A 72,089-nucleotide genomic window follows, 5' to 3' on the forward strand; every position below is an offset into this window, starting at 1 on the left:
ATAGAATGTCAGACCATTCCATAATTCATTTCAAAAGCAAATAGCAGCACTCAAACAGGCCTTTAGCTCAACGGAATGAGGCAGGATGGAACTTCAAAGTCAATGTTCTTGGGAAAAACGTTTTGTGCTAGCGTTAGCGGGGAAAGAAAGGGGGGGGGGGCGTGTCGTCTGCTGCTAACTTCGAAAGTTAACCTTTATACGCAGTGATTGCAGTAGAAGTTTGTGCTTTTGCTTCTTCTAAGTATTTATTTTATGTTCTTGCTTTGTTTTCGTGGCGCATTGCAAATGTTCCTTGGCATCTTGGATATCTTTTATATTAAGTATTCTTCTGCAAGAGAGGCCAGATATCTGAAGGCGAAAACTGATTGAAGATTTGCAATAACTGTACCGAACTGACTCCTACACTGGGAATAAATAAGAACATAAATTGATGAAGCAGATTTTTTAAAATAATAATTTTTTACATGAAGAAGTTAGCGCTTCATGTAATATGTTACACAGAGAAGAGACGTGACAGGTAAAGTAAACAGGTTCACTGTATTCTCTTTGGTGTTTCCCTATTTGGTGTTTTTGTATGTATATGTTTGCTAGCAAATAAATGTCTATGTTTTTATTTATTGTATATGTACACGTCAAGTTCCGCAGGACCAAACTAAGGGCCAAATCTCCAAGGTAACAAAATGTGTAAGTATAAGAAATTACAACATAAAAGTAATAGCAGATAAAAATAAAATTTTTATAAACCCTAAAAAATCCAAGCCGTAAGTTTAAGTAAATGCAATCAAGAATACAATAAGAATCAGTTTAATTTTTCAAGGAAATCCTCGACAGAATAGGAGTGACCCCTGAGGAAACTCTTCAGTTTCGATTTGAAAGCACTTAGATTACTGCTGAGATTTTTGAATTCTTGTGGTAGCTTATTGAAACTGGATGTAGCAGTATGCTGCACACCTTACTGCACAAGAATAAGGAAGTCCGATCCAAATGCAGTTTTAATTTGTATTGAGTATGAAGGAAGTGAGAGCTGCTTATTCTTTGGAATAAGCTACTATTGTTAACAAGAAAACAGTAAGGAATATATACATTGAGAATCCAATGTCAAAATACCCAGACTCATGAACAGGGGTCGACAAGTGGTTCATGAACTTACACCACTTATTGCCCAAACCGACCATTTCTGAGCCAAAACTATCCTTTTAGAATGGGAAGAGCTACCCCAGAATATAATACCATACAGCATAAGCGAATCAAAATAAACAAAGTAGGCTATTTTTCGTGTCAAACGATCACTCACTTCAGATACTGCTCGAATAGTATAAATGGCAGCATTAAGTCTTTGAACAAGATCCTGAACATGGGCTTTCTATGACAGTTTACTGTCTATATGAACACCTAGAAATTTAAACTGGTCAGTTTCACTTATCATATGCCCATTCTGTGAAAGTAAAACGTCGGGTTTTGTTGAATTGTGTGTTAGAAACGGTAAAAACTGACTCTTACTGTGATTGAACGCTTGTTTATTTTCTACAAGCCATGAACTTATATCATGAACTGCACTGTTTGAAACCAACCCAATGTTACACACAACATCCTTTACTACCAAGCTAGTGTCATTAGCGAGTAGAAGTATTTTAGGGTTGCCCGTAATGCTAGAGGGCATATCATTTATATAAATAAGGAACAGGAGCAACCCCAACAGTGATCCCTGGGGTACACCCCATTTGACCGTACCACACTCAGACCGCACATCACAGCCATTCTCAACACTGTGAATAATGACAGTTTGCTATCTGTTGTACAGTAAGGGGTGTACCAATGGTGAGCTACTCCCCGTGTTCCATGATGGTCCTACTTCTGGAGCAATATTTTGTGATCAACATAATCAAGTGCCTTAGTTAAATCAAAAAATATGCCTAACTCTCGAAACCTTTAGTTTAACCCATCCAGTACCTCACAGACAACAAAGAATATAGCATTTTCATATGTTAAATGACATCTGAAGCCGAACTGTACATGTGATAGCAAATTGTGTGATATGAAATGATCAATTATCCTTACATGCACAGCCTTTGCAATAACTGTAGCAAACACTGGTGGCACAGAAATAGGTCTAAAACTGTCTACATTATCCCTTTCTCCCTCATTATGGAGTAGCTTTACTACTGAGTACTTTAATCATTCAGGAAACTGACCATTCCTAAAGGAAAAACTACAAACAGGGCTAACATGTGCAGCACAGTATTTTAATATTCTGCTAGGCAACCATAATATCCATGAGAGTCCTTAGTCTTCAGTGATTTAATTATAGACACCATCTCCCCCCTGTCTATGTCAAAGAGGAGTATTTCAGACATCAATCTCATAAAGGCATTTGAAAGATGATGCCTTGTAGAAACTAAATTTTTATTTAATTCACCAGCAATACTCAGAAAATGATTGTTAAATACTGTACATATATCTGATTTATCAGTAACAGAAATATTTTTACTATGAATTGACTTTATATCAACAACCTTCTGCTGCTGACCAGACACTTCCATCTCAACTGACCATATGGTTTTAATTTTATCCTGTGAATTAGCTATTCTATTTGTGTACCACATAGTCTTTGCCTTCCTACTAACGTTTTTAAGCACATTACAGTACTATTTATGATAGGTTACGGTAGCTTGATTGGGACTACTTCTAACATTTTGATATAATTCTCGCTTTGTTCTACATGAGATCCTTATCCCACTAGTCATCCACCCAGCCTGCATGTTACTGCTAGTGCCCCATTTAGAAAGTTGTAATGCAAAGCAACTCTCGAAGAGCATGAGGAATGTGTTAAGGAAAGCATTATATTTGTCATCTGTGTTATTGGCACTATAAACATCCTGTCATTCTTGTTCCCTGACGAGGTTTAAAAAACTCTCTATTGCTGTTGGATTAACGTACCTACATAGTTTGTAATTATATGTGACATTTGCATGAGTGCAAATGCCTTTTAGTGTTAAAATTTATGTATCATGGTCCAAAAGGCCATTCACGCTTTTACTAACATAATGCCCATCTAGTAATGAAGAGTGAATAAAAATATTGTCTATATCTGTGCTACTGTTCCCCTGTTGGAAAAAATACAGCCTGCATCAGATCATATTAATTTAGGAGACCTACCAACATCCTTTTTCTTGCACCATCATATACAAAATTAATATTGAAGTCACCACATATAACTAATTTCTAGTACTTCCTATAAAGTGAACCGAGAACTTTCTCTAGCTTGAGCAGAAATGTTCTGAAGTCAAAGTTAGGAGACCTATAAACAACAACAATTAGAAGTTTAGTTCCACTACATTCAATTGCCCCTGCACAAACATTCAAATAAATGTTCAGTGCAGTTCCGTGATACGTCTATGGACTCAAATGGAATACTGTTCTTCACATAAATGGCCACTCCCCCACCCGCAAGGAACTCGTTGAAAAACAGCCAGGTAATCTGTATCCTGGTAAAGGAAGCCTCTGAATTGTCAAATTATTTAAGTGGTGCTCTGATATACCCATAACTTTAGAGTCAACATCTATAAGCAGTTCACTAACTTTGTCTCTAATATCTCTTATATTTTGATGAAATATGCTAATTCCTTCTCTACTTGGATTCCTGACCTCCTCTGAAGGTAATTCCTTTAAGCAGATATACCTAACAGCTGACTTCAATCTAAAGAAGGTGCAGCTCTAACACCAACTACTAGAGGAATTTTTCCATGAGTGATCCCACCACCACCCACTACAGTCACCTATAAACTTTTCCAGCCTCCCCTTCCCAGACCCATTGAGGTACATGCCATGCCTAGTTAAACCTGTCTACTGATAGACTCAACTGGCAACGATGCAGTGTGACTCATGCCCTTTGCCATGTTCCTTCTCCAGCCCCATGTTAACGCATCTAACAGCCACATTAAGATGAGATCGATCATGACACTGAAACAGTTGGACAAAATGCACATTAGTGCCACCAGTTTGAGTAGCTATCTTTACCAGGTCACCACCTACATCATACTCCCCATCCCTATCAAGACTATTCCCTGCAGCACCCACTATCACTACCTGATCCTCCATTGTAAAATTCCTACATAGCTCCCCTATGCTGTCAGTCACCTCAGCCAACCCTGCACTAGGCTTCACACTGCTGGTGATCTGGTACTCGCTTCCCAACACTTCCTGCAGCTACTGGCCCATGCCTCTACCGTGCGAACTGCCTAGCAGCAGAAACTTCTTCTACCAGCTAGACTTTGCAACTGACCCAGGCCTCCTAACTGCTGAGGGCTGCTGCGTGTTCCCTACACCTACAGATACAAGAGGCTCCTCTCCACTTAACTCTGACAGTTGACAAATCTATTGCACATATGCAAAGTATAACTGTCTGAATACCTCCTCCTCTTAGCAGCCGTCTTGTCAACTGCCAGCACCCTTCACCCTCCTCAACCTATCTAGTTCCTTCTTTGCGTGTTGTTACTTCCCCTGAAAGGCACAGATCTTACGCTCCTGCTCGTCCATCAATTTATTTTTACTACAGACTCTGCATTGCCTGGAGATGATCTCGCTAGAGTGCCCACTGGCTTCCCCCTGCATTCCCCCCAGTGAAAATACTTTCAACAAATCCCACACAAACCTACGATAGAGCCTACTCTTGTCACTCATTGCAAAATTTTACATTTTTTGAAAAAAAAACTAGATCTCGACATTACCTATGTTTAGATACACCAGTAGAACTATTTATAGAGCTAACAATAGCCGTCTCGAAATTCCCTCTCTACTAAGAAAGCAACTACTTTTATTAATACTACTAAACCACAACTAATACCAATAGCAACAAAACTTCACAAAGTTGTTATCTAAAGCCAAAAATTCAAGCGGCCACTGGAACACTGAACGAAGTTAAAACAGTGAATGAAAACTTTACTGAAATATTTTTCTAGAAACAATAAGAAGCATGAGCTGAAAATTAAAGCACAGAATATACTAAACGACTTCAATGCACACAAAACTCTAAAAACACAGCTACTGAACGTTTTCAAAAGTTTATTAAATCGACGTTTAGTCACAAACAGCACGAAACACCGATATTTTTCCGAGTTTCACAGTTTATCATACAAAACTCAACGAGAAATCCATTATGAAGTGTGCTTTGGCCATTAATAAACTTCACCATTTCTCTTTCCTAGATTCTGATAAAACATCCTGTTGAAGTAGTGACAGTTCAATATTGTTCTTTGACTCATTTTTCCTATGTTTTTAATATGTGCTTTTCTCTGTGTTTTCTTACTCATTCTGTATCTTTCCTTCATGGTTGTACTGTGGTTGTAACTGCAAATGTAATTGGAATAGCACCCCAGCATCGAACGTGCAGGTGTAGGTACTTGAACAAATGAAATGACACAATTTCAGAGACTTTACTGGTCTTGTACAGGTACGATTTTATGTATATAGACCGAAGCAGCGAGTGAAATTTTGTACCAAGGCCGGGAATCGAACCAGGTCTCCTACTTACTAGGCAGGTGCGGTAGCTACTAAGCCACCTTGCCACAGCATTTCACACAACTGCATGGATTACCTTGACTCACCTGCCTCCTTGATCCAAATTCTCACTGTCGCCCCAGTCTACTTTCAATTCCCCCTTACACAGGAACAGAATTCAAAAAATGGTTCAAATGGCTCTGAGCACTATGGGACTTAACATCTGAGGTCATCAGTCCCCTACAACTAACAACTACTTAAACCTAACTAACCTAAGGACATCACACACATCCATGCCCGAGGCAGGATTCGAACCTGCGACTGTAGAGGTCGCGCGATTCCAGACTGTAGCGCCTAGAACCGCTTGACCACTCAGCCCGGCGGAGCAGAATTGCTAAGGCTCTCAGTGTTCTGGAATATCACCCCATCACCCCTGCATCGAATGTAAATGAGGGATCCAGCCTGAAACTGAAAACATAGAAAGCCTTGGCAAATCCATTCGCATGTGAAGGGGAATTTAAAGTAGACTGTGGCTGCTGTGAGAATTTGGATCGATAGTCTGCCTTTGGCAGGGCAACAGAGCAGATGCGTCTGTGTTTACCGTGTGCGGAGCGTGAGCTCGCCTTGTTTACTTTTTGCCAGCTTACCGTATACGATACATGGCGAAGAGTTACCGTAAATCTACAATCCGATTTACTTTCTGTAACGATTATGCCCGCCACAAAGCACTCAATGTAGAGCGTTTTCTGAGAGAGGAAGTGAAGATCCCGACGAACAATATTATCGGCATACATTTGTCGATCGTGAGCAGCACGGTCTATGTTAAAATCATTAACGACGTATCGTGCGAATGCATCCTACGTGAGACCAAACAGGGGCTCCGTTTTTGTCATGCTGATAGCAGTGTGGGGGCAGTAACCATCAACCACGTGGGCTTAGGTAAGCGTACGAAACGCATTTTCAAATCGCCATTCAAACTTCCTGCTGAGGAAGTCAACGCGGCACTCCTACCATATGGCATAGTCCACAGCCATTTTGTGGAGAAGTGGACTTAGTTTCAGACATATACTGTCATAAACGGCTTCTGACAGGTCACCATTGATCTCTGAAGCCATGTCCCGTCCTACTTACAGATTGGCGGATGCTGTGCAATAATTATATACGACGGCTAGCCTCGGATCTGATCCGGGTGCGACAAAGAATGGCACCTACGATCCGAATACCTACAACGGTGTATTAAACAACTCCAGCTGCCTAACGACCACCCACGTCGCAACCTAGGGTGCTACCGGTGATCTATGCCTCTGCTCTAGCTTCTCCTACCGCTTCCCAACGCCGCCCTCCACAAACGAACCTAACCAGACACCAACGGAGAGCGCATTGGACGGCCAACCGCCTCGACCGGCCGTCGACGCCGCTCCGACGATGCCGACGCGACAGCCCACTGACCCTTCCCTCGTCAACACGATGGAGATCGACTCGCTCATAGCGGCCTTCCTGCCAGAGCAAAGCAACTCCCTTCTGTCGTCGGACACAGAGGGTCGCATAAGAAAACAACGATTTCCGAAACGTCGCAAGAGAAGGCATCGCACCGTTTCCAGCCAAGAGGAGACAGTGGAAGTCGAGAATGACACAACCGTCGACCAGCACGACGCCCCCAAATCCTCTACTGCCGACGAAGACGTTATGAGCATGGAGACATCCACCGGTGTGCCTACACCCGTCTCCCCAACGCCCGATGCAGACGCTGAAATACTTCATGGACATAGCACAGCCAGCTACACCACGAACCATTAAATCATCTTCTGCAGACATAATGGACGATGCACTGGTGCCCACCACCAAGGCGTGGCTTGAAGAGGAGGTCAAGGAGCAGGACGTGTTATGGGCCCTGTGCTGTCGGAGCCGATCCACTAATCATACTCTCCCCAGGATCATCTGAGGACGAGCGAGATAACATTCCACTGTGACGCCCATGCCCTTGCACCGAAGCCAGACTAGTCCAGCCTCCAGCTGTCCACCACCAGGCCTACCGGGTATCAACCATCAACGCCAACAACATCCGTTCTGGGGTGAAAATCCGCCTTATGCAGGAGATGTTCTGGGCTGCTGATATTGATTTCGTCCTTCTGCAGGAAGTTCACTTGGCCAGTCTCCTGGATATCAATGGCTACACCGCCCACAGGTGATCCTATGGGCTGTGGAGTGGCCATCTATGTCTGCCACGGGATTTCTGTCACTGATGTCACCTTCCTTCCATCAGCTCAGGGCATGGCACTCACTGCCATTGGGACACACATCATTAATATCTACGCTCCTTCAGGCACTGACCAACGACATGAATGGGCCCAGTTTTATTCAGAGGAAATCGCCACCCTGTCTTTAGGGCAATATGACCACCGCCTACTAGGAGGTGATTTTAACTGTGGTCTGCACCTTGAAGATCAGATTCCACACTATACTACATGCCAGGAACTACGTATAGTGGTGCGGGAGCTCCTGCTTCACGATACCTGGGAAGTTAAACACGGCGACCTTTCTGGCCGTACCTTTCTTACCAGTCATTCTGCAAGCCGAGTAGACAGGATATATGCCTCACAAACTCTTAAATTTGCGATACGGGACGCCAAACGCTGGCCATTGGCCTTCTCCAAGCATTGCGCTTACATCTGTACGGTTCTCCTTCCGCCGCAATCTGTATGGCGCAGCCGTGGGCCATGGAAACTAAATACTTCTCATCTGCATTACCTGAGTTGTCGCCAACAAGTCACTGAGACGTGGACAGCCTGCAAACGACGCCTTCCCCGCTACTACCCGACTTTGGCATAGTGGATAGACTACACCAAACCAGCGATCTAGAGGACACTAATGAGAGACGGGAAGGACTTGGCCGACTGGCATCGCAACACTGCTGACTTCTATTATGCGATTCTCCGTGATCTGGACACTCAACCGCCATTCCCAGACAACCAACTGGAACGGCGAGGAACTAAGGCGAGGATAATTGCGCTGGCACGCCGGAAATTGCAATGGCTGGTGATACGTACGCGTCGCCACGATCATGCGGGTTTTGAAGCTCCATCCATGCATCTTATAGTGTCCGATGAACGATGACGTCGTAGGCAGATCATCAACACTCTGACCACGCCTCATAGCATGCAGGTGACCAATCAGAATGACATCGTACACACATTCGTCGAACACTACTGTCGTACTTATAGTGAAGAAGATGCTGATATTGAAGGAGACGACTCCATTTTCCATTACGTCACGCTTACCCTCCGCCACACAGAGGTGGATGCTTTGACAGTGGTGGTCACACGAGACAAAATCGACAATGCAATCGACAAGGGTGCAGTCAACAGATCACCCGGCATTGGCGTCTTACTGATTGTGTTTTACCGTGCCTTCAAGGACCTCATGGCACCGTGGTGGACGATTATGTATTGAGAACTGATGACATCTGACCAAGCAATCCCATCCGCCTTTGTTGAGGGCATCATCACACCAGTCCACAAACCAGCCCATGGTTAATGGTAACGAGTTACAGATCGCTCACCCTAATCAATACCAATTACAAGATTTTTCCCTCGCTTACTGGCAATGCGTCTCTGAACAATACTCCCTCATATCCCCTCCTGAGGGCAAACGATGCCTGGGGGACAGGTTACCGCACAGACTGCCACAGGGGAATGCCAAGACTTAATTGCGATGGTGGCGGCCTGCAGACTCCGTGCAGTGGCCGTCGCTATAGATTTCAATATTGCCTTCGATAAAGTGCGCTATCGTTTCCTGTTTTTGGCGGTGGACCGAATGGACATCCCCTCTCCGTTCCTCGAAGTACTCCAGCGTCTTTACAACAGTGCCAGTTCATGTGTCCAAGTCAATGGATGTTTAGCAGGGCCGGTACCCATTTGCCATTCCATATGGCAAGCGTGCCCCCTCTTACCCTCCTGTATGCCATTGCCCTTGAGCCCCTCATTGAGGGCTTGAAAACCATGCTCTCTGGACTCAAACTTCGCCAGCATGCTTTTCGCTGTCAGCCACATGCTGATGACCTCCTCCTCCTCATTCGCTCCGGCTCTGAGATTCGAATGGTCCTTGAAAGAATCACACGTTACGGTGTTGCCACTGGCAGTGCCATGAATGTCGCCAAATCTTCTGCAGTGCACGTTGGACGAGGCCTCCAGGGAGGTGAAGTGGCACCTCTGCCACTTGTGCGGATTTTCCGGTAATTAGGCGTTGCCTTTACCCCCATGGCTCACACACAGTGGCAACGAATTTCCATCGTATATTACACGTCATCCGCAACGACGTCCTCCAGAACCTCCTGCGCCACCAGGGCACACTTTAACGCATTGAGTTTCTTAATCATTATGTGGCATCAAAATTAGCCCACATTGGGCAAGTTCTCCCTCTGCCGACGGCGGTTGGGCGCAGCCTTCAGGCAGCCTTTGGGTATTATGTCACAGTGGGTTCCATGTTCAAAGTCCGTTATGAGACACTTACCCTGGCCTCACAGGATGGTGGCCTCGGGCTCGTCAGTGTCTGTATGCGACCTGTGGCCTTGTATATGAGTACCATGAGAAGACAGTGGACCAGACGGGACACATCTCTAACACACAGCTTGCTTGAGGTCCTCCTGCCTGCTTCCACCCCACCACCGTCCGCCACATTGTACTTCATTTGTCTCACGTTTCGACCTTTTGTCGTTGACTAGAGTTACACACAAATCAGTCTCCCACATACGCGCCCACCCGGGACAAAGGATTTTTACATCTTACTATTGCGCCGTGTTCCCCAGAATGTTATGTAGACCAAACACCCCTCCATCCAGTAACCCATAGTGTGGACTAGCATCCACCACCCCTTCCTCCCCATGGACGTCCGGGCACTGTAGTATCACATCGTCAGTAGGAAATTTTCCACGAAACAGTGACTGCACAACATAGGCTTGTCAGATTCCCCTCTTTGTCTCCTTTGCCAGAAACTGGAGACTGATGATCATTGTCTGACATGCGCCTCTTCGCAAGATGTCTGGCGTTTCCTGCAGCAAATCATTGCCTACTATCTCTGAGTGCCACCAGACTCAATAGTACCTCGAATGTTTCAATACCCGGAGGACAAACATTTTCCGGCCACCGTTTACGTGGGTGAAGGGGTGGGCGGTCGCTTATCTCTTTCATGAGGGACCTAAATCCTGCCTCTAAGTCTGGACTTATTTATGAACAGCCCATGCAGCTGTCGAAAACACGCCACATTACCAAACACTATTTGCTAACTATGTTCGAAGGGTCTTTGTTAGACCTCCACTAAGTTGGGGGGGGGGGGGGGGGGTGCCTGGAGCAGAGGGCACCTACCGTCTACCCCTCACTTTATGAGCCCATTAAAGTCTCGTAAATGGTGTCATGTCATTTATCTAAATACCTGTTAGTTTTAAGCATTAACAACAGGTTATGGGCCAAGTTGACAGATTTTACCATACAACAAATAAAGTTGGGAAAATTGATTAATTAGTTCAGTACTTAATTCACAGTCACGGCTCAGGAGATGGATAAGTACAGGGTATCATTGTTCGATAGCATGTTTTTTAACAACTGGAAATTTAGGATTGAAACGCTTTTAACTGATCTGGAATTATTGAGTTTTGTGGAAAAGTCCTACATGGGAGTGATAAGAGTCTGCTTAGGATGACACAAACGAACAGTGCAACAGAAGAAAACTCTTCTGAAAAAACTTAGCAAAACGATAAGAAGTGAAAGTCACAAATAATTCAAAGAATTACAGACAGTTTCTTGGAGTATGCTAAGGACAAGGAAACTGCCTATGATTTGCGGAATTTGGTAACTCGAACTTCTGAGATAAAATGTAAGGCTAGTTAACTTTTATTAAGAAAGTCTCTGATGACTATGAAGGTTAATGCAAATGATGATACTCTTGAAAATCATTTTTTTGAAATTTGATAAGTTAACATATGATTTTAAAGTATCAGGTACAAACAATCCCCCAGAATATGAAGTGGTTGTTACTGCTCTGGAGGCCATTCAAGTGAGCAGTTGAGTTTTGTAAAGGGTAGACTATTAGATGAAGAAGCAAAATGTAGTAATTCTAAAGGTAACAAAAGGTCATTAAATGAATTGTCTTCATCAACAGAGTTTGTCTCACAGTAAGGTGAAGGGTAGTTTCGAGTGATAACCACATTTCCAGGTATATATGAAACAACCAAAGCTTAGTCCAAACATATTTGTTATAGATATGGAAAACCATATCATATTAGGACACAATGCAAAGTTACATCGCCACAAAAACATAAAAGTTATAATCTGCATATATATGGCGGAAAATGTGCAAGCAATAGATGATTTTTAAAGTAATTCTTCTTTCTTGCCAAAACAAACACATATTTGTTCCCAGAAAGATTGGGGAAGTTGATATTGAAAGCATTGTCTGTGGAAAGAAATTTCAAATAAAAATGAAATATGTTCTTTTAGTATGAGGTTTACTAAATAATTTAATGTCATTGTGTAGACTAAAAATGGATGGATACTGCATTATTTTTGAAAATTCAGTAGGTTAAATTCGAAAGGGTGATAAAGTTAAAGCTGTAGCCCACAGGAAAGATTCAGGCATGTATAGCCTTTAAATCAAACTCAGTAAGAGTTCTATGTTTATTGTTTATGTTTCAGATAGTGATGTAGACCTTCGGCATAAATGTAGAGGACATTTGAGCCTTAAAATATGAAGAAACATCATTACCATCAGAGGGACTGGACAAAGTATAGTTTTCTGAACCTGTAAATAAATGTTTGGCCTGCAGAGAGGATAAACAAACACGGTTACTAAATATTCAGTCTCATGGTAGAGCCAAATAACCACTTGAACTGATATGTAGCAATGTACTTGGACTAATAATGCCTGTTTCTTTTTACAGAAAGAGACATATAGTGACTTTCACTGATAATTATATTCACTTCACAGCGAATTACACTCTTCAATCAGTTTTTGAAGTGTTTCATTATTTTAAAGTACACTGTGGACTGACTATCGCTAATTTTAACACGAAAATTGGCAGATTTAGATGTGATATTGATTATGAATGCATTTCAAATGAAATGATAAAATTCTTTGAAGAAAATGGGGCACAGTTCGAATTTATCATAAGGTACACTCCTTAGCAAAATGGAGTGGGATAACAACTAAATCGTACTATCATTGTAAAGGCTCCTTATATGGTTGTTGTACACACACTTGGAAAGCAATTTCGATCAGAAGCGGTATTGGCAGCTGTTTTTATCATGAATCGTAGTCCTACTTCAGCTTCAGATGGAGAAACTCTGGCAATGGGGTAGTATAGATGGAAGCCAAATTTGAAGAAACTTACGTGTTTTGGTGTATTGCATACTCGCACATTCCAAACTAGCAATTGACAAGAAAGTTTGACACCAGGTCATTAAAATGTTTAGTGACTGGACATTTTCCCAATGGTTGCAGATTATGGTGTCACAAACAACACAAAATTAACTCTGTGACTATTCCTTTATAGGGTTTAGAAATATAAATTTCATGTTACAGGGTGTAGAAAAATTTTTCTAGGCCATATAACACAAAATTATGTTTGGAAGAGACATAATTTTTGAGAAAGTAAGATTCTATTTGAAGGTGAAAGTAGTAATGACTGGATCTTGAAGGAGACTGTTCAGATAGATAACACAACGCAGAAAGTACCAGGAACTCAAGAACATCAGAATAAAACTAACTCTGAGTCAACTGAACAATCTGTTAAAGATACCACAGACCCCTGTGACTTAGGGAGAAGTTAAGGAAGCAGAATCTCTGTGGAAAAGAAATAGAATAAAAAGAACACTGAAATACTTGGAGGATTGTTGAGTGTTAACCTTGAAGGCAGAAGCACTTTTGAAAAACTTACCTCAGAATTTTAAACATGTGAAAGGTTGTCATGATATAGAAGAATCGAGAAGAGCAATAAAGGAGGAGTTAGCTAATGGAAGTTAGACTTAGATTCCACTTCTAGCAGTTAAACGAGCCATTGACACTAAGTAGGTGTTCAAAGTAAAAAGAAATACATCTGGAAATACTGAAACGTATAGGGTGTGTTTAATTATTAAAAGGATACGACTATGGGGAGACATATTCTCCACTCGCATGCCTCACAACATTGAGAACTTTTCTGTGTTGTTGATTTGTTTATAGAACTGCTAGATGTACAAAATGCTTTCCTGGAGGACTGACTGAAGAAATTTATGACACTTCCTCTATGGGTAAAGATTAAGGAATGATTTCTATGCAAACACAATAAGCTTTATGTGGACTGGTGCAGGCATCGAGAACTTGGAATTCTGTATTTGACTACTTTATGAACGAAATAAGGTTTCCACAATCCAAAGTTGATAGGTGTCACTACGTTGATAGCACTGATGATTATAATACATATATGCTACAGTATGTAAATGATATTCTAATTGCTGGAAACTGTAAAACCGAAACTACCAATATCAAGAATAAATTGATATTAAAATTTCGAACATAAGAAACTGTAGAATCAAAATCATCCTTTAGAATAAATATACAGAAGACCAATGGCAAAATGTTCCTTAGTCGATGTGTTTATCTTGAAAATTTATTGAAAAGATTGAACAGGGGAGACTGTAAACCCTGTAAAATACTGGTGGAAGTCAAATCCAGTGAAGATACTTTTGGTGACATGATTCAAAATAATTCATACACAGAATTAATAGGTTGTTTGATGTAGGTAATGACAGCTACAAGACAAGACATAATTGAATCAAATAACTATTTGAGTAGACATCAATATAAACCAATAGAATTCTACTGGAAAAGTTTGAAACGAATTCTTCAGTACATTAAAGTAACATTTGATGTTGGTCTGTGTTACAAAAAGGGAAGTCAATTGCTCTCCTCTGCTATGTTGATTCTGACTGAGCAAGTGAAGAAGATGGGAGACCTGCAAAAGGATACATCTCTAAGTTTTTGGAAGTACTGCTTGTTGGGCTACAATGAGACATACATATGTTTCACTATCTTCAGCAGAAGCATAGTATATTGCTTTGGCTACAGCTACAACAGACACCCTGTGGATGAAGAATCTTCTTGACAAATTTAAAATATATATGAAAACTCTGACAATTTATGAAGATAATCAGTCAGAAGTGGAAACATAGGCAGCTCAAGATTGTGAATATTAAATACAGTTTTATACATCAGCTATTAACGAAGGACATCTGAAAATTCGATCCATTAGGTTCAAGGAACAAGTGGTAGATATTTTAGCAAAAGAACTATAAGTGTACAGTTTAATAGACTGTATCTGAAGCTGGGAATAATCAGTCAGAAGTGGAAACATAGACAGCTGAAGCTTGTGTGTATTGAAAACAGTTTCATACATTAGCTATTAACAAAGGAATCTGAAAATTCAATATATTAGGCCCAAGGAAAAAGTGGTAGATATTTTAGCAAAAGAACTACAAGTGTACAATTTAATAGATTGTATCCAAAGCTGGGGATAGAGAAATTTTCAGATACCTAATGAAATTATTAAATCGTCGGGGTGGGGGGTGGTTGGTGGGAGGGTGTGTGGAGTGTTGAAGTAATGACAAATTTAATAATTATGTTTTAACTTATTTTCTCTTTTCTTGTATGTGCTTTTCTCTGCCTCTCCTTCTTCATTCTACATCTTTTCTTCATGTTTATACAGTGGTCGTAATAATTGTGATAAGTAATACAGTGACATTAATTATTTAAATATCTAATATTAACAACTCATACTGTCTTTTTGTATCACGGATAGTACCTCATATTCTCACTTTCAGCATTCCATACTGGCCTAAGCCAATTTACATTGTGTTGACATCCCATCCAGGGTGAACAAGCCACCATTTAGTAGGAACGTCGCCTGACATTCCATTTCGTTCCGTTGGCGTATCGGCCTTTATTGCATAAAATGTCTTGTCATCTTACCATACCCAGTCACTTCAGTCTCAGTACTGCACCGATATAAGTAAAAAAGAATTCCTAAACGTACAATCACATCAGATACCTATGGGAAGAAACAGGAACTTGTAGAACTTTTTTGAAATACATTATTTGACAATTAAAAGCTTTTTTGTTACATGTTGGAAAATGGTTTTTAATACAATAGCAAAAGGCGCTATGAACTTGTAATCACGAAACATGATATTTGTATTGCTTATCAATTTACTAGTTGTACGACCTGCCTTGTGAAATTTGTTTCTAGACTTCTACCTTTTATAACTATCGAATGCCGGATAAGAATGTATCGCGATGGTGCTGCCGCTCATGGTGCGTCCCTTGACTTAGTTTTCTCAAACCTGATCTTTGTCGTCAGCTCACCGGCGGGAAGGCTGTCGGTTAGGTGCTGTCGTTCGAGCGAAGATGACTACGACATCTGAAAAAAGAGCTAATGAGACTGATGATGTGTATTATAAGGCAAATGTAGTTTTAGTTGATATTGAAGGTACCACCACTTCAATTGATTTTGTTAAGGTGAGTGTAATTTGCTCTATAAACGTAAGACCTGAAGTAACGGGAAACTGACGACATTTTTAAACTTTTTTTTTTTTTGCTTACTCTACCGTCATTTTGTACACTGGTGCAGTGCGTTTCAGGTTTCTGTCCAGATTTTGGGGAAAAACTGAAGTTTCAAAAGAGAACTTGACCCCGTGCTTTTCCTTAGCCCTAACTTGTCCGTTAGAATTAACCATAAAATAAAACCGTTTATTTTCCAATTGTGATTGTAATGAATACCTGTGTGACAGTTCAAAATATAAGACAGAATTTACATAAAGACGTATTTATCTCCATTTACCATTTCTTTTAGGGCCTGTCTTACTAAAGAATTATGGGCCATAACTATGTATGATGAATCAGAGGAAAGTTTTAGTAGCAACTATTCCACACTATAAAGAATACTCAGAAACGAATGCAATATGAGAATAGAAAATGAAATTGTAACAGTATTTCAATAATTCAGCTCAGTATAGTCGAGCTAACAGTCAGATTCGAATGTTGTTAAATGTGTGTGGGGAAAAAGAATTGAAGTTGGCTTCCACAGAACTTTACTGGACAGATGTGAACAACCTCCCTCCCTTTCCTTAGCAATACATGTATAAACGAGAACCACACTGGAGTTCTTAGTTGCGGCAGTGATGCACTGTTACATTTGTTTATATGAAATGGGCCTATGAAATCCACTTTTCTGTGAGGCATTGTATCTGGTACATCAGTTTCTAAGTCTTACCTTCTGCTGACCACTGAATAGTTAGACATAATTATTTATGTATCTTAATCATTTGTGTGTGTGTAAAGTGAAAATGTTTCAGCATAAAAATTCCATTGAAAATTCTTTTTAATCTTAATTGCCAATGTAAATATATTCAAAAATCAGGAAAACTAACCTGAAAGTTTCTGAAACTTATCACAAGATTTTAGGTACTGGAAGTAGCTAATTTTGAAATGGCCTTGGCACTGAAAGTGTTAAGATTGAAATAATTTTAATATGTTACGATTTAGCTGTACTTTCAAAACTATTGCTATTACCAGCTGCAATTGTTATTAAATCAATGATATTGATTGCCATTTTAACCAAATGAGCTAAGATATTACAATGGCTATGGTTTCGTATAGTTTTTAGAATAGTTGCTGTTAACCATTAACCATTCACTGCAGTTTCATTAATTGAGCTTACCAGACTTCAGAATTGTTTAATGCTCCATGTAAATAGTTAGCAAGGTAGTCGATAGCCTAAACTGATTTCATTTTCTAAATAGGCCTAGTTTACAAAATGTTAAACCTCATTTTATTCTTTAGAATGTTCCACAACACTTCTGAATGCACAGACAGTGAATACAGATGTTTGTAATCATAAATTAAATTTCCAGAACACCCTTTTCCCATACGTGAGGAAAAATTTAGACGTGTATTTGAAAAGCAAGTGGAATGATGCTGAATTCAAAGAAGACCTAAAATTGCTCCGAGAGCAGGTAATGAAATAGCTATCAGGGAAATGCTGTTTTGGTATTTAATGTATACTTGGTGAAATCCTATTATTTCATTGACACTAGAAAACTGATTCAGTACAGAAAGTAATTTCACTTTAAAAAGTCGCATTCCTCTTTATTTTAATGCAATTCATCATTAGTCTAAACAGGACGAAGCAGATGGTACAGAAGGCTTTGTTAAAATACCAGAGGGTGTCTCAGAAGATATTTCTGAGGATGTGAAAAAAAATGTTTTATGGCAGATGGACTTGGATCGTAAAACTAAAGCACTGAAGCAGCTGCAGGGACACATATGGCGAGATGCTTATAAGAAAGGAGATGTTAAAGCTCAGTAAGTACATATTTTCCATAAACTAAAATGTATGTAAAGCTTAGTTAAAAGAAAATAAACTGAAAATTGTGCAGTCCATAATGGACTTTCTTTTGGCCAATGTAAGTATCTCAAAGGTTAATTGTGCTTACAATGAGAATAGAAAGTATTGACTGAAGTTGTACTTACATAAGTCAATAAAACACTTCTATGTGAATTTGGAACAAATAGGGTAATCAAAAGTTCTGGTCAAATAAGTTGTGTAAAGGTAATAACTCACCAGATAAGATGTGTTGTTACGGACAGGATTATAAACAAGACTGAAAACTTTACTGGCCTTCAGAGTAATCATTTGAGGTAGTGCATGGTTTGTACATATCCTCCATCCATCTGTCTGACCATAAGCCTTGTTTATTGTTAATAACACCAGAATTGGAAACTGAAGTTACAGAAAGTGAATGGCTACAGTGCTTTGGATTTTGTTGTATGGGGTATGAAAGAGAACCTCTCCAGCTACTGAATCTATGAGGATGATGGATTCTACATCTATACTCAGAAAACCAGTGAGGTGCATGGCTGATAGTCAGTTCTTATAGCTTTAATAGACTTTCTCGGGATAATTTGTCTATTGTCAAGGGTCTTCAAATTCAGTATCTGATGCTCTCCCACAGATTAAACAACCTCTCACCATTCATGCTGCCCTAATCTGTATATGTTAAATATCCCTGTTTGTCCTATCTGGTATGAGTCCCATGCACTTCAGCAGTATTCTAGAATGGGTTGCATGAGTGATTTGTAAGCAGTCTCCTTTGTAAATTGCATTTCTCCAGTATTCTATCAATAAACTTAAGCCTACTGGCTGCTTCAATGACAGTATTTTGCATTGTATTCATCTGTAAACAGATTGGTTTACAAAGTTAACTGTAAACACACCTTTGTTTCCTGTTACAACTGACATAGAGGTAGAAGACAAAGCAGGGTATTGTATACAGTCCTTGTGTACAATTATGTACAAAGAATAAATGGGAGAAGAGTTGCCTGATGCTTTAAATGTCCTGTTGTACTCGAAACTGTCTGTGACAAACAAAACAAAATTGCACATTAGTGCAGTGCATTACAGCATAGTATTTCCTTTCTTCCAGTTCTGTTTTGATACAGAACCTATACATTGTAATTTTAAAAAAAATTTAGCTTACGTCTGTCTGGATGTTAGAGTACGATGTGAAAATTATGTATAACAACTGTATAGTCTACATCTGTCAGGTTATTTGAGAATTGTATAAAAAATTTGAAGCTGATCACTAACTTGTGATTTTTGATAAGAATGTGAAGTAACTTACCTTACTATACTAGTATTGACAAGATCCCAAGAGTACAACATGCTGCTGATTGTCTTTGACAATATCTTATTGTGTTCATTCTGTCAGGTGACACAGTGTAACACTTATAAACTTCTTGTTTACTCTTAAGTTGAAATGTGCTGTTAGGTTGCACTGAGTTCAGAATGAATGGTGCTTTGTGGGTCATTCTGTGCAATCTCACAGGGGGTGCTAAGGTGACCATTTCAAAATTGTCATATTTGGTACATGGATACCTACATATCTTAATAGGAAGACTGCAAAATAGCTCTGTCCTTACTCAAACGCATTTGATAAATTCAGGTGGAAGACCTGAGGGTGTGTACGTTGTCATTAGTCATGCATCAGTTTCCCTGTTTTCAGAGATCTGCTACAAAGTTGAGTTGACTAGTAGATCTCGGTTTTTATGTATCTAGTATGTTGGCCACTGAGTTGATATAAGGTATAAAAGTAAATACATAATTCAGATTTTTAGTGAAAAATGTTGACACCTTTTCTGTTCTGTGCTTTGAGTTGATCAACAACTTCGTACACAGGAAAACAGAACAGACCTTAGCTTGTGTGCTGTTCCTCTTAAGTCCTAGTATGACAAACATTTGGTATTGCAGTTAACAGTTGTTGCCTCCACTTACAGATAACTGCATTTCAGGAAGTCAAATTTGACTATCTTCAGAGCCCAGAGGAGGGGGCCCAGTTACATACAGTTGTACCTGAACTGGGGGGGGGGGGGGGGGTTACATAGGCAATTGAATCTGAACTTTTTTGCTGAAATGTTTTTGTATTTGGTAGCACTCTTAGGTGCAAAGAATATTGTAATCCACTTTACTAAATGGCAAAGGTTAAAGTGAATATGCCAGTTACATTGACCACACTCAACACTACAGGGAATTGGTAAATAAAAACATTGTGTGCTACTTGAAAATTTGCTCCAAATATATTTTTGGTTGACTTGTAGGTTGGAACTGTATCAGACGAGAGCTGTAAAGTTGTCATTTTTATTAATGTATATGTTGATTTCACTATTAAATATCTTCACTCTTAAGAATTGACAGCTTGGGTACACAGATGTGACCATCCCTATTCTGTTACTGTAAAATAAAGACAGCTTCAGTGCAATAAACGAAAAGAGCAAGCAATGATACATTCGTAATTGTTCTGCATATTTGTGTAGGTGTCTCTATAAATATTGTGAAAAACAGTTTAATAAACATTCATATATAAAAAACAAAAAGATCTTCTACCTTGCTTATAAGATTGTTTTCCTTGACATCCTGATCCAAAAATGGAATAAGTTCTCTTGAAGGTGAAAGATACAATCTTTTTGACATTGATTTTAAAGTTCATACAACCATGCACTGTGACTCTCTAATAATGGGTCATACAATGTACATACAACACTGAAAAGGGGATCCAAATAGCATCTTTCCTGATTGGCAATGGGAGGAGTTGATTCAGCAGGAGACATACAGTTAATCTCAATGTCTTTAAATTAAGGTGATGACTGGGAAAGTTTGTCAGACTTGAAAGCCACACACTGCCCAACTTGCAGCTGTTCCAACAAAGCATTTTCACAAGCTGCCATTGAGTGGTCCCATTTGCATCTAAGTCTCATAATTAAAAAGGCAAATTTTGGTCTGTATACTGGTATATATGTAAAAAATTCTCATTGCTCGCATCTTTGCATTTCACTGAAACAGCCTTTCTAATTTACAGTAACAGAATATAACCACATTAGTGCACTGTCTCTCTCCTAATTTTCAATGCAGAGACATTTATAGTAAAATACAACATATAAATCAAGAAAAATAATTTGACTGTTTTGAGCTCTCATTTTAGTTTTGACCCACAGGTCAACAACAAATATATTTGGCACAAGTTTTCAAGAAAACATGGGTTTTTATTTACATTTACCTGTTGTGTTGAATGTGGTCAGTAAAAGTGGCATACTTATTTTAAACTTCACCAGTTAATAAAGGAGTTAAGACATTTGTCTTCGCGTGTGAAATTGCTACCAGATTTGTATAAAAAACAAGTTGAGATTGTCTTTGTAATTCCCCCCACCCACACCCCCAAGGCTTTGAAGGTAGTCAAATTTGATGTTTCCAATGGCCTGTCCAATCATGATGCACAGCTAGTTACAGTATTTGACATAGCTCCATATAGTAATGCAAAACAGCCCTTCAAAATAGTCCATTCAATTAACAATTCAACAAACTGCTTCACTGTATTAAGAAAAGTAAAGTCCAGAAGTATGTGCATTATGTCAGATTAGCAACTCTGATGATAATAAAACTAAAATGTTGGTGTTAGGACAGCAACCAGCCACAAGTTTGCTTTGTTCCTTTATTCAAAGGGCACTGTTACCGTTTTCGAATCGTGATTCATCCACAGATGGTTCGAAACCGGTAATGATGCCCTTTGAATAAAGGAACGGAAAGTAAACTTGTGGCTGGTTGCTGTCCTAACACCATCAACATTTGTCTTCAAACAGTCACGGTCTCAATCATGCCATTATATTACAAAATTGTATTAAAATTAAAACAATTTGGAACATTGTTAAATGGGAAACAGGCAATTGAGAGCACAGGAAGACTGTATTTCTATCAGGCTCAATGAAAAGTTTAACAAAAATTCAGGAGTAGTTAATACTTCAATAATTGTTTTTAACTGTTTTAGAGGAAATAGAATCCAGCTGTTCTTTAGGAAATGTGAGGCTGTATATGGAAGAGGTAAGACCTGTGCAGTTTGATAAAACTGAAATTCTACCCACCTCTCCTACTGAAATTAGGAAAATAATATATTCAGTCAAAATTACAAGCTTGAATGGAATCCATGGTATTTCCAACAGAGTACTAAAAGCTTGTTACCAACAGATAAGTAGGATTCTCACCCCACATATGTAATAGCTCAGTGAAACAGGGCATCTTTCCAGATAGACGTCACTGTGCTAGTGTTGAATCATTGTGTAAGAGGATAGGTCTGAGGCTAACTTATTACCAATCTCACTTCTGACAGCCTCATCCAAAATTCTTGAAAAAGTAATGTATACAAGAGTAGCTTCACATCTGATAAAAATGTACTAACAAAATGTCAGGTTTTTAGCAAGGCTTTTCAACAGTAAATGCTATATAAGCTTTCACTGTTGAAATATTATGCTTTGAATAACCAAACACCACCCATTGGGATATTTTATCACCAATGGCTTTTTACCATGTGAATCATGAAATACTTCTAGACAAGCTTAAGTATTGTGGTATGAGTGGGACAGTCCACAAATGGTTTAATTCATATTTATCTGGAAGAACACAATTAACAGTACAGATAGTTGGCAAGTATCAGCAGTCCTCTAAGTGGGAAGGTATCAAGCATGGTGTCCCATAGGGTTGAGTCTTGGGCCCCCTTATTGTTCTTAAGAGAATATATTAATGGCTTGCCACTCTATATTCAAGAAAATGTAAAACTAGTTCTTTTTGTTGCTGAACGAGCATAGTAACCACTCCCAACAACCAAGAATAAGCTGAGGAGATTGTAAATGTCTTCCAGAAAATTATGTGGTTCTTTACAAATGAACTCTCAGTAAATTTTGAGAGAACACAGTATATACAATTCTGTGCAGTAAATTGCATAACACCATTGATAAATATAGACTTTGACCACATCTCTTCCTAAGGAAGAATATGCAAAATTTCTGGTGTACAAAAATCTTTGGTCATTTACCAAATAGTATAAAGTGTCTGACAGATAGCTAACATTTAGAAAACAAATTAAAAGAATTTCTGAATGGCAACTACTCCTACTCAATAGATGAATTTTTTGATATGAAATAGTAGCTGGAAAAAAATTGGGTAATGAAAACTTGTGTAAACAGGTGCACTCCATATCGTAATAAAATGTATTCATGATCTATGGAACAAGTATTAATGTAATGTAAATGTTTTTGTTATTATACTTACAGAGCTAAAGAGGTACAGTGCACAAGCTGAGGTCTTTACTGTTTCCCGTACAAATTTTTTTTTAATTGCAAATTTAAAGCACAGAATGAAAACTGTTGATATTTTTTGAGTTGTGTTCTACTTTTTATTATTTATATCAACTTGGTGGCCTACATACTAGATGCATAAAAAATTGTGATCTGTAATTCAGTTCTTTACTAAGTAGATCTCTAAGAATAGGGAAATTGGTGCTGAAATGGTCACTTTAGGATCCACCAAAATATGTGTTAACAAATATCAGTATGCGTACTTTGCCTCTCTTTGATACCAGGTGTAGTGATTTTTTTTTTTAGTAGCTATGATTTTTGACATGCAGGTCTCATTCAATATGGAATCCAGTTTTGTTGTCTATCTAATGTGCTTTGAATTAGTCCCACATCAGCGCTACAATCACTATAGCATTGGTGTGTAAGCTATGAACAAAATTGATACTGAAATTGTATAATAATTCTGAAAATTTGACTTGGTGTAGTCAAATGAAGAAATCATTTTGAAATATCAAATTGAGAGATTAAATATTGATTATACATATGTGCTAACTGCATTGTGATGGAATGGTCTGAAGTGAATGAGTGCTAATTGCATTGTGATGGAATGGTCTGAAGTGAGTGTAATGTTGCTGATACAAAAATATAGGTATTGTGCTCCTGGGACCAAAGAGGTCCACAGCACAAATGCCAAAGTAAAAGAAATAAGATGAGTAGAAAATTAAGCATGTATGTCCAGTTGGGAGTGAGAAAGGCAAGGAATTCAGTTGGTGCTTCTATGAAGTGGGAGCAGTGAATTAGCACAAGCTTGTGTATTTTCTATTAAAATGGAAATGTATTTGCTTAAAGATAAATGTGCAATTTTGTATATATTAAGCCATTTAAAATTAAAAATATGTGGGATACCTGAACATCCTCATTGTGTAGGTTCATGGTAGATGTAATTACATGGTTAATGTCACTCTTGTAGATTTTTCTTGATAAATGAAATGGCTTCCCTGGGTATGCGCTATCTGCTCTATAACAAATTATGTACCACATTTTATGAAGTAATTAGTGGCAGGTCATGCATATATTTAAATATCATAAATCATATTTTATTGGCATATCTTCATTCTGCATACTTCAGTAAAATCCTTGAAGTACTTTATGTACTTTACTGCATACATCAGAAACTATCTGGGTCATAGTGCCTGTTGAAACAGCTAACAATTGCTGGTGTAATTGGCTCCACTTTCTAACTGTGTATGAATGCTACAGTTTCTTCAGGTTATGTTGATCATCAGTAATTAGTGTTCTGTTTTCAAATTTGCAAAATGCATGAACGGATATATGAGTGCAAAGTTTTGGAATTGTGTCTGAAAACAGGAACTATAATTCAGTGTAGGTGCACGACCTCCATGCATTTCACAGATAACTACAAATTGACATTTTCTTTGCTCGTGTCACTTTAACGCAATGAAAAACAATGCAATTGTTTTTATCATATACTATGAACTGTACTCCAATTGGTGCATAATGTATCTAGATGAAAGAATAGGAGATTATAAAGGCACCAGAATAATGCAACAGTTCACACATTGCGAACGTCACACCTAAAAATGTCATGGGCAGAAACACATGATATCAGGAATTTTCCTGAATCGCATAATGTTGAAAATATAGGGAAACGTGACTAGCAGCAGCAAATGTTGTTATAGCTAAACCATTCTAATAATATTCTTGCCAGTCTACATCAAGACATCCAAAAGAACTCCATTAATTTTTGTTTGTTAAAAATGAATAATTAGTAAATGACCAAAGGAAATTGTATTTCCAACAGTGTGTATCCAGATGTTGCCCCAGCACTGAAGTCTTGGAAGCAGAGTGGGAAAGATATTTATGTATATTCATCTGGAAGTGTTGAAGCACAGAAGTTACTGTTTGGTCACACACAGGATGGTGATTTACTTGAGGTATGTGGATTCCATGGGCAAATTTGTCAGATAACCAGTTCTCATTACTTAAGCTGTGTGTGTGTGTGTGTGTGTGTGTGTGTGTGTGTGTGTGTGTGTGTGTGTGTTTGCTTCTAGCTGAAAATTTATAATTGTGTTCGTTACAAGGTTTGTTATACTTAGACATTTCCAGAAAAGTTATTTTTCCATAAATATTGCCATGTTCCTATGGTTAATTGACTACTAAATATGTAATGCTTTCTTTTATGCTTTGGTGTTATTAGCTTTGTGTTGGTACATATATACCTTGACATAGAAGTTTCGCAAGCTTCTCAGTATATAAGATATAAAAAGAATTGAAAGGCAGCTAAGTGAAGTGTTCTGTGCATGGAGGAACCCTCAGATACTCGTACTTAAGTGGGTATTACACGACGATCCACTGCAAACAACACTGGTCTAGCGTGACAGCCATTTAGTGCTAGAACAGGTGAAACTACGAAAATTAGCAGACACATTATCTGTGTGCCAGAATAGAGCAGTTCTAAACTGCTGCCAATCCACACATGCTCTGAAGGGTGTACTACTGTTGGTTATTACTAGGCGGCTAGTGGCTAGTTTCAGATTTTCATGTTAGGGATTTTTCGTGTAGGGTCTCTTCAGCATGTTTTTTTTCCCCCCTCAGTAAGCAGGTTTCATAAATGCAGTAAAGAAAGTTTTTTCATTACACTCTCTTATACCGACTGACTGTAAAAGGATTGCGGTAGAACAACTTTACAAGAGATCCGACAGTTCTGTTTGCGTCCGCAGCTCGTGGTCGTGCGGTAGCGTTCTCGCTTCCCGTTCCCGGGTTCGATTCCCGGCGGGGTCAGGGATTTTATCTGCCTCGTGATGACTACGTGTTGTGTGATGTCCTTAGGTTAGTTCGGTTTAAGTAGTTCTAAGTTCTAGGGGACTGACAGCCATAGATGTTGAGTCCCACAGTGCTCAGAGCCATTTTTGAACCAGTTCTGTTTGCGTTTTGCGCGTTATCACTGTCTACCGTGTGTGCATGCCAGATTCATCCCATGTGGATGGTGTAATAGGTCTACGTGAACCAGTCTGTAGTTACAGATACGTACACATGGGGTGCTAGTGCATAGGTCTACAGTTTAGGTGTATGGGCTTTGGTGTGGGATAAGCTTGCTGATGTGTCTTAGTGTATTGGTTATGGGTGTATATTTTGAATAGGTTATTAGCAGTCGCTCACTATTAATTCCACCCACTTCGTATTGTAAACTTTAATGGACTAATGTGTTTTTACTGTGTGACTGAAAGATTGTAAATATAACATACATTACTGTTTGCCATGTGCATATGTTGACTCCTGTGTGAATTGTCTTGCATGTAACTCTCCTTGATAAAATGTTAACCATCAGTTGTACTGACAGGAATTAATCTTAGCACTGTATTAGGCAGTAGAGATGGCTGTTATCATTAACTTATTTTTGGTTGTATCAGTTTTTTCTACAAGAGTTTAACTGGACTACTAGAACCACTTAAAATAACTGTTTTATGAAATAACTGATTTGTTTATTCCTATTTCCAGTAATAAACATAGAAATTGAACCAACATTGGAAAATTTGGACTTCCTCAGTTTCAAGATACATAATCAAAAAATTAAATACGCAAATAAAAGAAAACTTACTTGATCCACTGCTTGCTGCTTTTCTGTCAGAAGTGGTTGACTTCTACAAAAATCCAGAATATTCTCCTATTGATTCTGATTTTTTCGAACTCTGCTAAAAAAAATCATTAGAGTTCATATCACTATTTAATAGATCATTGCCAAAGGATAATAACTGAGGTTGAGGAACTCTGGTTTCCGTGTTTGTTTCCAAATGCTACATGCAGATAAAGGCTTGTTAGGTAGACACAGACAGATCAGCCCTTTGTTTCTGTTGTAAACTTCTGAGTTACGGAGGAGGCACATTACCTTATAACCCAAATTGAAGACTACAGTGCGAGAGACACAGAACAATACATATGTGCAAACATCACACAAAGTACTTATGTAAATACTTGTGCTCCAAAATGAGAATAAAATATCAAAACACATTCTGCAAAGCACGAAAAATTAACTGTTGCAATGTTACGTTACTTAAGTAATGAATGACATGGATGCAGACTTTTTGAAAACATTGGTGAATGAAATGGATTCAAATGTTTCTACATCCCAGACAGTTAAGTTTGTCAGCAGCTAATTGTAGTAAAAAAAAGTGTTAGACATGTCACCGATTAGTATTTTGGTGCCTGGTAAACAATACATAAACTACAGAAATGCAAGGGGGTTTCTGTATAAAACATTTTACCACTTAAAATGTTGTTTCCTGCATTCTACATGATTTTTTAAAAGTCCCTACAAAGTGTAAAAAGCATTGTTTCACTGTATATTGCTGTGAAGTAGGATCAACTTTGACAGGTGAAAATTTGCATGTTGAAATCCGGTTAAGATATAATTGTCAGTTTACAATGTAGTGACATTACAAAAGAATGCTGGTTTTGTACAAAAGTTATAAGGAAGTTGTTGTTGTTTTTAACATCTAAATATGACTATGCCTCTTCTACACTGCTGGAGTTCAAGATATTTTTTATCTGTAATGGTAGGTTAAGGAAGTTATCAGCTATGTTTGTAATGAATGCAAATAATAGTTGATCTCATACCAATTCTTGGAGATGTCTTGTAGTTTGTGATGTTTAAAAGTTTATGGGCACTTACAGGCAGAGTAAGAAAGGAAAATTCAAAATATTTGCTGTGGACAGTTCAGCATGTTGAATATCTCTTCTAAATGCACACCCTTGACTAACTGTAGATTATTGAACAGAGATGACTTTAGCATGACTGATGGTGCTCAAAACACCACATTTTTGTGCCTGATGGTGAGTGTGAGTGTGCAGATACTGATCTGTGTGTAGGTTTCCTGTATACAGTGTGGCTCAGGCGTCCATTGGTTTTTCAGTGAACAAGAATATCAGGGAAGAGCAAAGCACCCTCTCTCTGTGCTTACATTGTAAGTGTAATGTGGTCATGAATGCCATTCTGGTGTTCAAAGTATTCTCGCAGTTTTTTCACAGGCCAGATAAATGTGATAGACGTAATGATCAGACGAACTTGGTGTATCTGGAACCGTGTCCAAAGCGATGCCTTCAGATTTCTCTATAAAGTTTTACAAGGGATGGAGCTAGCAGACTTTCTGTTGGCACACAGTCCAACTGGGCAAAGTACTGGCCGCCATTTAGTAAATACACCCTCAACATGTGCTTGTGCTATTGGATAAATGGGAGAGGAGATCGATACAGTCTTCGATAGGAATTCGCATAAGTAGGGAGACCACACCAAAACTGACAAATCACCTTGGCCAAAAGACAGATGTTGGAATCGGTTGATAAAATCATTGTCCTTTAAGTGATGCACTCAGTGATCCACATTTGTTCTAAGGAGGCTGGCCAGATATTTTGCCAGTGTCTAAGGTGGTGACCCAATAGTGTTCACTATGGGGTGAAGAGAACACATTTTTGTGGATCTTCAGTTGCTCACAATTGGTAGGTGGCCTTGGTGCATGAGGGAGGAGATTATTAATAATAGCCTCTTCCAATTATGACTGTTACAGGGGCTGTGGTGTCTTCATTATTCTTGGCATCTGGTCATGTGGCCCTTTCCAGTAGGGATTCTCCTAGAGACTCAGCTGGATTTTACTGTCATAAAGTTTATTCAGAATTTGGATGCATAGCCCTTGTCAACTGACAATACCACAATGAGGTGGTTGTGGAGTGTGTAATTTTGATTGAATTGAAGAACACCAGTTTTATGGAACAAATTAAACATCTGCATTTTGGGCAAGGTGATTATAATGCTCTGTTTAGATGTGGTCTCCATATTTACATGTGTCCCTGTCAAAGATTGCATAGATCTCCCCTCCCAATTGATAGTACAATTGTGGGATTGTTAAGCACATGTTGACATCACCGTCTTTCTTATGGCAGCCAGTATCTTGACCAGTTTGACAGCATGGCGATGGGAATTCAGTTATCTCCATCCATAGCCAACCTTTCTGAGAAGAAATTTGTAGACATTGCTTTGGACATGGCACCAAATAAGGCTAGTTGCATTTATCATTGCGTTTATCATCTGGTCTGACGGATCTGAAAAACTGGGAGAATTCTTAGGACACTTGAATGGCATTCAATAATGTAAAGTTCTGATGTGCTGTGTAAGAGTAGTTGAATGTGGTGGTGTGAATTTAACTGCTGTTCTGTGTACCATACACATTAGAAAGCTGGTGACAGTGCCATTAACATTTTAAGTCTAAACTTCATGTACCAGCCATGGTAATGGATCACAAAAGCACCAAATATGTAAATGTAGAAAGCCTGAGCTATAGAGTGCAAAGATGCTGATGTGTGGAGTCAGCAAGTTTTTTTATATTACTTGCACTTTATGTATGTTGGTTGCAACTTTCATGCCTTTCTGAGATTTTAGACCCTTTTCTGCAATTGTATTTTGTGGACATTATTATCTATATTCTCAGTATCATTTTTAGATTCCATTGTTATTTAACACATTTGTCAATTTTCTTCATGCATTTCACAAACCTCTTGATATCTGCTCTGTATCTTAGCATCTTTGCTTTCCATAGCTCATAATCGTTGTATATTTACATCTTTGCCACTTGTGATCCATTTCACACATGCCACATAATATTTATCATTATTCCACTAGCTTAATAATGTATATTGCATATGGAACAACAGATAAAATCGTACCACCACATGCAGCTTAACTCTCACAGCATGTCACAGCTTTATATTATTGAATGGGTTACATAATCCCCATGTAAGTAGCTTCAAAATTTTCATCTTCAACATTTGATGTCTGAAAGCTTTCAGAATGCTTGAAAACGTCAAAATCACGATCACAGTAAATAACATTTTAACAGGTTAAAGTGGAATGTTTAATTTAAAAATTATATCATTATCATTGGATAACACAGAAGATCCTGAATTCAATTTATGAAAGGAGGAAATATAAAATGAAGTAGGTGAAAGGGGATACAAGCATCTAAAAAATGAGATCGATAGGAAGTGCAAAATGGCTAAGCAGGAATGGTTAGAAGACAAATCTGAAGAATTTTGAATCCTATTTCACTAGATGAAAGATACTGCCTACAGGAAAATTAGATGCCTTTGCAGAAAAAGCTGTTTGAATATGATTAGCCCAGGTGGAAAAATTCCTAAGCAAAGAAGGAAAGGTGAAAAGTGGGTGTATGTAGTGTCTAGACAAGGAAGATAAACCTCAAGGGAATATTATATAGAAGGAAGATGATGATGAGATATGATACAGTGAGAAAAATTTCGGACAACTGAAAGACCTAATGGCGACATAGTAATTACAGATAGCCTTGAGAGAGCCAGACAGAACAAAACTCTTTGATCTGGTGTGTAAGATGTATGAGACAGGTGAAATAACCCTCAGGCCTAAAGAAACTTGTAATAATTCCAATTCCAAATAAAATAGGAGCTGATAGGTGTGAATCCCCACTTCTACACTTTTCAAGGGACATGTTATGAAATGGTGTAAGATGTGGGAAATAATGTTTTAGTGGTAAATTACATATGACTCCCATTGCATTTTCACACTTCATAGTAAGATGACACACACACACACACACACACACACACACACACACACACACACACAAAATTCTTATGTAAACATTGCATTGTGTTCGACAAAGAATAAATTCTTGAAACACGTCTTGCTAAGCATGAGAAAATATGTAACTGGTGCTCTGTTTGAACCAAAAATATTTGAGCAGTGTGTCAACAAGTGCTAGAAGTGGCCAAACAACAAAACTGCCAAATATAGTTCAACAAAGGTGTCAAGATCACAAACTTCACAACAATCACGAAGCTGTGCAAGCACAATACAGTGTGGAAATGGTTGTGATTGATCATGACAGCTGTATTTGATTGAGCCTATTTACTCCCATCTGCCACCATTCTGAGTACAAGTGTCAGGAGATAAAAGTACAAACTGTTCAGACTTTGACCTGTTTGCCAGTTCAGATTTGCTGAGTAGATTGCCTTGCTGTCGAGAAACTTAACCATGGAAAAATGTTTGTGAACACTACTTGACAGCCAATGTCACACCATCATCATTTTGCATCAATGTCAGTTTTTTCTCCACTAATAATTTTTTTACAAAGTGTGAATCTTACTAAGATTGTAAGTATGTTAATGCAAAATAGTGTGTGAATTAACATTGTGAACATAGGAAATTTGATGGGAGTGATTAATATGGTACACACTGGGAAGAATATTAATTTCAGGAATGTAATAGCAGGTTGCAAAATATGAACACACATTATTTATAGAAGAATAAAATGAGAGTAATGTCAGTGGGAAAGAAATATAAACGGATTGACTGCCAAATAGGAGGGATAAACTTAGAACAGGTGGATGGTTTCAAGTACTTAAGATGCATATTCTCACAGGATGGCAACATAGTGAAAGAACTGGAAGCGAGGTGTTGCAAAGCTAATGCAGTGAGCGCTCAGCTATGATCTACTCTCTTCTGCAAGAAGGAAGTCAGTACCAAGACTAAGTTATCTGTGCACCGTTCAATCTTTCGACCAACTTCGTTGTATGGGAGTGAAAGCTGGGTGGATTCAGGTTACCTTATCAACAAGGTTGAGGTTACGGATATGAAAGTAGCTAGGATGATTGCAGGTGCTAGTAGATGGGAGGGTGTCCACAATGAGGAAATCATGAACTCTATAGATGTAGCAGTCAGGGCGAACAGGCTTAGATGGTGGGGTCATGTTACACGCATGGGAGAAGCAAGGTTACCCAAGAGACTCATGGGTTCGGCAGTAGAGGGGTAGGAGGAGTCGGGGCAGACCAAGGAGAAGGTACCTGGATTCGGTTAAGAATGATTTTGAAGTAATAGGTTTAACATCAGAAGAGGCACCAATGTTAGCACTGAATAGGGGGTCATGGAGGAATTTTATAAGGGGGCTATGCTCCAGACTGAGCACTGAAAGACATAATCAGTCTTAGGAGGTGGTGGTGGTGGTGGTGGTGGTGGTGGTGGTGGTGGTGGTACTGAGTAGAATTAGAGGGAAAAGGAATTTGTGGCCCAACTTGATTTTGAGAAGGGATCGGTTGATAAGACACTGAGAGGTCAAAGGATCACCAATTTAGTATTGGAGGGAAGTGTAAGGGGGGGGGGGTGAAAATTGCAGAGGGCCCAAGAGATGAATACGGTAAGAATGTAAGTTGCAATAGGTATTAAGAGATGAAGACTTGGGCAGGATAGAGTAGCATCAAACCAGTCCTCAGAGCTAAAGACCACAATATAATACCATCATGTTGGTCAATAAGGACTGTGGCTTTGCCACACAGGAACATGGGGTTCATTGATTTAATAGCTTTGCTAGTGTCCCATTATTATAACTCACTATTGATTCTTGGTCTGCTTTTTGTATGTTTCTCTCTCTCTCTCTCTCTCTCTCTCTCTCTCTGGATTATTCATAGGACTATTTGTGAAGCTGTCTTCACTTGTCCATTTTTGCTTTTCTTTTCCCACTTGGTAATTTACTGTTTGTTGATGGATGAGTTGGTCCACATCAGGTTTCCCTTGCTATTGTTCTTTGAGATTTGGTTGAATCTGCCAGAATACACACAATAGCCTTGCCTTAGGCATAAATCCACCTGATGCAGGGATAGCCATCTGAAATGGGTGGTTGAAAGAAATAATCATTGAGGAGCATTTTCTCAGAACTTGATAAACATAAAGTAAATTCTTGAGAAAAAGCATGCTGAAATACTAATTACAACAGAAGCAATTTTTGACAATATAATGTAATTGGGCAAAATAAAAATCTCACAAAGTGGTGGCAGGGGGAAAACACACGACTGCAGTCTCAGGCATCTGAAACCACACTGCAAGCAGCAGCACCTGTGCATGATGGGAGTGCCAACTGGGTGGGGGAAAGGAGGCTGGGGCGGAAAGGGTGAGGAATAGTATGGTGGGGATGGTGGACAGTGAAGTGCTGCCAGGTGGGTGGTGGGCAGAGGGGGGGGGGGGGTGGAACTGGGTGTGGTGGGGGAATGATAGCTGTGTAGTGCTGGAATAGGAGCAGGGAAAGATGTGTATGGATGAGGACAGTGACTAACAAAGGTTGAGGCCAGGAGGGTTATGGAAACATATATTGCAGGAAAAGTTCCCACCTCTGCAATTCAGAAAAGCTGGTGTTGGTGGGAGGGATCCATATGGCACAGGCTGTGAAGGAGTCATTGAAATGAAGGGTATCGTGTTTGGCAGCGTGTTCAGCAACAGAATTGTCCACTTGTTTATTGGCCACAATTTGTCGGTGGCCATTCATGTGGACAGACAGCTTGTTGGTTGCAACTTCCTGGCAGATTAAAACTTGTCAGATGGAGACTCGAACACAGGACCTTTGCCTTTCACAGGCAAGTGCTCTACCACTCCGCTGCGGAGTGCAAATCTCATTCTGGAAACATCCCGCAGGCTGTGGCTAAGCCATGTCTGTGCAATATCCTTTCTTTCAGGAGTGCTAGTTCCGCAAGGTCTGCAGGAGAGCTTCTGTAAAGTTTGGAAAGTAGGAGATGAGGTACTGGCAGAAGTAAAGCTGTGAGGATGGGGTGTGAGTCGTGCTTGGGTAGCGCAGTTGGTAGAGCATTTTCCTGTGAGAGGCAAAGGTCCTGAGTTTGAGTCTTGGTCTGGCACACAGTTTTAATGTCGGGAAGTTTCATATTAGTGCACACTCTGCTGCAGAGTGAAAATCTCATTCTGGAAGCTTGTTGGATGTCATGCCTACATATAATGCAGTGCAGTGGTTGCAGCTTAGTTTGGTAGACCACATGACTGGTTTCACAGGTGCCCTGCCTTTGACAGGATAGGTGGTGATAGTGACTGGACTGGAGTAGGTGGTGGTGGGAGGATGTATGGGTCAGGTCTTGCATCTAGGTCTATTACAGTGGTATGAGCCATGAGGTAAGGGATTGGGAGCAGGGGTTGTGTAAGGGTGGATGAGTATATTGTGTAGGTTCGGTGGACAGCAGAATACCACTGTAGGAGGGTTGGGAAGGATAGTGGCAGGACAAGGCTGAAGTGAGAATGATTGTGTACTGCTGTAAAGTTTGCATCCAGACAAATAAGTCTGCCTCGAATGCCAAGGCTATATGGGAGGTAATGTTTGATACGGAAATAATGGCAACTGTTAAAATGTAAGTACGCTTTAATAGGTTTAATGTGGACAAAAGTGTGTAGTTGGCCCTTCAGTGAGGATGAGATCAGCAAGGAAAGTGGCATGGGATTCAGAATAGGAACCTGTTAAAATTAGTTAGGAGGTATTAAGAGATACCAGGTTGCTTCACAATGAGTCCATATGGCAAAGATGTCATCAATGTATCCAAACAAAATCATGGGCTGAAGTGGTGACAAGGAAGGTGTGTGGTGGGAGTGGCACAGATTTCAATTAAGGAAATGGTTGGTGTCTTTAATGGGTGAGTGCTAGACTCACCTCCTTCCTTTTTTGTACTTTTGCTAAGGGAGGAGTTTTGGTGCCAGTATTTATCTTTGTGCCTGCAAAATGTGCCCATATAGTGCTGCTCACATTTGACGGCAAAGGTTACTTGCAGTAGCTTGTAGTGCTATTTTTCAGAACTTCAGTTTGCTCAGTGTTCGTTTCTAAACTTCAAGCAGTTTTTTGGGTCCTGAAAATAAAAAATTGGAGCTTGGTTTCAAGTATATGGTGTCAGATACTGACAAGATCACCTTCCTGGGCTTCCTACAAGCCATCAATTGCTGAGCTGTTATTTTGACAGGCATCTTGGATTGTAGGGCTTCCAGTGCATGGGATTTCCGATCCTTTGTTTGCCAGTCTTCATTTAGTATCAAGACATTGCCATGTTGTTCGAGCACTGTATATTATTGTCGGTGATAGAATATCTTCCTTTTTCCAGTAGTCTTCATCCACTCTACCAAACAGTCTGTTTTATATCTATCATCACAAATGGGAAAATAATGGACCAGCTTCTTAGATTTTCTGCTTTCTTCCATGCTGCCCATTAGTGTGCACATCATTACTGAATATTTATTTCGAATGGTACAAGAGTCTGAAAATTTCATTTGAACAATTTTCTGGTTGGGAAGCTTCAATATTTGAGAAAATCCAATAGAACAGAGGCAATGATATTGCACTGCCATTGTTAAGCAGAACGATAGTGTTCCTTTGGATGTGCATGCACATGCGAAGGAACAGGCTCTGTGATGATTACAGCCATCATGAAGTACACTGGTAAGTCAGTATATTATGACCACCCATGTAATAGTTTGTGTGTTGATCTTCGGAACTAAATATCACTGATTCTGCTTATAGGGTATCAGACAATCTGAAGTTAGGTTTGTGGAGGTATGTGGTATTAGATGTCTATGCACAGGTAACGTAATTTTTGTAAATAACAGGACACCGATTTGTGTATGTGGTGATGATGCCTGATAGGGATGCAAGTATGTTCCATAAGATTTACGTCAGGCGAGTTTAGCTGAGACATTATGAGTTCACTATAATGCTCATCATACCACAGTAGCAAGATTCTGGCTCCAAGTCGCGTACAATTATACTGCTGAAAGATGACAGACTGCATTTGTGGAGTGCTGCAAGTTTCGAGCTGCTATTCGCCTAGACAGCATTTGTGGACACGACCATCGACCTAGTGTAGCAAAAAATGTTACTCACCTGAAGAGCTGGCATGTGTCCATCAATGAATGATCAAATCGTGATAGTCCTGTGCCTACTGCAATCGTAGTTGATAATGTTGGGGGGGGGGGGGGGGGGGGTGAACATGTAGGGGTGGCGTGCTGCGGTGCTCAATGTTCAGCAATGTACAATGAATGGTGTGTTCTGGACTACTTGTGCGTGCCCCAGCATTCTGCTTTTACAATAGAGATGCCACAGATCACTGTCCTACTTTACTGAGTAGCAAAGTCGTCAAGCCACACATTCTGTGACGGCTTGGGCATCCAACCATTAGTGTATAGTGGTAGTTTAACTTAGTTGCCACATCATACACAACCATTACCCCAGCCCAAGGGATAGGTCAAAGAAAGCATTTCTGAACAAGAGAAATTTAACATAGAGTATAGATTTAAGTGTCAGGAAGTCTTTTCTGGAAGTGTGTGTGTGTGTGTGTGTGTGTGTGTGTGTGTGTGTGTGTGTGTGTGTGTGTGTGTGTGTGGAGTGTAGCCAGGTATGGAAGTGAAACGTGGACGATAAACGGTGTAGACAACAAGAGAATAGAAGCTTTTGAAATATGGTGCTACAGAAGAATGCTAAAGATTAGATGGGTATATCATGTAACTATTGAGGTGGTAGTGAATAGAATTGGAGAGAAGAGGAATTTGTAGCACAACTTGACTAAAAGAAGGGATCACCAATTTAATATTGGAGGGGGGGGGGTGTAAAAATTGTAGAGGGAGACCAAGAGATGAATACACTTAGCAGATTCAGAAGGATGTAGGTTGCAGTAGTTATTCAGAGATGAAGAGGCTTGCACAGGATAGATTAGCAGTGAGAGCTCCATCAAACCAGTCTCTGAACTGAAGACAACAACAACCACCAGGTATAGGTGGGTAAATACAGTATTTTGATGCCTGTGTTAAAAGGTATGATGCTGTGCTGCTTTGAACATTGACATCAATTAAAATGTCCCACTTTTCAGGAAGTAGTGAGTGAGTGTGTGTGGGTTGTGATGCATGAACAAGATTTCAAAGTTTTGGTCTGGCCATGAGTTGCGCACAGGTAGCTAAAGTGGTTAGCAGCTTTTCGCATAAAGCAGGAAATCCAGGTTAGATTTCTGGTCTGGCACAAATTTTCATTGTTATTCCATTATACAGCTGGTTGTCCATATTTGCAATAGTGAATATATTTCATGTAGAACTGAGGCTACTTGGTTGTGTCCTTTTGCTCTTGTTTTAAGCTAAGTTTAAAAAGCAGTCCTTTCCTTTATCAATGCTCTGTAATGAATCAAAATGCACAAATTGTGTAGCCAAACCTGTCTTAAAAGAATTTCATGTACAGATGGCATTGGCAGTGGCTCAATTTGTTACATATCAGAACATACTTTAGCCACATTTGGATGTTCCTCCTTCATTAGTGCATAGAACTTTTTTGCACATAATTTGTGTGATCTGTTTATTGTTCTTTTTTCTTAATATCTTGTTCCTTTTGAGTCTCTGTGGATCCATGATATTGCTTGAAATGTTGTGGTGCGTGGAGGTACTGCTGGCTATCTTTTTTCCTTATGCTGTAATTCATCAAAACAGTAATTTTCCTTTTAACTTTTCGTGAACTGACAACTTGCTTTATAGCTACAAAACTCTAAATTTTGAACAATTGCGCATTTATAGACTTTGAAGAAACACTTAACTGAAATCTGATTATTAACACTTCTGAGTTTCCATGGTTAAAATTTGGGCAAATTCTGTATCTGTGAAGACATGAGAAACTCTGCTTGTGTACAGAATATGCTATTAGTGTGCCATACTATTTAGTGTATATTTTGCCATGCTGAGGGATAATTACCCTCAGACTTTCATATTACAAATGTCTTAATGCTATTGTGAATTGCAGCTTTTTTCGGGTTACTTCGATACAGCAGTGGGGCCAAAAGTGGAAGAGAGCAGCTATTCCAACATTGTTAAGTCCTTGAAGTGCAGAAGTGAAGAAATTATATTCTTCACAGATGTTCCAAAAGGTTAGTTTAAATACACCTTTCAAATGTTTAGCAATGGGTATGGCAGTTTCATTGTTGTGCAGCTCACATGTATAGTGGAATGTACTGAATACAGTAGTACACTATATGTAGTACATTCCACAGTAATACTGTTTTGATCATGTTGGAAATGGTTTATGTAGGAAAAGTGATTTGATGTTGCTGGTTTCATAATTTTATTAATCCAGCAGTTTACATTACAATAGCTTTGAAGATTGTCCATTGTGAGGAAATGAAATAGATGTGATTCTGAATGAGGTTATGTAAGAATAAAACCTGTTTTCACCATTTGACTGGTCTCTGGCCTAGGTTAGGTTAGTGTAATTCACTGTTTAATACTGACACAATGGTGTGCATTGCTTGCTGTTCGCATTTTTTAAATGTCCATTGAATATTTTGTTGCAACTGTGAAAGTGTTTCTGAGAGCAATACAAATCATTTGTTTTGTTGATGTGTTTACCTGCCTACCTAAATTGTGAAATGGGCTTTTAAGTGCTTAAAAGCAATATACCGAATGAAAACAAACTTACTTGAAGTGGTATCAAGCCAATTTCATTTAATAAATTTTCATTCATCCAAATCTTTCATAATTTGTAAAAAAATTGTACGTAGTGAGTATTCAGCAAGAGGGTAATGTTTTAATTTTCTAGTTTCGTGTTTTGCTTGAAAAATGTGTTCCCATTTAATCATTTTAGTGGCCAACTTTTGCCAGGTATTTTTCGCAACTACTTGCAATTATCTGAATCTGTTGATATTCAGATATGAGTGAAAATTTTGCAGAAGTGATGTAAAATCTTGCTTTCTTGAAAATGTAAAAGTCAGCTTAAAATACTTTGCTTTTGGTTGTGTGTACCAATGAAACTCTTTGTGTAAGCAATCACGATGTGTGTGATATGGAACCACTAAAAAAAATGCTTTCATTTTGACCATCCACTTTGTGAGCAGAAATTTAGTAACCGTTGTGGAACAAATCATATTTACCACTTAGAGCTTGTCATGGATTCCTTCAGAAATAGCAGATGTAGTTGAACAGATGTGTACTTCTACATCCATATTCAGCAGACAACTGCAAAGTGCATCCAGAGGGTGCATTCCTTTATACCAATTATTAGACTTTCTTCCCATTCCATTCATTTATGGAGTGCAAGAAGAATGATTGAAGGCATCTACTTGTGCTGTAATTGTTTAATATTGTCCTCAAGATACCCATGTGAGTGATACATAAGGGGTTGTAGTATAATGTCATGATTTAAAGCCGGTTTTTGAAACATTCTCAGGGTAGTTTGTCTATCTTAGTCAACACGTTAAGTTTCTTCAGCATCACTGTAACACCCTCCCATTGGTCTTACAAGCCTATGACCATTTGTACAGTCCTCTAATCCTATGTTAGGGGGCCTCCACACTTCAAAAATATTCTAGACCTGGTCACATGAGTGGTTTGTAAGCAATTTCATTTGTAGACTAAGTGCACATTCCCAGTATTCTACCAGTCAGTTGAAGTATACTCCTGCTTAACACGATTGAGCCTATGCACTCATTCCATTTCATATCCCTACAACCTCCCCAGCCTTTGCATCATGTTTTCCGTTCCGTGCTATGTGTCATTATTCTTGGTATTACTTTTCCCCCTCCCTTGGGGAATATGTCTGGGATGTTTTAGGGAATGTGTTGAGCATTTTCAGTTGCTGAGATAGTTTCACCTCTGTTTCTCACTTATTTTTTCCTTTCTTTGTTTACCTTCTTCCATCCTTTCTCTGCTTTGGCATTTGAGGCTCCTCTTTTACTTCGTCCTCCCTGTGCACGCCTGAAGACAGACCCATGCGTCTGATGCATAACAGGTGACTGGGTAACATGTAATTCCCAGGCTCAGGTTGACAGGTAGGGTTCACACATACCCCTGGTACAAGCCAGGCCTGGGGAGGGTTGCTTGCCTGAGCTGAGCTGCTACCTTCCCCAATTGCCGATTGGTCCCTCTGTCAGATGTTCGGGAGGTGTAACCTTAGGTGTGAACAATCAATTAAGGTGGATGGACCCCCCCTCCCCATTGGTAGTCATGAGAGATTTTATTGCTAGGAGCCAATCGTTGCAGTCGATGTCTACCAAATGCAAACAGAATGAAGCTCCTGATTCAAAGACCCTCCCAGCTGCACCACAGTTCCTTATGGTATAACATACTGAAGATGATCAGTCCTTTGCAACAATTAGTCTGTTTCTTATTCAGAAAGGCATTAATGCAGTTGCCAGCCCTGTGAAATTCTGCTCTCATTTATGCGATGGCACTTTGCTTTTGGAGATTACTTCTGGTTCTCAAACACAATTATTGCTTGCTGCTAAGCTTCTCCACAGCTATCCTGTTTCTCAAGGCTGATAGAACTCGGAATTCTTCCCGTGGTGTTATTTATATTACTCTGTTCAATGGTCTGATTGAGGCAGAACTTTAAACGTACCTATGTGATCAGGATGTCATTGCCGTCCATCAGGTGATGAAAAAGGTAGACGCCTCCTTAGTGCCCATGCACTGTTTGATAGTGGTGCTTCTGTCCAAGATCAAAGCAGGCTATGAAGTCATCAGTCTGACCGTAAATTCCAAACCCGATGTGCTGCTACTAGTGTCATACATACCACACTGGGATGTCTTGTTGACTTCGGCCAGATGTGTAACCTGCGGTACACACACATGTGGCCATGCTGCCTCATCTCTAGATTGTCCACTGTATCTCGATGAGCAGGCTGTCCAGGACATTCAGGTAAAGGAAAAAGTTTGCAGAATGAGATTTTTTACTCCATGATGGAGTGTGTGCTGATATGAAACTTCCTGGCCGGACCGAGACGTGAACTCGGGACCTTTGCCATTCATGGGCAAGTGCTCTTCCCCATGAAAGGCAAAGGTCCCAAGTAAGAGTCTGTCTGGCACACACTTTTAATCTGCCAGGAAATTTCAAAAGTAAAATTGCTGTACCCAGTCGCTCAAGTTATTGGCAAGTTGCAAACCCAGCATTCTACCACCTGGCACTTAAAGTACTGTTTTTGCTACATCTCGCTCCACGAAGGACATGGCCATGCAGACATGCAGCCTCAAATTCAGCCTGAGGTTGTGAAATTGCCAAGTGTCATGGTAGCATCGCAATCTCCTCATTCAGCTGTACAAGCAGCCACCAAACCTTTGTGTCCTGGGGCAAAGTCACTTGCTACACAACTGGCAGGTCAGAAGGAATACTGCTGTGAAGACTTCCTACATCCCTCTGGCCAACAGAGGAGTCTTCCTCTCCCAACTGGAAAGGCTCTGAGAAGTTAAATAAAGGCAAACGGACTTCTCTTTCACTAAGAGATCGTCTTTGATGGTGTCATCATGCAATCTATATGACCTCCGTGTCGCTGGTGTGCACCACCAACTGTTTTCCTTCCCTGGGCTCCGCAGATCGACAGGGGGAGAAAGTTGATGCCTCTGTAGATCTCGTGGAGTGGGATCCTCCAGCCTCTGTGCCCTGTAGCAGTGTCTTCGAAGGCTGGCACTGGGCAGCAGCTGAGGTGACACACTCTTCATTTTTCCCTCCTCCCCTTCCTTGTTATGGCTCTCCTTCAATGGAAAGTTTGTGGCCTTCAATTAGAGGATTTACTGCTGCTCTTAGAATCGCAGTGTCTGTTCTCTGCCTCCAGGAAACAAAATTGTCCTCACAAGCTTCCAATTCTTCCCCTACACCTCTCCCCTCTCTCCCTATTAGAGTGTGTGTGCCATGCACTAAACACATGAATTGAATTGTACAACATGTAGAGCTCCTACAGGGCTGCTATCACTACTGTTTTTCCTCCTACTTTATTTATTGTTCTGTGGGACCAAATTAAGGAGAAGTCTCCATGGTCATGGAACGAGTCAATACATGAAATTATAACACGATAGTAGAAACAGATAAAATGAAACGTAAGAAACATATTCAGGTGACAAGTCATAAGTTTAAATAAAGAAAATCAACAATGTAACAATGGAATTTGCTAATTTTTCAGCTCTTTCAGGAGCTCCTTGACAGAATAGGAGTTAGCCATGAGGAAACTCTTTAGTTTAGACTTAAAAGTGTTTGGGCTACTGCTAAGATTTTTGAGTTCTTGTGGTAGCTTATTAAAAATGGATGCAGCAGAATACTGCACTCCTTTCTGCACACGGGTGAATGAACTGCATTCCACATGCGGATTTGATTTCTGCTTAGCATTAAATGAGTGAAAGCTGCCAACTATTGGGAATAAGCTAGTATTGCTAACAACAAACAACATTAAAGAAAATATATACTGTGAGGGCAGTGTCAGAATTCCCAGACTATTGAATAGGGGTCGACAAGAGGTTCTCTAACTTACACCACATATAGCTCAGACATCCCATTTTCGAGCCAAATACCCTTTTTGAATCGGGATTACTCCAAAAAATAATACCATAAGACATAAGCATATGAAAATATGCGAAGTAGACTACTTTTCATGTTGAACTATCACTTATTTCAGATACTGTTCTAATGGTAAATAAAGCAGCATTTAGTTTCTGAACAAGATCCTGAACGTGGGCTTTCCACAACAGCTTACTATCTATCCGAATACCTAGGAACTTGAACTGTTCTGTCTCACTTATAATATGCCCATTCTGTCTGATCATAATGTCGGTTCTTGTTGAATTGTGAGTTAGAAACTGTAAAAACTGAGTCTTACTGTGATTTAGCATCAAATTATTTCCCACAAGCCACGAACTTATTTCATGAACTACATTATTTGATACTGTTTCAATATTACACACAAGATCCTTCACTACCAAGCTGGTGTCATCAAACAAATATTTTTGAATTACCTGTAATACTAGAAGGCATATCATTTATATAAATAAGAAACAGCAGTGGCCCCAGCACCAACCCTTTGGGAACGCCCCACTTAACAGTGCCCCATTGGGACTGAACATCACTACCACTTTCAGTATTGCGGAGAATTACCTTCTGCTTTCTGTTCTTAAAGTAAGAGGGGAACCAATTGTAAGCTACTCCCCTTACTCCATAATGTTCCAACTTCTGCAGTAATATTTGTTGATTCGTTAAATCAAAGAAAACACCTAACGTTCACAACCTTTTATTTAATCTGTCCAAAACCTCACAGAGAAAAGAGACTATAGCATTTTCAGTTGTTAAGCCATTTCTAAAACCAAACTGTACATTTGACAGCAAATTATGTGAATTTAAATGCTGCAGTAACCTTGTATATACAACCCTCTCGATAACTTTAGCAAACACCGATGGCATAGAAATAGGTCTATAATTAACATTATCCCTGTCTCCCTTTTTATAAGGTAGCTTCACTACTGAGTACTTCAATCGGCCAGGAAACCGACCACTCCTAAAGGAAAAGTTACAGATATGGCTAAGTACTGGGCTAACATACATAGAAAAATACTTAAGTGTTCTGCTAGATACCCCATCATATCCATGAGTTCTTGGTCTTCAGTGATTTAATTATTAACTCAATCTCCCTCTTGTCAGTATCATGGAGGAGCATTTTGGATAAGTCTCAGAACACATTTGTCTAAGAGGTCTACCAGCATCCTTTTCCTTGCACAATCATTTATACAATTAATATTGAAGTCTCCACATATAACAAACTTCTTGTATTTCCTATAAGGTGAACCAAGAACCTCCTCTAGCTCTAGCAAAAATATTGTGAAATCGGAGTCTGGGGATCTATAAATAGCAACAGTTAGAAGTTTAACTCCACTAAATTCAACCACACCTGCACAACATTCAAACACCTTTTCAGTGCAGGACTTTGAAACATCAATTGACTCAAATGGGATACCGTTTTTCACATTCATGACTACTCCCTCCACACCGCAAAGAGCTCCTAGAAAAGCTGCCAGCCAACCTGTATCCTGGTAAAGGAAGCCTCTGAATTCTCTTTATTTAAGAAGTGTTCAGATATACCAATAATTTGAGTCAACATCTATAAGCAGTTCACTAACTTTAGAGATAAAACCTTGTATATTTTGATGAAAGATACTAATTCCCTCATTACTTGGATACCTAAGCTTTGTTGAAAGTGGTTTCTTTGTTAGAGAGACTTCCCTTATTCAGGAATACCTATCAGCTACTTCCATCTAAAAAAAGGTGCAGCTCTAGCACCCACTACTACAGGAATGAGTGATCCCACCACCCCCACCTGTGCTGTCACCTATAAGCTTTGCCAACCTCCCCTTTCCATACCTGTTGAGGTGCAGGCCATGTCTAGTGAAACCCGTCCTGCTGATAGACTCCGACACCACTGAAATGTAACCCATGCCTTCTGTCATCAGCGCACCCCCAAGTCTCATGTTATTACGCCTGACGGCTGTATTAAGATGAGGCCGATTGTGATGCTGAAACAGTTCCACGAAAAGCTCATTCGTGTTGCCAGTCTGAGTGGCTATCTTTTCCATGTCACCATCTGTCATACTCCCCATCCATATCAATACTATTACCAGCCCCACCCACAATCACTACCTGATCCTCTTTAGTAAAATCCCTACATAACCCCCCTATGTTAAGTCACCTGAGCCAATCCTGCATTAGGCTTCACAATACTGGTGACCTGGTACTCACTCCCCAAAACTTCCTGCAACTGCTGGCCTACACCTCTGCCATGAGAACTACCTAACAGCAGAACCTTCTTCTTTCTCTTCGACTTTGCAACTGTCCTAGCCACCGTAACTGCTGAGGTCTGCTGCATACTTCCTACATCTACAGCTACTAGAGATTCCTCTCCACTAGACTCTGACGGTTAGTCATATCTATTGCAAACACCAATAGTAAAACTATCTGAAAATCTCCTCCTAGCAGAACTCTTGCCAACAGCCAGCTCCCATTCCCCAACTTCCTTCTCCCTCCTCATCCTATGTAGATCCTCCTGTGCAGTTTTTCAACTGCACCTGAAGGGCACAGATCTTACACTCCTGCTCCTCTATCAACTTACTCTTGCTACATAACCTGCAGTTCCAGGAGAGGATCTCACCAGAAGGCCCAATGGCTTCCCCATTGCATTCCCCCCAGTGAAAATACTTCGAACAAGTCTCACACCGCAATTCACTACTCGCGAACCTATGATAAAGCCCACACTTCTCTCTCATGGTAAAATTTTAGTTATTGAAACAAGAAAACTACTTTATCTAAGTTCTGCTACTACAATAAGATGTTGTTAAACTGACTACAGTAATCACAAACTTACTCTACAGGGGAAGTAACTACTATTATTAATAGTATTAAACAACAACAAACGAGAATATAATCCAAGACTAACACAGAAAGAAAATCAAACGTCTAATGACACAGTAATAAAACTGAAAACACTTCCCAAAAACTACTTCTGAAATATTCACCAGAAAACACAAAGAACACTGGTTGAAGACTACTAAAGTTTCTAAATAAACCACTATACACAAACAATTAATTAGTACTTAGCTTTCGATGTGCCTCTACAGCTGCAACTGGTCAGCATGGAATGTAAACACAGGTAAGAGGTTAAGTTGCTCGGTGTGAAACACTCACAAATTTCTGGTCACAACACAGGAAAGGCAGAGGTGAATGAAGAAACTAATAATAAGTCACTTATATAATAAATATTATCACAAAAACCCTTAAAATATGTATCTGAAACCTAAAATATATAAATCTTAGAGAGCGATCTCATGCGCATATGACGTCACACCAAAGATATCCAATGTCTTCTTCCCAGTCGGCTAAACAAAACACCAACAGAATGCAAAAGATACTAACGTGCTCTGCTGTTGCTGGCCACAGAGCGATACTATGCAGACACCACTGTCGTGTTGCTGGCTGGCATAGTGCTAATGTTTTGGCAGTTAACAAGAATTTTAATACTCACCTGTGACAGGCATTTCTTTTGGTCTTAGACTGATACTTGTGGATTTCTTACTGCTGTTATCTGGATTGGATGGAGAGTAGCCTGCTCTAAAAGTGCACACCACACACTGTCGGCTACCTGGGTAGCAGACTGTGAGGTCTGGTGCACATCTGACCCATTTAGGGGGACCCTACAGCTCTCAACCTTAATGGTGCAAGTCCAGAAAGTCATAGTGTAGCTTGTCCCAGAACCTTCAAAGTATCTAGTTTAGTCATTCCATTGGATTCAGAACCAAGGGGGACAATGCTATAAATTGTGAGCTTCATTGAAACTCCATGTGTAAAGCTGGTCTTCCCAATCATCTCTGCAAGTTACAGGAATGATCAAAGTAGGACCTTGGAGCCCAGATGACAGGCATCATTAGTTCCAGGATGTGCCACAATCTGCAGTTGCTTGCACCCTTTTCCCTCTGTGGCATAACATCATGTTGAAGCCCCCAGGCATACACATTGGTTGCACCTGGTGTCCTTTCTTGTCCCTTAAAACTGTTTCCCTAAGGATACCATAATTTGTAATGTATTTGAACTACTGATTATTACTAAAGTGCATGTCATTTATGACGGCAGTAGAGTTTAGGTTCGTTCTGCGCATCTGACGTCACAAAACAGTCAGCCAGTGAACAGAACGATGTTGCCAGAGCTCACCTGCAGTGCAGAGCATGGACGAGTAGCTTCAGTTTTAGAAACGTTCAGTCATAAATAAAGTAATTAAACAAAAGCAAGGTCTTGGTAGCAGACTTTCTTTCATAGTAAGTTTGGAAAAAGCATTCTTTATACAGATTGCTTCATATTCTATTAATTAAATCAAATGAGCAATAAGCCTCCTAATACAGGCAATAGCAAGGAAAGGTATTTGTATCATTCTCACGAACTGCTTTTCTGCAATAAAGAAGAGCGGTAATTGTTTGTCTACTATTGTACTTCAACGAAACGTGAATAATTCATAGTATACCAACAGTGTTTGTCGGTATTTTTTGAGATATTTTAGAGTCCTCCATGAATTCAGTTGAATGACGAGCTGTGTTAGCGTAGTAGTCAGGGTGTTTGGCTGTTAAGCAAAAGGTTCTGTGTTCAAACCTTGTTCGGTACTTAATATTTTCTTTATTTAAAAACAATATCAAAGTGTCTTACTTCATGAATTTTATTCATTTGAATGTAATTTTTTGAAATTTCTAGTGCTTTATCTCTTCATTATAATCATATAAGTTTTCGGTTTTTCTAATTTTGTCCTCCAATATTTCTTTTCACAGCAGTTAAAAACAATGAACAGGCACACACAAAATATTCATGTTATCTGTTTTGTTTGCATATCTTCTCTTCTGCAGTCGCTGTTTTACTATTCATATTGAGATATATTCTTTGCGACAGTATTAAAAGTATTATTTAGAGCAGAATTTCGGCTCGTACGTTGCCGAGCTACTTGATTCTCTGATGCAATTCTTTACTTCGCTGCTTTGGCGATATCATATTCAATGTTTTCGTCGACTGATCTATGTTTTGTCAAGTATTTGGTGTCCGTTGTGACAAACACAAATTGTTTGCGCACTGCGCCTCACGGACAATACATTTTAGTTTCTATGTTTTATTACGCCCACAATTCCAGTTTTGTGTACATCACCAATTTTTTTTTAATCAGAACTTTTTAGAAAAAAGCGAAATGACTCTGGTATAAATAAAACTTTTGTTACAGTCGCGAAAGACGGAATATTTCTCAATATTACATATGACACCTATCTGGTACTTAAATTAAATGGGATATTGTTATTCAGTAAATTTTATATGAAATTTAGGTATCTTGTCCACATTTCATTCTCAACATTGTGGCAACTAAAATAGACCATACGGAAAGTATACGCTATGGACTTTTACCTCTGCAAACTCTTCAAAATTTCGTGCGATGGTTTACTACATTTAATGCTGCACAATAACTGCATTGAACATCGAAACAAAATTAAGTCATTTATGGGGGGGAAGATATCAGTCAAGATGATGTGTAAAAATCAAATTTTCGGGACAAATAGTTTTTGTGAAATCGAATGATAAATGTGTCAAAGCACTCGGAACACCGTGTCAGCACAGGCGAGCTATGCAGTGATGACAAAATCGCGCACTGCATGGAATGCGGGGAGGACGTCGGTAGTAGCGAAAGGGTTAATGTGGCCATAGTGGCTTTACTCTATAAACTGCGTGCTCCCCTCTAAACGTAAGTTTGCGAACTATACTATACTATGGTGCTGCTTCTCATGGCGCGTACATTGTTTGCAAGCTGGCAAAGCAGCAGTCTCCCGCGTCTGGGCGGGCATGCGCAAGCCGCCAAGATAAAAGAATGGAACTATAGAACCTACTGCTTTGTTTGCCTGCTCTTGACACAGGGCAAAACAGATTTTTCCGAAATAGGTAAAGTGAGGTCCACTGGCTCAGTTGCAATGGAATACAGCACCTTGATCTTGTTGATTAGGGGAATGTTATAACACCCTGAGTCACCTGTGATCCCCATTCTCTCCATTCAGGACACTTAGGTATACCATTGAAATGCCACTTGCAGTCAAGTGGGGAGTAATGAGAGATGTACTTCCTGCAGAGGAAGCAGGGTTACACAGGAGAGAATAGTACTTAAGGTACCTTTAATACTGTTACCACAGGTATGAGGTTTGATCCCGAAGTACGGTTCCCTTCATTTTTACAAGTGGACAGCATTGGTTTACTCATAGAAACTCACATTGTTGGAAAGAAGAAACTTTGTTGGCCACTCAAGTGTTCCCTTAACTTGGAAAACAAATGATAATCACTAGGTACGATGTCAGGACTGTACAGTGGGTAGGGCATGACAATCCAACTGGCTTTGTCGGGATACACGTTTTCGAGTGTTATCGTGAAGCAGTGTTAAACCTTCCATCAGTTCTGTCCGGTGGTTCTGGATAGCCCACCTGAACTTTCATTGGGTTTCACAATAACTGAGTTTTTGTTCCAGGCTGTTATGAAATTGGTCACCATTATCCCCTTATGATCCCAAAACATAGTGGCCATGATTTTACCAGCAGTGGTAGTTTGTTTGAACTTTTGTGACTGGTGCCCCTGAGTGATGCCATTGTTTGGATTTTCAGTTGGTTTTGGGGGTGAAATGAAACACTCATGTTTCGTCTCCCATACCCATTGTGTGCAACACTTGGGATACCCCCATTTTGCCATCAAAGCTCTTTCAACTGTTCTGGAAGAACTCCCAGGAATACAAGTAACAAGTTCATGGATATTGATCCTCCTGTTTTGAAGCACTTCGCATTGGACCATCTCTGTAACTGGCTCTGAAACTGAAGGTATTCCAATCTGTTCGTGGACATCCTTCCGACTGGCGCTAAACTCCCTCCACCATTTTCGGACATGTTGAACGGACACACACTTGTTGCCATATGCTTGTCAACTGACAATGAATATCCACAGGCGGAATCCCTTTTGTGTGCAAAAACAAAATCAACAATGGACAACTCCGTTACAGATGGCTGCTGACCCAATACTGCACAGTGCAGCAAAGTGCAGCTAGGAGGAATCAAGAGTGAGGAACAGCTATGTGCAGTGGTGTTGACAGATTTCGCCTAGCACCTTCCTGTGTGGCTGGAGCTCCCTTGGGAGCCTTACTTCTGGATCACCCTCTTGCATGACCCTCACCTCTTCCAACACACTGGTCTACAGCACCTGCCAATCATTTGACAGTGGTCAGGGCAATTTCCAGTGACTTACAAATGTCAACTAGTTCATCCTTTGTTCAAGACCATCATTCTCAATGAGGCTGCATTTTGGCTGTGCAATGTATTATAGGGTAATGAACAAATAACTTTAAGCCTGCTGATTATCTTTTAATCTCTTGGGCTATGAGGCTGCAAATTTTCTGTAAGAATTGAAGCAAATACAGATTTCTGCTAAGGTAACAGATAAAACCTATGCTAAAAATTACTAATTTCCTAAAACTTCGAGGGTAAATTACAGTTGTTAGCAAACTTGGAAGCAGATAATTTACAGTAAATGTAGGTTATACTGCTCTTTAAGGGAAGACTAGATCCAACACATGTTAGAATATCTGCTACAGTAAATAAATCACAAACACTGATTTACTACAAATTAGATTGTGCAGTTCAGTGATGACAAAATCGCGCACTGCGCGGAATGCGGGGAGGACGTCGGTTGGAGGAAGAAAAGTAGGGTGCTTGAGATTTGCTGATGACATGGTCCTTCTAGCCACAGGGGAAAAAGAATTACAGGATTTGGTGGACACCATTGCAACTAACGGAAAAAAATATGGAATGAAAATTAACACAAATAAAACAAAAGTATTGGCAATAGGAGGAAATAAGGAAATAAAAATTGTGCTGAATGGAGAAACACTAGAACAGGTGCAAAATTTTAAGTATCTTGGAAGCAGGATAGACACCGACTGGAAGTGCACCACAGAAATTAAAACAAGGATAGCAATGGCAAAAGAGGCTTTTATAAGAAAAGGAGAATCTTCTGCAGCGGTCTGGACAGAGAACTCAGAAAGACTCATAAAATGTCTTGTATGGAGTGTTCTTCTATATGGTGCTGAAATATGGACTATGAGGAAAAAAGACAGAAAGGCTGGAGGCTTTTGAGATCTGGACATGGCGGAAGATGGAAAGAATAAGTTGGACAGAGTAAAAAATGAAGAGGTACTGAGAAGAGTGGGAGAGAAAAGACAGTTACTAGATGTAATAAAGAGAAGAAAAAGAAATTGGATTGGGCATATATTAAGAAAGAATGACGGACTGATAAAAACATTTTTAGAAGGTAATGTAGAAGGGAAAAGAAAGCGAGGAAGGAAGAGATTCCAGATACTGGATGACATGATGGACGGTACAACATACAGCAGCCTTAAGAAGGAAGCAATGGATCGCAGAAAATGGAGAGGCAAAGGACCTGCTAATATAGCAAATAACATGATGATGATGATGATGATTGTGCATGGGACAAAGACAATATCCGAAATTTCTAAGAAGTGTATGTTTATTTGCACTAACATAGAATGAAATTAAGGGTGATACAGTCTTTGACAGTAACTGAATCACACACTGATTTGCTGTGTAATAATTATCCAAAAACACTCGTACTGGAAACTTATGAAAATATTTTTGTAAGTGTCTGAAAATTGTCAAACTGCGATTTTCTCACATATACAATGAAATTAGACTTTTTTGAACAAAGATAGGCTTACTATTCTCAAATTTTAAGAGCACAGTTAAGTTTAAACCTGCAATTGACGATAAGAGTATGTTGCACTTATGCACTTATGACTATTCAATATTTCAATATATCCTAGCACAAACAGATATTGATAGAATCAATGAAAGATTATGCAGAAGTGAGGCGGACAGTAAAATATGAGTCTAGAATGTCAAATCGGCATGTGAATCTTGCAAACATGGTCTCGCAAAAAGGCAAATTCCGAAGTCAGCTGTTACATATAAATAAATGTGAATTGCACGGATTTTTTACTTAGCTGTTTCTGTGCCAACTTTGACACTGGTGTGACAAGGAACGACATTGCAGTGTGAGTTTTTGGTCAGAAATTTAGAAAAATGTGTAGCACCAACAAAGTGTGCGTTCTGCCTGTTGCAGATAACAATGCTAATATGTGATTTACTCTGGTCAGATTCAAAATTTCTGAGGTGTTAGAAACATTGAAAACATAGGTTGTTCTTCCACTGTAAACACTTTGAGTAAATCACAATAATAGCATTCACTTTCAAATAATTTTTAAGGGTAACTGAAGCAGTCTGAAATATTTCAGTTAATTATGATCCATACCATGCATAACTCTATAATATTAGTAAAGGCAGTCGAAATTAAAATACAGTGAATAAGTGATAGTATTTAAATTGCAGTATCATGTTCAGAAATGGATTGCTTCCTCTGTAATTGTTACGGGGCAGTTTGACTTTTCTTCTTCATGATTTGGACGTATTTACTGAAATTCATATTACATGGTCAATACAAAGCTGTACTTTCTACACTGTGAGGGGGATTGATGATTGAAGATGATCACCTGATCGTGAAATGAAGCAGTACACAGAAAACAAGAATGGAAGTAAAATACCACATATATAATATAAAATTTTATCATTAAGACACACTCTCGAAGGCAGCTAAGACTATTTAAGCAAACATATTCTTTAACATTATTTTAAATCGGTCTTTTTTTTTTCAATTGTCTGTTGTGTTTAGTAGCCAGAGCCCAATTTTCAATGACTACAAATTGTATTTATATTTTAGACTTTTTGAAATCAGACAATGAGTGAAATGAAAGGTATCAATTTTCCAAATGATAGGACAGCATCCATCATCTGCTCCTTGTCTGGTGTGATGTCGTTCACCACAGCTTAGTTCCTCTTCTACCAACCTCCTCTCCAGATAGCACCTGTGCCCTTTGTCCTAACTTATTTGTTGGATGCATTCCAATATGTTGTCACAGGGTTTCCTCTTTATAGCTATATCCAGTACTGTAGAAATTGGTCCCTGATCTCTCATCACATGTTAAAGCATCCTATCCCTTCTCATCACCATCTTCGATATTTTCCTTTCCTCAGCGATTCTGGAGAGTACTAGCTCATCCCTAGTATTAAAAAGTCCACTTGATTTTAAGTGTCCTCCTATAGTGCATCATTTCAAATCCTTAGATTGTCTTTCATGGTTTTCTTCAGTCTGTGATTAATGCTGTGCTTGAAATGTACATTTCTTCCTCTAATTTAGACCAAAATGTTGGTTACTGGTTTACTTCTTTGGGTGAGGAATTATCCTTGTACTACTGCTTTTGTTGTCCTTTCAGCTGTCGTGTTGCTTTGCTTCAAAGATTGCAGATTTCTCAACTTTGTATAGTTCATGTTTGCCAGTTTGCTAATCCTCATTACTTTAGTCTTTCTTTGGTTTATCCTCAATTATAATTTGTACTCATTTCTGTTCATTCCATTCGACAGATCCTGTAATTTTTCTTCACTTTCACCAGACGGCAATGTCGTCATATCTTATATTGATATCCTGTCACCCTGAATTTTAATTGTGCTCTCAAACCTTCAATTTGTGTTATTGCTTTTTCTACGTATAGACTGAACAGTAGAGGTGAAGGCTGCATCCCCTGCCTTTTACACCATTTTTAACCTGAGCACTTGATGTTTGGTCTTCCATTCTTATTATACCCTGTTGGTTGATGTGCATATTGTATATTACCCATCTTTCCATGTAGCGTCCAGATTTTTCTCGCTTGTTACTGGGTTGCAAATTTTCCAAAGCCCTGCTAAACTCTGACTCTAATATTAAACACCCGATGGTGTCCATATTGTGTCTTTTCACAGATCCTTCTCCTTGCAGAGGCTTTCAGTGTACTTGGGTACTTTTGTCACCTACTTGCTCTGTCTGCAGTTAACAGTGGAATTCATATTGCACTCATAACCCACTAGTGGATGTGCCTATGTATACAGTGCACCAGCCACAATTAAAATTGTTTTGCACCATTCCGTTGTTTCACAATTGCGAACCTGTACCTATTCCTTCATTATTGCTTCAACTAACACAGTGATACATTGTCCCATATCTTAGCAGCAGTAATATAAAATAAACAGCGAGCTGGGTGAGAAATTTAAAATTACTGCAAGAAAATTATCCAGACCATGAGCTAGCAGCACACTCCCACAGTGAGGAAGTTGTCAAAGAAATAATTAGTAATTGAATAAATGGTTGGCCGATATCTGATGCTACTGTGCTGCATTGAGTGGGTCATTACTGTGGGGTAAGATCTATCTGTGGCAACAAAGCAATATAATCAAAGTTCATTTCATTATTGTGTTAGCTCATATTATGTAAGTTTATTTTATCATTCTTTACTTCAACTAAAATTAAACTAAGTCTGCTCAGTGTTTAACTCAGTACTGTAAAGACAGTAAAGACTGCTATTCTTAACATGTGTACAGAAAAAGCATGCTTACTCAAGGCTTAATGAGGAGTCAGTCAGATTAGATGTTAAGATGACATGTTTTGTAATTTTGTAACAAGTTGTATTTGCTCATTACATGTATTGCTTTTGCAGATACAGTGGGTAAATTTTAGTTAATTTGGTTCATACTACAATTAAGTAATTAAATGATATACAGTTTATTGTAACATGATCAATTTTGAAGCATTTTCCATCAATGATGGAAAGCTTAAGTGTATACATGCTTCTCCAGGGTATGGAACTGTTCAGATATGTCTGAAGAGATTATTAGCTTGAAAATCAATCGTGTTACAATAAAAAACTGAAGATCATTAATTGCAGTCTAAGGTAAATTCATTCTTATCTCTAACTTGTTATGTTTATGTTCCTGAAGTTCTGCCAGTGACAAACATTAAAAATAAAAATTGGTATGTTTGCTACTGTGAAGTGTACTGGGCCTACTGTTGGGGCAGAATTTTAATTAGTCTTTCATTCCATTACAGAAGCAAGAGCAGCAAAATCAGCAGGCTTACAGGCTGTCATTGTGGTCAGAGAAGGAAACCTTCCTATTACAGATGAAGATAAACTTGAGTTTCCAGTAATAAAGTCATTTGATGACATTGTATTTGAAACATCTGTGAAGAGAAGAAAGAAATCTGAAGAGGAAACATTAGAACAGGGAAAGGAAAATTCTGCTGTAGTTGATGTATCTAGTATGCAGGATGTGGAAATGCAAGAAGAGCCAATTGCTGATAAAACTCAAACATCAAAAGCAGCTGAAGGGGTAAGTAGTACTGAGATGGTTGAGGCTGTAGTACAGCCAGATTCCATGAAGCAAACAGCTGTGGAACAGTGTGACAGCATTGAAGAAGCAAATCAGACCAGCTGCAAAGACAAAGATAATGTGAGCAATGATCTTAGCAGTACTAAGAAAACTGGTAGTGAGGTACTTGCTGATAAGGGTACTGTTGCAATTACGGAGCAAAAAAAGTCAAATGAAACAAATACAGATACATTGGAAATAAATGGTGCAGATAAGTTGGATGTGAATATTGATAACCAGGTAGAAACCAATGGGCCCAAATGTCCTAAAGACAGTCTCTCTAAATCTGATGCTAATAATATTGATACTCCAATAAAAACAAATAGTGATAACTCTACAAATTCGAAAGATGCAGTATTAAATGAAAAAAAGAATAGCAGTTCATCTTCGGAAAAGTGTCCTAGTCCTGAAGCTAAGAACTTGCCAATCACTGGTAATGACACTGTAGTTCCTGATGGTAAGACTGATATTAAATTGGCTGGCAGTGATAAGGCCAAGCTTTGTGATAAGACTGAAATGGGAGAACATGACAGCAATATTTGTGATGACTCACCTCATCCATCTGGTAAGGATGGTACAGAATCTCTCTCATCTGATGCTACTGACAGTAAGACAAAGGTAGAATCTCTGACTGAAAAGACTGAATCCACATTACTTAACACAGCTGAGCTGCCAAATAAGACTGAATGTACACATACAGAAAAGACTGAAAACATTTGTGCAAAGACTGAATGTGTCACTACTGATAACTCTGAATCTGCTCCAGTTAGTAAGACTGAATCCCTAAAACCTGTTGAAGCTGAACCTGTCACTAAAAAGACTGAATCCGAAGTAAATAAGACTGAACCAATGGAAACAGAAGATCTGACACCTGCACACACAGGAGACCTCAAAAGTAAGGATGAATCAGAACAAAAAGATAAAGAAGTTGCACAGGAGAGTGCACCAGTCAGTGGGGTAGGAACTGATATTTCTCCAGCAACAGATGGGGTTAAAGGTAAAGCAGCTGTGCCCTCAAGTGAGACCAAGGCTCCAGCAGCCGTAGATGGAGGTAAGATTGAGGTTGCTTTGGAGGCAACTGAGACTATGATGGAGGCAGCCGTAGATGACAGTAAGGCCGAGGATGTAAGGGAGGCAATTCCACATGATGGTAAGGCTGAGGTTACAGCAGAGGCAACACCATGTAGTGGTAAAGCTGAGCCTACAGTGGAGGCAATCTCGGATGGTTCTGAGGCTGCAGTGAAGGCATCCTCAAATGATGGCAATGCCAAGGCTGCAGTGAAGGCATCCTCCGGTGGTAAGGCCGAGGTTGCGGCGCAGGTGATCCCAGATGGTGGTAAGGCTGACACTGCAGTGAAGACAATGTCAGATGGTGGTAAGGATGAGGCTGCTGCAGAAGTGATGCCCGATGGTAGTAAGGATGAGGTTGCTGCAGAAGTGATACCAGATTGTATTAAGGCCGAGGCTGCAGCAGAAGTCACGCCAGATGGTGGTAAGGCCAAGGATACGGCAGAGGCAACGTCAGATGGTAAGGCTGTGGTGGAGGTGACGCCAGATGCTGGTAAGGCCGAGGCTGCGGCAGAGGCAACCCCAGATGCTGGTAAGGCCGAGGCTGCGGCAGAGGCAACCCCAGATGCTGGTAAGGCCGAGGCTGCGGCAGAGGCAACCCCAGATGCTGGTAAGGCCGAGGCTGCGGCAGAGGCAACCCCAGATGCTGGTAAGGCCGAGGCTGCGGCAGAGGCAACCCCAGATGCTGGTAAGGCCGAGGCTGCGGCAGAGGCAACCCCAGATGCTGGTAAGGCCGAGGCTGCGGCAGAGGCAACCCCAGATGCTGGTAAGGCTGAGGCTGCGGCAGAGGCAACCCCAGATGCTGGTAAGGCTGAGGCTGCAGCAGAGGCAACCCCAGATGCTGGTAAGGCCGAGGCTGCGGCAACCCCAGATGCTGGTAAGGCCGAGGTTGCGGCAGAGGCAACCCCAGATGCTGGTAATGTCGAGGTTGCGACGGAGGCGACCCCAGATAGTGCTAAGGTTGAGGCTGCTGTGGATGCAACCCCAGATGATGGTAAGGCAGAGACTGCAGTGGAGGTGACCCCTGAGGACAATATGATGGAGGCAGCCCCAAATAGTTGTAATACAGATTCTGTGACAGAGGCGGACCCAACTGGTGATAAGGCTGAGGTGAATGGTGGCAATGCTACAAAAGTTATTTCAGATGTCAAGGCTAATAGTGTTGCATCTGTGACTGAAATTAAAGCTGATAACAAAACTGATGTGCCCATGGAAGATGTTGAACCAATGGTCACAGATGGCACTGAACGAATGTCAACTGAGAAAGCCGAACCTGTGATCAAAGATGAGTCTGAACCAATGGTCACAGATGAAGCTGAATCTGTAGCAACAGATGAAGCAAAGCCCGACACTGAAGGAGCAAAAAATTCATCAAGTGATGCTGAACATATGGTGACGGAAGATCCTGAACCAATGGTTACAGATGATGAACCCATGGCTACAAATAAGGACGAAGCTGTGAACAGTACAGTAAAAGATGATGGTAATGACAAACCTAAAGCAACACAGGCTGAAAGAGAGACAGCAGCTGATGAGGAAAGCAGTAAATGTACAAAAGATGCTCCCATAGATTCCACCCCTGTGGTTGACAATGCTAACTGTAACTCTGTGAACAAAGATATAGCTATTAAGAAGGAAAATGATCCTGCCGGCACAGGGAAGCTTGATGCAGTGTCAACTGCAAAAGATGATATACTTGAAACTAAGACTGAATCATCAAATAATGAAAATAAAATAAGTGAGGCTCAAGGTCAGAACGTTGCAGATAATGTAAAAGAAACTGAAAATGAATTAAAGGAAGGGAAAAAGAATGTTAATAGTTGTGTTGAAAATGGTGAGAGTACAGAAAAGACTGAGAACACTAGTGAGAAGCTTAAAGTAGCAGTGGAGAGTACTAATAAAGTGGCTGACAATGTTGTTAGCACTTAGACCATGCTTGCATAAATAAAATTATTGAAACTAACATAATATATGGTTGTTAATGTAAGTGATGTACCAGTGAGACTGCTACAGTTTAAAATACAGATGAAAAATGTACTTTCAGTCTTAAGTGCCAAAATATGGAGCTTTAAACAGTTTCACTATATAACACTTTCCCAACAATTGCTAGCAAATGAAGGGTACCACTTGTACTTCCAGGCAAGTCAGGCTGTTTGATGTTCCTTATGTCCCATATTTTACAGTGTCTGGCTTTGCCATTTGGTAAACCATGTTGCTAATAAGAATTCACATGTTGTAAATATATCATACATAATGTAATAAGGTCCATTCCTGAAATTTAGAGTACATGGACTAGTTGTGCTCAATTCTGCTACATTCCGAGAGCTGCCATAAGTGTTCACTTTTACAACTACCTTAGAAGATAACATTTTAATGTTTTCACATGGAGATTATATTTTTATATCAATGTACTACTGTAAAGTTAATCTGTACTTCCTAAACTTTTTTATTAATATATTCCTTCTTATAATAGTAATAGGACTGAGTTAGCTGTTGCAGTTCATATTGCAGCAACAGCAGATACGTGAAAGTTGTCAGTTTTCTACTTGTCCTGCCTCTGTGAATATCTCCTGCACTGTTCTGGACACTGTCAAATGTTTTAATGTACAGTGACCACTTTGTATTATTTTGAAACAATGTTCCTTTTACCACAGTATTGCTGTAACACTAGAAGAGTATTGAAGTGATAAGTTTTGTAACTGCAGTACAGGAATTTTACTCTTTATAAAGTATAATTTTTTTAAATTAGCAGTCTCGTAAGTAAATTTTAGGGCAGTTGCAGTGATCTTGTACTTATGAGAAATGTATTATGTACTATAGAGTATTGTGAAGTAAAATTTTCAAAAATACATTGAGGGGAGAAAGTGTCAAAGCCTGCAATTTTGTAATATTGTGAATAATAGTTGTATCTGCGTAGTTGTCTTTGTCAACGATGTAAAATGACAATAAAAATTGTCTTAAGCAAGGTTGTTTTACTAAGTGTTTGTAGTTATCTACCTTAAAGTCAAAAGGGTGGGAAGTAATACGTGGAAGTGATGTCAGTATTGCTGTGTAAGATAAGGAATACATTAGTTTCAATGTGAAACACTTTGCTGATAAATTCCCGTAATATTCATGTTGCATACTTTACCTGCTATATTTACCCATCTATGAAGATAAAATACTTGCAGCATTCACATTGTGGACATACTATTCATGCTAATGCCTTTATTTCAGTAATTCTGTTTAAATACAGACCATGACACCTACAAAGTTTTGCTACTAATTTTACCAAATGTGGAAGTAGATTTGTTTGTAGGAAAGATCTGGGGGTTACAAAAATATAAAAAAGATCAACCTAATTTGAACCTGTTCAGTGACCTTTGTCACTTTGCCGTAGTTGATTCATTTGTATTATTTCAATTGAGTCAGTGATTAAAGCTTCAAATTGTTTCTAACAGCCCAACTATTCTTTTGTGCTACAAAGAACTTTGTTAGAATTTTCTTTTCTTACTATGGGTCAAGTTGAGAGATGACTATTGACCATGTGTGAACAGTTAAAATGTATGCCAGACAATGCTGTGAACTTAAATTCTGTATTTTATGATCTGTGGGCTTGAATTCCTGTCCTACTAATCATATCAGTGTACTGTGATGCCAAGTGGTGAGCTGCTGTACTTGCCAGTTGTTGTTACATATCCCCCAGCTATTTTTCACCCACTAGGCTGTTGCCCCAGTGAAAATACCAGCTATCAGTTCTGTTGTACTAAGAACAAACAAAAACCACGATAGAACTTTTCTGCTGCAGTTGTAATATTTATGCTTTCATAACATTGTCAGTTTGTTTGTTCTCCTTTCTCTTTGCTTCTGTGAGCATTTTGTTGAATTTCATTTAATTTTTTTTTTCATGCTTTCCAGCATTGTGCATATTTATTAGTGACATGACAGTTTGTCTGATGTATGACAGTCTTAAGTGAAGTTTTCTTTTCTTTATGCAGTTGATTTTCACATTCTCATTAGGATTGCCTTCTGAACAAAAAATACATTAAACCAATAAAGCATTCAGTGTCTTCCAATCCAGAACAGTTTTTTGACTAGCAAGGGACCTTCCAGCCTTGGAAATTCAGTTTGGGCAGAGACTTTGTGCTCTTCAGAAAATTCTGAGAAAAAGGCCTCTAGAGTATTAAGTGTAGCATATATGCAGTTCATATATGGTCAGTAGTAGTATTCCAGCGTACAAGTGATATAGCTCAGTCAGTAGCATGCTAGAATGTCGTAAGACTAATTAGGGTTTGATCGTACCTGCAGACTCGATTTTATTTTGTTTTCTTAATTGTTTTAAAAATTATAACATGTTTTAAATAAACCTAAGTATTATCAATTAAATCATGTATAATTTTATTTTGTTTATGAAATGGCTGTCGCAGGCTACTTAAAATTTGATTTACACTCAGTACTTTCTTTTTGAAAAGTTGAATACATTTTTTCCTATACTAATTGAAGAGGTGCAGTACCTAATAACCTCAAAAGATGACTGCAGTGAAAGAGATGCTGAACAACACATACAGACACCAAAATACTTAAGTATTTTCACTTGTAAAAAAAGAGTAAAATCTCGAAACACATTATGCTAAACATGGAAAAAATGTGTAACTGGTGCAATTTTTATGTAATGAATGACAGTTGCAGGCTTTCCAGAAATGTAATTATGATGTATGCAATTAAGTCACATTTTCTTCCCAGACAGCTTACTGTTCATTACATTAATAGTTTTTATTTGATAATAATAAATACCCTGACAAGTATTTTGATGCCTGTTACACATATATCCATAGTGTGAAACTGCAAGGGAGGTCATATACATAACTTGTAATGCTTAAAACATTATTTCCTGTATTTTACACCATTTTTTCTAGTCCATTGAAAGCTGTAAAAGTGGGGTTTTTCATTATATCGCATTAATGTTACCTTGATTTACTCATACTGAAAATCACTGTGATACCAAATTTTTGGATGATAGCCAATAATCGATGTTTTGAGGAAACATCGCCATAAAAAAGAAGCTTTGTAAAGGGCTGTAAGGCAGATTACCTGAAAAGATTTCATTGACAGATATTTCAAATTTATATGAATTTTGTTCACCAGGATTATGGCCATAGTGAAATGCAGTCTGAAATGGTTCAGTTAAATTTTAAAGTGGGAGACGCAAATAAACTATGTAATACATCAGATGAAAATTTGAATAGTGCTAAATTTTCCACTCTAGAAATGTGAAACATACATCCACATTTGGTACCAGGAAAACTAAAATAGTAAAGTTCCTTAACTATTTTTCAGCCTAGGCAGAGTACATACTTAACCTAGTGAAATCCAGTTCTTTCATTGCACTATATAAGAAACGTTTGCCGTACAAAGTACTCAGTTGTGAAGTTTTACAGTTACAGAACAAGAAGGGAACACTTGTACTAGAAAAAAGTTTGAAATACACTCAATTGTACAATAAACCATATTACCTGGAGTGTTAATCTGATGGTGTACCTAGTTTTCCAACATTGGTCTCTTATCAATTTGTGATGGATTCACAGTCCAATTTGGGTCAGTTAACACACTGACTGCTGTGAGTCCTCTGATGGACACAAGTCTCACCTGATGCCATGTGCCCACTTGCGGCCACAAGCTGAACTTGTTTAGTATGTTAAATCATTGGATGGCACTTGTATAGTAGTCGCATGTGCCTTGATGAAACATTGTCTATTAATGTAACCTCCTATATACAGTGTTGGCTTGGAAATGTTTTACCATTTCAGACTTTGTAGCATTTGTGGCTTCTTACGGTTCTACTTAAAGCAAATTTCTTTAAATTTGTTTCTTCACTGACACCAGTGTTTGGTAAGTTTGGTAACCTCTCTTCTACTGCTCTCTAGGAGTCAATAAAGGTTACCAAACTTGTGAACAAGTTTCAGGTAATAGAAAAGTGTGAAAGGGATGTTGAGTTTTCTGCAGGGATCCTAAACTTTTCAATTTTGACCTGTAAGGGACAAGTACAGTAAAACTTACTTTTTCGTTTAGACATTAAAAAACTGTGTGTGTGTGTGTGTGTGTGTGTGTGTGTGTGTGTGTGTGTAAGTAAAACATTTCATAAAGCGTGTAATTTTTGTTTGTTTTATCTTTGCCATGACTAGAGTACACTGTACCGCAAAAATGGGTACCCGTCATTACATCGTCAGAAACATTGATGTGTCACAAATTGTTTAATTCTAACGAATATGCTTCATCATGGTGGAATGATGGGGGTGTTATGTTGACTTTATCGCTGGTATCTTCTTTCAGTCCCGCAATGCACCCTGAACTCCCTGAACTAGCCATGAGCTCTGTAGTGATGAGGTTTTTGTCAACATTGATGTAATCCTCTAACAGAGCATGCTCGTAAAGTCGGTTTCAGTCTTCGTCATTAGGTGAAGTACAATCAGTAACATTTCCATTATGATTGTGTACTTAATTTCCAAATCCAGCTTTTCAAAAACAGTTGCAAAGAGTAACATATGAAACTCTGAGCCATCAAGCTGTGTTGTGCATTGTCTTTCAGACGAAACAAATTCAATAATTATTTCTCGAAGGTGTTCTTTGGCGCCTATAGTACGATAATGACAAGTAAAAGTTTTACCCATAAAATGCTTATTTTCATTTATTTATTTCATTGTTCACACACTTGATGGCATGCTGCACAAGCATTTTACAATAATGCATCTTAAAATTACATATTACTCAAAGATAAATTGGCTGGAGCTCATTCATACAATTTCTTGGAAAGAATTATAGTGTCACTTTTCTCAAATAGGAAGCAGGGGAGGGTGTACTGCACACCAATCTACAAACAATAAAATGTTCGGGCCTGCTGCACCAATTTTCACAACACAATTTCTTATTAGCATACTTTGTGGGGAAACATGAAATTTTTAAAATGCTGCTTGGCAAATTTTCTGACCTTAATTGGGAGTTTTTCACTATCTTCACTGTTACTGTATAACAGAACTGTTGGCATTATTTACTTTCTCCTCCTTGGCAGTTCTCACCTTTAAATGCCATTGTGCAGTCAGGCATTACATTGTAAAAGAGGCCTTTCTCATCCACAATGAGAGTTTTTTCAGGAGGTTTTTTTTCCAATTAACTGTCATCGATTCGACACTTCCGCTTTTGCCACACACATTCTGACAACTAACCATATCTAACCTTAAACTGATGCAGCCAACCTGATGCATTAAAATTTCCTATGCTAAGGACTGCCAATTCAGTTGCTTCTTCACAAAGCAATTGGTCATTAATACGAATGCCTTCTGCTCTGTTGGCTGAACCACTGCAATAATCAGTCTTCATATTTTCCACCCTGAATGCATGTCTGCTTATTAGCAGAAATCCTGAACACTTGCACTGTCTTTAGTTTCCTTTGTCTCCGCTACGATATAATTTGATTCCTAATTTCTTGGCAGTATCCACTTGCTTTCTATTACTATTTTCCTCCATTAGACTCGAAGTTCATAGTTTTCAGCGATCATATTGCTCTTCCTCCAAACATGCCGCTCTAAAGATAATCAGAAATACAATCATTATGGTACTGTACCCTGTACAGTAAGCCTGAATAAAATAACTGATTGTAATATGCATATTACTTCACCGAATGCAGATAAGTTAATGAGCTGTGGTATACTGAGAGATCCCAGAGTGACATGCAAAATTCTGTCCAGTTGCATCCAAGTGCTGGTTCAGCAGAAATGATGTAACTTAGGAAAAACAAATGACAGCTACAAATAATAGCAAACTTTTGTATGGATATCACTGCCACAACTGTCATACTTCATATTTTTGAATAATGTACAGTAATACATGTACACACACACATCTGATTCTTGTTAACTGTTGTTGCAGTTTTTTACTGTTCTTTCGCATCTGTCATCTAAAAAATCTCAAGTCTGTCCCATTAAAAATTATTTGGCTGCAAGTGCTTAAAACAGTGTGATTTCCTAGTTTGACATGGCACTGATGACTGCTATTACACCACTCCCTTCCACAGTGCCATGGTAAATGGAACTTACTGATCTCCTTTTTTGCTACCTACCTCTGAAACTGCACATCATAACTTGCCCACACTGTAGATATTTTGGTGGGTGCTCAGTAAACATGAATATTAACACAGCAGTTCAAGCAGAATACAGGATTGTTTGGCAGACCTGCACTCATATAGTGTCAGTATGTTCCTGTTGCTAATGACTTGGTTCTTTTTTCCCAGTTTGTTTCTATCTTTGCATGTGCTTCCCTATAGTGTCTCTTGTACATCTTGGAATTTGTTGGAGAAAGTAGTGACTTCATAATTCTTATTCTGTATTCATATAGCACTCTCACTCACCAAGCATTAATTGTAGAGGTAATGCAAATTGAAAGGTAGTGTGTAAATTATCAAGAGAGAGAATTTATTAGGACAGCAGATGGTCTTTCAAAATTCAACAGCAATTAGTCCTATCTGTCAATCCAACATACATGTATTGTTTGTCACTTGAAAGTTTTGAGAGTATTTGCTGGCATGAATTTCGCACTTACGTGGAAAAGGTAATTGACCTCTTTGTGTAGCTGTCCATTTTTCTAATCATCACACTTTGTTAATTTGAAATCATATTTCCTTTTTCCAGTTTTGCTGATACAGCTTCATGACTTATTCCTCCTGTTATATAACCACCCACGCAAACATGTTGGTCAAAATCCAGCTTCTGTTCCAAAAAATGCAAAACCTTTTCATTGAGATATTTTGAACCCATATTGTGAAGCCCATCCTTAAACACAGCATGGTTATTTGCTAAACAGTCTGGATTGTTCAGCTTGTTCATTTTTATGTCTTTTGAAACCTGCCGGCAGATGAATTGTGCACCAGACTGGGACACTAACCTGGAACCTTTGCCTGTTGTGGGCAAGTGGTGTACTGACTGAGCTATCCAAGCACAACTTATGACTTGTCCTCAGTTTATTTCAGCCAGTACCTCATCTCTTACCTTCCAAGTTTGTCATATTTTCTAAACATTTATTTGCTCTTATTGGCTAATGCACTTTACACATTCTGTTGTTAAAGTATTTTAGTTTAAGTTGCTTTTTGTAAAAGCAGTCATCTGTTTCTGGGTGTTCTGTGGATAGATTTTTAGCAAAAAAAGGTTTCCAGTTAAAATTTCTGGACCAGTTCTTTCTATATATGATCAGAAGTGTGTTAACAGCACTGTCTTCAGTTTCATAATCTGCAAACTGAAGTATGTCATCAGTAACTAGTAGACTGAAGAAATTTAAGTGTATTGCTAATAGGATGAGTAAGTAAATATTCTTGTGTTGCAAACAAATGACACTGCATGTTTGGTGACATGATTTTTCATTGTCAAGAAACGTATTAGGAAGTTCTGTTTCCACACTATCATCACAATGAAAACTTCCTATTTCTCAAGATTCCTCCACTTCATTGTCTCTGAAGTCAAAATTAATATCTTGTAATTCGTTCAGCAAATTGTCAGTAAACTTTTGGTTTTTACTGCTCTTCTAGGTGTTAGGTGGTGTCAATGTCAGTTGATTAACTACAATTTTGACCGATGTGTCACAGACAGCTAAGTGCAACGGAAAATAGTAATTGTGGTTCACAGGGGTTTTCCGTGTGCATCAGACGTAGCCATTCAGTTGAAATGGCTTAAATATTAACTCACTTTTGTTATGCAGTCTTTCATTAATGTTTTATGAACGTGTTCATTGCTTTCATGTATATTCCAACTGACATTAATGTGCTTCTTCTGTGCATTTAACATTAAACTCTTGTACAGGGCATTCAGTGTTATTTTTGATCTGAGCTACGAAAACCTGATTCCCTCACTTATTCACACTTACTTCATATGGCTTTTAACCAACTAATTTGCCCAAATTATTTGAACCTTAAATGCTTCATTTATCTGATACTCTGTTCATACCACGTGTAAGTTAAATTGATAGTGAGAAACTATCTAATAACTCTTTAACACGTTTATTGCCAAATGCTTAGTGGTGGATGTTTCCTCAGACAGGCTTGGCCCAAGGCTTTAGGTGTGAGGTTCTGCTGTAGGCACCAGTGGCCACACGGCATCAATCACGCAGTTCTCCTGTGGCTGGTGGCAATTGAAGTATTAATTGTAGTTTTCATTCTAGTTTTCATATAACTTGTGTAACTGTCAATACAAAGCGATTAGTTTTTTCCTTAATTTAAGAAATCTTACTGCTTCATTTTTCTGTTCTGGGCAGAAAAATCTGATGATAGGACAATATATATTGTTAATATATACCAGAAAATAACTGCTACCTATTTCATCTCATTATTATGCAATGATGTGTCAAGGTAACTCATAAGAGGACTTGCATTTTTAATTTCTTAATTATTATTATTATTATTTAAAGTAGTAAAACCCTTGTGAATGTGACATGCAAGGTGCAGTTCAGACACCACTAATGCAGTGACGGCTATACCTGAAATGTAATAGACCCACAAGTGAGAATAAACTGATTACATTTCGTATTGTTATAGCAGACAATTGCTAGAATTACGATGTAAATGTAGTACTAATAGACGTTGTCACAATACGCATACATCAGAAAATTTCATTTGCCTTCTGAATTATTTGAAAAGTTGTCATTCATTTTTTAGTTTCAAAACAATGAAAATGGGAATGTAAAAGGAATAAAATCAATATTAACGCATTGACTGGTCTGAAGCTGCTTGTGAACACGAAGTTCACAACTGACACTGTGTCCATTTGCAACTGCATGTTCCATTCTGTGTATTACAGTACAGTGTATCTTTGGATGGTCTGTAGTGTTGCACAAAAATAATGTTAATCAAGATACTGTAGCTGATTTCCTGTACACAGACATCAGCTGAATAAAAAAATACAGAGTAATGCCCAGTACTGCACTACACATTACACACAGTGCAGTATGTTGCTATGTACACTGGTGGCCTCATGGCAGTCACCGTGTTGAGATGTAACATGTAAAGCTTGTCATCGCCATACTTAACTTTTCCAAATTCACTGAACAACAAATCTGTTTCTGTTTGAATCTATATACAGAGATCTCTCTGAGTCTTTGAATCCCCATCCCTGCAAATTTTTGTCATATATCTTTTGTAATCTTCAAGCATGTTTCTTGCTACTAATTTTCTTGCCAGAGAAGTGTCACAGCTAAAACCAAATAAAATATTAAAATATTGGAGTAGTGTCTGTCCTACTACTCATCAGTCATTTATCTGTCAAACTAATTTTGTTTGCAAGAAGTCTATTACCCATATTGTCCCACAGTGGACAATTGTGCAAAAAAGTGATACATTGTCAGAAGACATATTCTCAAGGTTTCCAGCAGAGGCAGTTATGCTGCAGTACAGATAATAGACCACCATTTTCAATTGTAATGGTGTGGCAACTGTGTATACACACTCCAAAGTTGAACGTGGGGTGGTATGGTTCTTGTGTGCAAAACATAGATTGCACACACATCACGAAAGTGTGGCAGTATATGGACCTAACGCAATGCTGTGTCCAACCGTAGTGAAACACTTTTTAATAGAATAACAATTTAATGAAAGCTGCTTAATGGGGTAATGGTGATTGGAAATCCAGATCTTGCATAATAAGAGTTCCATGTTTTCAGCAAGCTGGAAATTCATCTTGGGTAAAACAATCTTCCAATGACAAAAACATGGTGGTTCTCAAATGGGACACATGGTGACTGTTGAAAAATAGTGCCATGTATCTGTGTCACTTTAAAGTGTAATGCAGTATTCAGGGAAAATTACCTGTCCTGCCATAAAATGTATAACTAACCATTCAAAGTTCCCTCATACAACCAATCTTTATCTAAAAACCTAGAGATTACTGGTGCAAAAGTTGCTGAAGAAACGAAGGCAACGTAACATTTGAGCAGCAGATTCACTGGTCATAGTTGTATTCTCAGTACTTCGCGAAAAGCTCTACACTTTCTTGAAACAATATATAACACGTGCAGTAGTAAGTCATATTATTCCTTCATACATCCATGAACCATGGACCTTGCCGTTAGTGGGGAGGCTGGCATGCCTCAGCGATACGGATGGCCGTATCGGAGGTGCAACCACAACGGAGGGGTACCTGTTGAGAGGCCAGACAAATGTGTGGTTCCTGAAGAGGGGCAGCAGCCTTTTCAGTAGTTTCAGGAGCAATAGTCTGTATGATGGACTGATCTGGCCTTGTAACACTAACCAAAATGGCCTTGCTGTGCTGGTACAGCAAACGGCTGAAAGCAAGGGTAAACTACAGCCGTAATTTTTCCCGAGGGCGTGCAGCTTTACTGTATGGTTAAATGATGGCGTCCTCGTGGTTAAAATAGTCCCCCATCGGATCTCCGGGCAGGGAGTATTCAGGACGACGTTATCAGCAGAAAGAAAACTGGCATTCTATGGATCAGAGCATGGAATGTCAGATCCCTTAATCAGGCAGGTAGGTTAGAAAATTTAAAAAGGGAAATGGATAGGTGAAAGTTAGATATAATGGGAATTGGTGAAGTTCAGTGGCAGGAGGAACAAGACTTCTGGTCACAGTGAATACAGGGTTATGAATACAAAATCAAATAGGGGTAATGCAGGAGTAGGTTTAACAGTGAACAAGAAAGTAGGAATGTGGGTAAGCTACTACAAACAGCATAGTGAACTCATTAATGTGTCCAAGATAGATACAAAGCCCATGCCTACCACAGTAGCAAAAGTTTATATGCCAACTAGCTCTGCAGATGATGAAGAAACTGATGAAATGTATGATGAGATAAAAGAAATTATTCAGGTAGTGAAAGGAGACAGAAATTTAATAGTCATGGGTGACTGGAATTCAACAGTAGGAAAAGGAAGAGAAGGAAGCATAGTAGGTGAATATGGATTAGGGCTAAGAAATGAGAGGAACCTGCCTGGTAGAATTTTGCACAGAGCATAACTTAATCATAGCTAACACTTAGTTCAAGAATTATAAAAGAAGGTTGTATACATGGAAGACTCCTGGAGATACTAGAAGGTATCAGATTTATATAATGGTAAGACAGAGATTTAGGAACCAGGTTTTAAACTGTAAGACATTTCCAGGGGCAGATGTGGACTCTGACCACAATTCTAATGGTTATGAACTGAAGATTAAAACTGAAGAAACTGCAAAAAGGTGTGAATTTAAGGACATGGGACATGGATAAACTGACTAAACCAGAGGTTGTACTGAGTTTCAGGGAGAGCATAAGGGAACAATTGACAGGAATGGGGGAAAGAAATACAGTAGAACAATGGGTAGCTCTGAGGGATGAAGTAGTGAAGGCAGCAAAGGATCAAGTAGGTAAAAAGAAGAGGGCTAGTAGAAATCCTTGGGTAACAGAAGAAATATTGAATTTAATTGATGAAAGCAGAAAATATAAAGCTGTAGTAAATGAAGCAGGCAAAAAGGAATACAAACGTCTCAAAAATGAGATCGACAGGAAGTGCAAAATAGCTAAGCAGGGATGGCTAGAGGACAAATGTAAGGATGTAGAGGTGCATATCACTAGGGATAAGATAGATACAGGAAAATTAGACCTTCGGAGGAAAGAGAACCACTTGTATGAATATCAAGAGCTCAGATGGAATCCCAGATCTAACCAAAGAAGGGAAAGCAGAAAGGTGGAAGGAGTATATAGAGGGTATATACAAGGGTGATGTACTTGAGGACAATATTATGGAAATGGAAGAGGATGTAGATGAAGATGAAATTCAAGATAAAACACTGCACGAAGAGCTGTACAGAGCACTGAAAAACCTCAGTCGAAACAATGCCCCGGGAGTAGACAACATTCCATTAGAACTACTGATGGCCTTGGGAGAGCCAGTCCTGACAAAACTCTACCATTTGGTGAGCAAGATGTATGAGACAGGTGAAATACCCTCAGTCTTCGAGAAGAATACAATAATTCTAATCCCAAAGAAAGCATGTGTTGACAGATGTGAAAATTACTGAACTATCAGTTTAATAAGTCACAGCTGCAAAATACTAAGGTGAATTCTTTACAGACGAATGGAAAAATGGCAGAAGCCGACCTCGGGGAAGATCAGTTTGGATTCTGTAGAAATGTTGGAACATCTGAGGCAATACTGACCTTACGACTTATTTTAGAAAAAAGATTAAGGAAAGGTAAACCTACGTTTCTAGCATTTGTAGACCTAGAGAAAGCTTTTGACAATGTTGTCTGGAATACTCTTTCAAATTCTAAAGGTGGCAGGGGTAAAATACAGGGAGCTAAAGACTATTTACAATGTGTACAGAAATCAGATGGCAGTTATAAGAGTCGTAGCAAAGGAGTTTTGCTATTTGGGGAGCAAAATAACTGACGATGGTCGAAGTAGAGAGGATATAAATTGTAGACTGGCAATGGCAAGGAAAGCGTTTCTGAAGAAGAGAAATTTGTTAACATGGAGTATAGATTTAAGTGTCAGGAAGTCGTTTCTGAAAGTATTTGTAAGGAGTGTAGCCATGTATGGAAGTGAAACATGGACGATAAATAGTTTGGACAAGAAGAGAATAGAAGCTTTCGAAATTATGGGCAAATTTTACACACATTCTAAATCACTCATTAGAGAAGTATGTGCCGAAAAAGTGGGTTACGGATGGAAAAGACCCATCGTGGTTTAACAGTGCAATTCGGAGAATGTTCAGGAAGCAGACAGTTGCACTCGCGGTACAAGAAAGATGGAGAGAATGAGGACAGGCAAAAGTTAGTAGAGATTCGTGCTGCTGTAAAAAGAGCGATGCGATGCGCGAAGCATACAACCACTTCCACCGTCATACCTTAGCAAAAGATCTTGCTGAAAACCCGAGGAAATTCTGGTCTTTCGTAAAATCGGTAAGCGGGTCGAAGGCTTCCGTCCAGTCACTCACTGATCAGTCTGGTCTGGCAACGGAAGACAGCAAAACGAAAGCTGAAATCTTAAATTTAGCATTTGAGAAATCTTTCACGCAGGAGGTTCATACAAACATACCGCCGTTTGAGTCTCGTACAGATTCCCGTATGGAGGACATAGTGATAGACATCCCTGGGGTTGGGAAGCAGCTGAATGGGCTGAAAATAAATAAATCGCCAGGTCCTGATGGGATTCCAATTCGGTTTTACAGATAGTACTCTACTGCATTGGCTCCTTACTTAGCTTGCATGTATTGTGAATTCCTTGCCAAACGTAAAGTCCCGAGCGACTGGAAAAAAGCACAGGTGGCGCCTGTATGTAAGAAGGGTAGAACAACAGATCCTCAAAATTACAGACTAATATCCTTAACATCGGTTTGTTGCAGGATTCTCGAACATATTCTCAGTTCGAATATCATGAATTTCCTTCAGACAGAAGTTGCTGTCCATGCATCAGCACGGCTTTAGAAAGCATTGCTCCTGCGAACCATGGATGAAGTTGTATCAGACGGATGCCGTATTCCTTGACTTTCGGAAAGCATTTGACTCGGTGCCCTACTGCAGACTCCTACCTAAGGTACAAGCATATGAGATTGGTTCCCAAGTACGTGAGTGGCTCGAATAGAAGTAATAGAACCGAGTACGTTGTCCTCGATGGTGACTGTTCATCGGAGGTGAGGGTATCATCTGGAGTACCCCAGGGAAGTGTGGTAGGTCCTTTGTTGTTTTCTATCTACATAAATGATCTTTTGGATAGGGTGGATAGCAATATGCGGCTCTTTGCTGATGATGCTGTGGTGTATGGGAAGGTGTCGTCGTTGAGTGACTGTAGGATGATACGTGATGACTTGGACAGGATTTGTGCTTGGTGTAAAGAATGGCAGCTAACTATAAATATAGATAAATGTAAATTAATGCAGATGAATAAGAAAAAGAATCCTGTAATGTTTGAATACTCCATTAGTAGTGTAGCACTTGACACAGTCACGTCCATTAAATATTTGGGCGTAACATTGCGGAGCGATATGAAGTGGGACAAGCATGTAATGGCAGTTGTGGGGAAGGCGGATAGTAGTCTTCGTTTCATTGGTAGCATTTTGGGAAGATGTGGTTCATCTGTAAAGGAGACCGCTTATAAAACACTAATATGACCTATTCTTGAGTACTGCTCGAGTGTTTGGGATCCCTATCGGGTCGGATTGAGGGAGGACATAGAAACAATTCAGAGGTGGGCTGCTAGATTTGTTACTGGTAGGTTCGATACTCACATGGGAGTCTCTAGAGGAAAGGAGGCATTCTTTTCGTGAATCGCTACTGAGAAAATTTAGAGAATCAGCATTTGAGGCTGACTGCAGTACAATTTTTCTGCTGCCAA

General features: G+C 39.2%; 1 protein-coding gene across 3 annotated transcripts; it reads left to right on the forward strand.

Annotated features, from left to right (window-relative positions):
- Nucleotides 1-15,884: 15,884 nt before the first annotated feature.
- On the forward strand, nucleotides 15,885-58,712 carry LOC124612384 (enolase-phosphatase E1). Of its 3 annotated transcripts, none has more exons than XM_047140559.1 (7): nucleotides 15,885-16,038; nucleotides 17,433-17,534; nucleotides 17,693-17,883; nucleotides 25,022-25,154; nucleotides 37,830-37,953; nucleotides 54,363-56,210; nucleotides 56,241-58,712. In XM_047140559.1, exons 1-7 carry the CDS (start codon nucleotides 15,928-15,930, stop codon nucleotides 57,677-57,679), a joined length of 3,948 nt encoding a protein of 1,315 aa, XP_046996515.1. In that variant the 5' UTR covers nucleotides 15,885-15,927; the 3' UTR covers nucleotides 57,680-58,712. The 3 variants fall into 3 exon arrangements, with proteins under 3 accessions (XP_046996515.1, XP_046996517.1, XP_046996514.1); XM_047140561.1 differs by having other exon boundaries at nucleotides 54,363-56,068; nucleotides 56,108-58,712; XM_047140558.1 differs by having other exon boundaries at nucleotides 54,363-58,712.
- Nucleotides 58,713-72,089: the final 13,377 nt, after the last annotated feature.

Source organism: Schistocerca americana, chromosome 4 (assembly GCF_021461395.2).
Source record: "Schistocerca americana isolate TAMUIC-IGC-003095 chromosome 4, iqSchAmer2.1, whole genome shotgun sequence".
Classification (NCBI taxonomy): Eukaryota; Metazoa; Arthropoda; class Insecta; order Orthoptera; family Acrididae; genus Schistocerca; species Schistocerca americana.

Bases quoted from the DNA above. Each gene is read 5' to 3' on its own strand.
- LOC124612384 (XM_047140558.1), top strand. From the start codon at position 15,928: ATGACTACGACATCTGAAAAAAGAGCTAATGAGACTGATGATGTGTAT. The intron at 16,039-17,432 runs GTGAGTGTAATT...TTAAATTTCCAG, and splicing joins CTTCAATTGATTTTGTTAAG to AACACCCTTTTCCCATACGT. The intron at 37,954-54,362 runs GTTAGTTTAAAT...ATTCCATTACAG, and splicing joins CTTCACAGATGTTCCAAAAG to AAGCAAGAGCAGCAAAATCA.